Source organism: Oncorhynchus masou, unplaced genomic scaffold (genome assembly GCF_036934945.1).
Source record: "Oncorhynchus masou masou isolate Uvic2021 unplaced genomic scaffold, UVic_Omas_1.1 unplaced_scaffold_642, whole genome shotgun sequence".
NCBI lineage: Eukaryota > Metazoa > Chordata > Actinopteri > Salmoniformes > Salmonidae > Oncorhynchus > Oncorhynchus masou.
Genome location: NW_027012854.1, coordinates 4,256 through 76,344, shown reverse-complemented (window position 1 = coordinate 76,344; position 72,089 = coordinate 4,256). Strand labels below are relative to the sequence as shown.

Genomic DNA, 72,089 nt, shown 5'->3' with positions numbered 1-72,089 from the left:
TGTGGCTGTAGGGTATGACTGTAGGGTATGACTGTAGGGTATGGCTGTAGGGTATGACTGTAGGGTATGGCTGTAGGGTATGACTGTAGGGTATGGCTGTAGGGTATGACTGTAGGGTATGACTGTAGGGTATGGCTGTAGGGTATGGCTGTAGGGTATGACTGTAGGGTATGACTGTAGGGTATGGCTGTAGGGTATGATTGTAGGGTGTGGCTGTAGGGTATGAATGTAGGGTATGACAGTAGGGTATGACTGTAGGGTGTGACTGTAGGGTATGGCTGTAGGGTATGACTGTAGGGTGTGGCTGTAGGGTATGACTATAGGGTATGACTGTAGGGTCTGACTGTAGGGTGTGGCTGTAGGGTATGACTGTAGGGTATGACTGTAGGGTGTGACTGTAGGGTATGACTGTAGGGTATGACTGTAGGGTATGACTGTAGAGTATGGCTGTAGGGTATGACTATAGGGTATGACTGTAGGGTATGGATGTAGGGTATGACTATAGGGTATGACTGTAGGGTATGACTGTAGGGTATGACTGTAGGGTATGACTGTAGGGTATGACTGTAGGGTATGACTATAGGGTATGACTGTAGGGTATGACTGTAGGGTATGACTGTAGGGTATGGCTGTAGGGTATGGCTGTAGGGTATGACTGTAGGGTTTGACTGTAGGGTATGACTATAGGGTCTGACTGTAGGGTATGACTGTAGGGTATGACTATAGGGTCTGACTGTAGGGTATGACTGTAGGGTATGACTATAGGGTATGACTATAGGGTATGACTATAGGGTCTGACTGTAGGGTATGACTGTAGGGTATGGCTGTAGGGTATGGCTGTAGGGTATGACTGTAGAGTATGACTATAGGGTATGACTGTAGGGTATTACTGTAGGGTATGACTATAGGGTATGACTATAGAGTATGACTGAAGGATATGACTATAGGGTATGACTGTAGGGTATGACTGTAGGGTATGACTATATGGTATGACTGTAGGGTATGACTGTAGGGTATGACTATAGGGTATGACTAGTGAGTATGACTGTAGGGTATGACTATATGGTATGACTATAGAGTTTGACTATAGGGTATGACTGTAGGGTATGACTATAGGGTATGACTGTAGGGTATGACTGTAGGGTATGTCTTATTGCCATGGTAAACAAGGAAATAAATAGTTGATTTCAAACAAGAAATCACCTTTCTGCCTCATTCCATCTGAACCTGGGCAGTCTGTTGTGTTGCGCTGCCCATTAAAGGAATTATTAAAGGATTTCAAATTCTTACCAAGATGGCATAGCAGTTCAGACGTCATTTGTCCTCGTCTTGTCGTGTCCCGTATATATATATATTTACAACTTTTTTCATACATTTTTTAATTTAAATTTTCCATAAACTCATCCTCAAAACACTCTCCTACAACCCTCCTCACCAATTTATATTTTTAAAAAATTATAAAAAATTATTTTTTACCTCAAGTCTGAAATCATCCAAGAAGCTAGCCAGAAACTCCAAACTCCAAGAAGCTAGCCAGAAACTAGCCAGAAGCTAGCCAGAAACTAGCCAGAAGCTAGCCAGGAGCTAGCCAGAAGCTAGCCAGGAGCTAATCCAGAAGCTAATCACAAGCTGGGTCAGGAGCTGGCCGGAAACTGGCCAGAAGCTAGCCAGGAGCTAGCCAGAAGCTAATCCAGAAGCTAATCGGAAGCTAGTTGGAGTTTTCGTCGATTCCGGAGCGAGCATCGGTTGTTCCGGAGCTAGCCAGCTGAGGAGTTCCATCAATCGCTCCTGGGCTGCGGTCACCTGTACGGACCCGTTTTGCTGCCTGCGCGGAGCCCCACCGGGCCTTCACGGCTGAACTGCCGACGTTGTCTACCCGAGGGAGTTATCCGTCTGGTTCCTCCGTCGCGACGTTGCCTGGGCGCCCATCTGCGGCAAGCTAGCCATTAGCTGTCTTATCGGCTGCTATCTGAATAGATAATCGGACGATTTATTTATTTATTTTTATTGTTATTGTTATTTTTTTCTTCTTCTGGGCCTCTAGCTATATCTATTGTTTTTATTTTTGTTGTTGTTGTGTGATTTGGATTGGTCCCCTCTACCACACGGAACCCCACTAATCTACTGACGGAGCGCAAGAGGTGGCTAATAACTTAGCTTGCTATCGATGGCCTGGCTGGCTGTCTGGATCGCCGTGACCCCCAACCAACCTCTCCACTCTGGACCCTTTTGATCACTCGACTAAGCATGCCTCTCCTTAATGTCAATATACCTTGTCCATTGCTGTTATGGTTAGTGTTTATTGGCTTATTTCACTGTAGAGCCTCTAGTCCTGCTCACCATACCTTATCCAACCTATTAGTTCCACCACCCACACATGCAATGACATCTCCTGGTTTCAATGATGTTTCTAGAGACAATATCTCTCTCTTCTTCACTCAATCCCTAGGTTTACCTCCACTGTATTCACATCCTACCATACCTTTGTCTGTACATTATACCTTGATGCTATTTTATCGCCCCCAGAAACCTTCTTTTACTCTCTGTTCCAGACGTTCTAGATGTCCAATTCTTATTGCTTTCAGCCGCACCCTTATTCTACTCCTCCTCTGTTCCTCTGGCGATGTAGAGGTGAATCCAGGCTCTACAGTGCCTTGCTCCACTCCTATTCCCCAGGCGCTCTCTTTTGACGACTTCTGTAACCGTAATAGCCTTGGTTTCATGCATGTTAACATTAGAAGCCTCCTCCCCAAGTTTGTTCTATTCACTGCTTTAGCACACTCTGCCAACCCGGATGTTCTAGCTGTGTCTGAATCCTGGCTTAGGAAGACTACCAAAAATTCTGAAATTTTAATTCCTTTTCAGACAAGATAGAACTGCCAAAGGGGGCGGTGTTGCAATCTACTGCAAAGATAGCCTGCAGAGTTCTGTCCTACTATCCAGGTCTGTACCCAAACAATTTGAACTTCTACTTTTAAAAATCCACCTCTCTAAAAACAAGTCACTCACCGTTGCAGTCTGCTATAGACCACACTCTGCCCCCAGTTGTGCTCTGGACACCATATGTGAACTGATTGCCCCCATCTATCTTCAGAGCTCGTGCTGCTAGGCGACCTAAACTGGAACATGCTTAACACCCCAGCCATCCTACAATCTAAACTTGATGCCCTCAATCTCACACAAATTATCAATGAACCTACCAGGTACCTCCCCAAAGCCTTAAACACGGGCACCCTCATAGATATCATCCTAACCAACTTGCCCTCTAAATACACCTCTGCTGTCTTCAACCAAGATCTCAGCGACCAAGATCTCATTGCCTGCATCCGTAATGGGTCAGCGGTCAAACGACCCCCACTCATCACTGTAAAACGCTCCCTGAAACACTTCAGCGAGCAGGCATTTCTAATCGACCTGGCCGGGGTATCCTGGAAGGGTATAGACCTCATCCCGTCAGTAGAGGATGCCTGGATATTTTTTTTAAATGCCTTCCTAACCATCTTAAATAAACATGCCCCATTCAAGAAATTTAGAACCAGGAACAGATATAGCCCTTGGTTCTCCCCAGACCTGACTGCCCTTAACCAACACAAAAACATCCTATGGCGTTCTGCATTAGCATCGAACAGCCCCCGTGATATGCAGCTGTTCAGGGAAGCTAGAAACCATTATACACAGGCAGTTAGAAAAGCCAAGGCTAGCTTTTTCAAGCAGAAATTTGCTTCCTGCAACACTAACTCAAAAAAGTTCTGGGACACTGTAAAGTCAATGGAGAATAAGAACACCTCCTCCCAGCTGCCCACTGCACTGAAGATAGGAAACACTGTCACCACTGATAAATCCACCATAATTGAAAATTTCAATAAGCATTTTTCTACGGCTGGCCATGCTTTCCACCTGGCTACTCCTATTCCGGTCAACAGCACTGCACCCCCCACAGCAACTCACCCAAGCCTTCCCCATTTCTCCTTCTCCCAAATCAGTTCAGCTGATGTTCTGAAAGAGCTGCAAAATCTGGACCCCTACAAATCAGCCGGGCTAGACAATCTGGACCCTTTCTTTCTAAAATTATCTGCCGAAATTGTTGCCACCCCTATTACTAGCCTGTTCAACCTCTCTTTCGTGTCGTCTGAGATCCCCAAAGATTGGAAAGCAGCTGCGGTCATCCCCTCTTCAAAGGGGGACACTCTTGACCCAAACTGCTACAGACCTATATCTATCCTACCATGCCTTTCTAAGGTCTTTGAAAGTCAAGTCAATAAACAGATTACCGACCATTTCGAATCTCACCATACCTTCTCTGCTATGCAATCTGGTTTCAGAGCTGGTCATGGGTGCACCTCAGCCACACTCAAGGTCCTAAACAATATCTTAACCGCCATTGATAAGAAACATTACTGTGCAGCCGTGTTCATTGATCTGGCCAAGGCTTTCGACTCTGTCAATCACCACATCCTCATCGGCAGACTCGACAGCCTTGGTTTCTCAAATGATTGCCTCGCCTGGTTCACCAACTACTTCTCTGATAGAGTTCAGTGTGTCAAATCGGAGGGTCTGCTGTCCGGACCTCTGGCAGTCTCTATGGGGGTGCCACAGGGTTCAATTCTTGTACCGACTCTCTTCTCTGTATACATCAATGAGGTCTCTCTTGCTGCTGGTGAGTCTTTGATTCACCTCTACGCAGACGACACCATTCTGTATACTTCTAGCCCTTCTTTGGACACTGTGTTAACAACCCTCCAGGCAAGCTTCAATGCCATACAACTCTCCTTCCGTGGCCTCCAATTGCTCTTAAATACAAGTAAAACTAAATGCATGCTCTTCAACCGATCGCTACACGCACCTACCCGCCTGTCCAACATCACTACTCTGGACGGCTCTGATTTAGAATACGTGGACAACTACAAATACTTAGGTGTCTGGTTAGACTGTAAACTCTCCTTCCAGACCCATATCAAATATCTCCAATCCTAAGTTAAATCTAGAATTGGCTTCCTATTTCGCAACAAAGCATCCTTCACTCATGCTGCCAAACATACCCTTGTAAAACTGACCATCCTACCAATCCTCGACTTTGGCGATGTCATTTACAAAATAGCCTCCAATACCCTACTCAACAAATTGGATGCAGTCTATCACAGTGCAATCCGTTTTGTCACCAAAGCCCCATATACTACCCACCACTGCGACCTGTACGCTCTCGTTGGCTGGCCCTCGCTGCATACTCGTCGCCAAACCCACTGGCTCCATGTCATCTACAAGACCCTGCTAGGTAAAGTCCCCCCTTATCTCAGCTCGCTGGTCACCATAGCATCTCCCACCTGTAGCACACGCTCCAGCAGGTATATCTCTCTAGTCACCCCCAAAACCAATTCTTTCTTTGGCCGCCTCTCCTTCCAGTTCTCTGCTGCCAATGACTGGAACGAACTACAAAAAGCACTGAAACTGGAAACACTTATCTCCCTCACTAGCTTTAAGCACCAACTGTCAGAGCAGCTCACAGATTACTGCACCTGTACATAGCCCACCTATATTTTAGCCCAAACAACTACCTCTTTCCCTACTGTATTTAATTTATTTATTTATTTTGCTCCTTTGCACCCCATTATTTTTATTTCTACTTTGCACATTCTTCCATTGCAAATCTACCATTCCAGTGTTTTACTTGCTATATTGTATTTACTTTGCCACCATGGCCTTTTTTTGCCTTTACCTCCCTTATCTCACCTCATTTGCTCACATTGTATATAGACTTGTTTCTACTGTATTATTGACTGTATGTTTGTTTTGCTCCATGTGTAACTCTGTGTCGTTGTATGTGTCGAACTGCTTTGCTTTATCTTGGCCAGGTCGCAATTGTAAATGAGAACTTGTTCTCAACTTGCCTACCTGGTTAAATAAAGGTGAAATAAATAAATAAATAAAAAGCTGGACTCCAGTGTTGTTGAACAGAAACGATAACAGGAAATGAATCAGCATCTTAACCAGACCTGGCTCACGTATCGTTGTTCACACATTACATCAGGTTCTCTTTCTATCACTACAGGAGATGCACAAAGCACTGTAGTGATGAGGGTCATTGTGTTATTGTTGAAAAATAATGTCTATTTCCTGAGAGGCAGTCACAAGGCCTGCAACACCCACACACCTGCACACACACACACACACACACACACACACACACACACACACACACACACACACACACACACACACACACACACACACACACACACACACACATACACACACACACACACCCTATAGTCACACCCTACACCCTATCGTCACACACAAACACACACACACACACACAAACACACACACAAAACACACACACAACCAGGGCAGTCAAAACTGTGAGTAGGATTGAGAGATAGGCAGAGAGACAGAGAGACAGACAGACAGACAGACAGTTTTATGACAGACAGACAGTTATGACAGACAGAGATGACATCATCTTCAGAGAAATCTGTTTTTGCTGCCAACTGGCTAATGACGCTCATCGTTGTGTGGCTGCCAACTGGCTAATGACGCTCATCGTTGTGTGGCTGCCAACTGGCTAATGACGCTCATCGTTGTGTGGCTGCCAACTGGCTAATGACGCTCATCGTTGTGTGGCTGCCAACTGGCTAATGACGCTCATCGTTGTGTGGCTGCCAACTGGCTAATGACGCTCATCGTTGTGTGGCTGCCAACTGGCTAATAACGCTCATCGTTGTGTGGCTGCCAACTGGCTAATGACGCTCATCGTTGTGTGGCTGCCAACTGGCTAATGACGCTCATTGTTGTGTGGCTGCCAACTGGCTAATGACGCTCATCGTTGTGTGGCTGCCAACTGGCTAATGACGCTCATCGTTGTATGGCTGCCAACTGGCTAATGACGCTCATCGTTGTGTGGCTGCCAACTGGCTAATGACGCTCATCGTTGTGTGGCTGCCAACTGGCTAATGACGCTCATCGTTGTGTGGTTGCCAACTGGCTAATAACGCTCATCGTTGTGTGGCTGCCAACTGGCTAATGACGCTCATCGTTGTGTGGCTGCCAACTGCCTAATGACGCTCATCGTTGTGTGGCTGCCAACTGGCTAATGACGCTCATCGTTGTGTGGTTGCCAACTGGCTAATGACGCTCATCGTTGTGTGGCTGCCAACTGGCTAATGACGCTCATCGTTATGTCGCTGCCAACTGGCTAATGACGCTCATCGTTGTGTGGCTGCCAACTGGCTAATGACGCTCATTGTTGAACAAGTCCTTAATGTTCAAGAAAATATATTATGAATTTGAAATTTACCGAATGCGATGTTGTAACGCTTTTTAACTATGAACCTCAGGAAAGCAGCAGAACTGGACTGTGCTACCATTTATAGATATTTTCAAGTGTCAAACAAAAATGACACTTCGAGGTTAGTGATCAAAAGCTATACTAAAGCTTTATAAATGCAATAACATTTACATGACTTAAAGGAGATGTCAAGTCATCCTCTGTCCTCCACCCTGTTACAGCAGCTCACACCTGGAACACACAGGATATCAACACACTGTCACTGTAGTGGGGCTATGCCAGGAATGCTTCTGGCTGACAGAGAGGATTCTGAGGACTGTCACTGCCCTGCTTCCAAACTGACAGGCCAACAAGGGCCTGAGAGGCTCCAGTCCCAGGATGGAAGGCTCCCGTCACTGTGGTGTCACGAACTGAACCCGGGATGGAAGGCTGGCGTCGGGACAGCGAGGCCGACCAGACGCTACCCGCCAGGGGATGAGGTGGGCTCATACGAGGGGCTAGCTCCATCTTGGTTGGTGACAATAACAGTTGGACAGGACGAGGCCATCCGTCTCCATTACAGGGACAGAGTTTTCTCCCACATCACCCAGGCTGTCGTGTTCTCCTCGGGGTCCTAAGGAGACGCTGTCTCATACATCATGTTGCCTCTAAAGGCTGAAAGCCCCCTGATGAGACCCCCCTCCCCCTCCACCCCACACCCCCAAACCACACTTCCATGGCTGTCCACCTTAACAGGAGTAGGTCTCTGCTGCAAGAGGGAATTAGCATAGCAATGGGAACCTTTACCACTGTAAATGACCACAGTCTCTGCCACCTCTCTCTCCCTCTCTCTCCCTCTCTCCCTCTCTCCCTCTCTCTGTCTCCCCCTCCCTCTCTCTCCCTCTCTGTCTCTCTCCATCCCTCTCTCTCCCTCTCTCTGTCACTCTCTCCATCCCTCTCTCTCCCTATCTCTGTCTCTCCATCCCTCTCTCTCCCTCTCTCTGTCTCTCTCCCTCTCTCTCCCTCTCTCTCCCTCTCTCTCTCTCTCTCTCTCTCTCCCCTCTCTCTGTCTCTCTCTCCCTCTCTCTCCCTCTCTCTGTCTCTCCATCCCTCTCTCTCTCTCCCTCTCTCTCCCTCTCTCTGTCTCCCCCTCCCTCTCTCTCCCTCTCTCTGTCACTCTCTCCATCCCTCTCTCTCCCTATCTCTGTCTCTCCATCCCTCTCTCTCCTTCTCTCTGTCTCTCTCCCTCTCTCTCCCTCTCTCTCCCTCTCTCTGTCTCTCTCTCCCTCTCTCTCCCTCTCTCTCCCTCTCTCTGTCTCTCCATCCCTCTCTCTCCCTCTCTCTCTCTCTCTCTCCCTCTCTCTCCCTCTCTCTGTCTCTCTCTCCCTCTCTTTCCCTCTCTCTGTCTCTCCATCCCTCTCTCTCCCTCTCTCTGTCTCTCTCCCTCTCTCTGTCTCTCTCTCCCTCTCTCTCTCCCTCTCTGTCTCTCCATCCCTCCTTCCTAATCATATTTGACAAACTGTAAATGCCCTCTTCTACACATAGAGATTCCTAGGAATGACCATGTTTAGTTCTTTTATCAGTTGTACAAGGAACTCTATTTGCGTCCCAAATGACACCCTATTCCCTACTTAGCGCACAGAGTTCTGCTCAAAAGTAGTGCACTTCAGAGGGAATAGGGTGTAATTTAGGTCACAGCTATGTTTCTAAACTGTAAAGGGTTGTAGAGTGGAGAGCAGAGGGTTCAGCATCGTATTACCAACTACAGTCCTCATATATTAAACTGTAAAGGGTTGTAGAGGGGTTCAGCATCGTATTACCAACTACAGTCCTCATATATTAAACTGTAAAGGGTTGTAGAGGGGTTCAGCATCGTATTACCAACTACAGTCCTCATATATTAAACTGTAAAGGGTTGTAGAGGGGTTCAGCATCGTATTACCAACTACAGTCCTCATATATTAAACTGTAAAGGGTTGTAGAGGGGTTCAGCATCGTATTACCAACTACAGTCCTCATATATTAAACTGTAAAGGGTTGTAGAGGGGTTCAGCATCGTATTACCAACTACAGTCCTCATATATTAAACTGTAAAGGGTTGTAGAGGGGTTCAGCATCGTATTACCAACTACAGTCCTCATATATTAAACTGTAAAGGGTTGTAGAGTGGTTCAGCATCGTATTACCAACTACAGTCCTCATATATTAAACTGTAAAGGGTTGTAGAGGGGTTCAGCATCGTATTACCAACTACAGTCCTCATATATTAAACTGTAAAGGGTTGTAGAGGGGTTCAGCATCGTATTACCAACTACAGTCCTCATATATTAAACTGTAAAGGGTTGTAGAGGGGTTCAGCATCGTATTACCAACTACAGTCCTCATATATTAAACTGTAAAGGGTTGTAGAGCGGTTCAGCATCGTATTACCAACTACAGTCCTCATATATTAAACTGTAAAGGGTTGTAGAGGGGTTCAGCATCGTATTACCAACTACAGTCCTCATATATTAAACTGTAAAGGGTTGTAGAGGGGTTCAGCATCGTATTACCAACTACAGTCCTCATATATTAAACTGTAAAGGGTTGTAGAGGGGTTCAGCATCATATTACCAACTACAGTCCTCATATATTAAACTGTAAAGGGTTGTAGAGGGGTTCAGCATCGTATTACCAACTACAGTCCTCATAAATTAACGGATGAGCCTCACTGATCACTGAACCATTTAAAACTGAACTTCAATGTACCTTTGATGAACACATTAACTAGCATGCCTTTCTTCCAACACGTATGTTAATTTCAACGGAAGCATCGCCTCATTGTTTACAGGACACAGAGAGACAGAGACATTATGTCTGGATACAATATGCAGCCTATTTACTGTGGGTGGATATATTAACATGGAATGGCCAAGAAACCCTTAACGGAATGTGCACTATATCTTAGGAGATATGCCTGTTCTATCAAATAGCAACCTGTTACTGGTCACCTCATATACTGGAACGATGCACCCTGTTAATGCTGTCTACATTCTATTGCCTCTGCCTTTAAACCCAGATCACAGGCCTATGATTCAAACATACTGTTGTCTAAAAACATGGTTGACAAAAAGAACTCCAGGTACTACAGTAGACAGGTAATACAGTAGACAGACAGGTACTACAGTAGACAGACAGGTACTACAGTAGACAGACAGGTACTACAGTAGACAGACAGGTGCTACAGTAGACAGACAGGTACTACAGTAGACAGACAGGTACTACAGTAGACAGACAGGTGCTACAGTAGACAGACAGGTACTACAGTAGAAAGACAGGTACTACAGTAGACAGACAGGTACTACAGTAGACAGACAGGTGCTACAGTAGACAGACAGGTACTACAGTAGAAAGACAGGTACTACAGTAGACAGACAGGTGCTACAGTAGACAGACAGGTACTACAGTAGACAGACAGGTGCTACAGTAGACAGACAGGTACTACAGTAGAAAGACAGGTACTACAGTAGACAGACAGGTACTACAGTAGACAGACAGGTGCTACAGTAGACAGACAGGTACTACAGTAGAAAGACAGGTACTACAGTAGACAGACAGGTGCTACAGTAGACAGACAGGTACTACAGTAGACAGACAGGTACTACAGTAGACAGACAGGTACTACAGTAGACAGACAGGTGCTACAGCAGACAGACAGGTGCTACAGTAGACAGACAGGTGCTACAGTAGACCTCCAGGTACTACAGCAGACAGACAGGTACTACAGCAGACAGACAGCCATGAATCCCAGATGGTCCCTTTAAGCAGACAACATAACAGTGGCCACTCTCCACTGTTTATGGGCCGGTGAGAACAGAGTTTCCTTTATTGTCATTACTGTTGGGTGACACATATCACACATCAGAAAGTTGTGGTTGGTCTCGAAGAAAGTTAACATTGAACGTAATAGATAGTGAATGATAAGAGTAAGATGAAGAAGTGTGATTGTGAAATGATAGAAAAACATCAACACTACTTTGAGAATGTTGAGGTTATGTAGCAACACATTATCACCTGGAAACACAAAGGAAATCATTCTGAGAACCATTACGGAACAATTCTCCTGGAACCTTTCTATGTGATCATGAGATGACGAACGTGAGGAACAACCGTCCTCTCATCCACTGTTAGAATCACAGAGAGGACCTTTCAGAAGGAATGTACCTTTCCAATGTAAAGAACAAATATTTGTATTGCGTCTGTCTCGAAAGTTATGCAGATATTTCGACTTATGAATTTTCATTACGAAAAAATGGTTAAGATGCTTGGAACAAAACAGAGGCGTCTTTGGTTAGTGAATCAAAGGGCCCATACTGACAGAGGCCACACTGAAGGGCCCCGGGATGGAAAGTAGCATGCAAATAATAACCAGGATCAGAGCAGAACAGGCAGCATATTGAGACAAACAAAGAGGACGTTGACGAGGGCGTCCATAAGCACTCAGATTGTCTTATTGTCCAGAATGCTGATTCCAGAGGACAGAAGAGTCCCTCTGCTCAGTCAGGATTCTTGGCCAGAACACTGAGAGAAGTATGTAAGCCTCTCCGCTTGACTTCTGGGCTATGTTAGTCTGAAACAGCCTCTCCCCTTGACTTCTGGACTGTGTTAGTCTAAAACAGCCCCTCCGCTTGACTTCTGGGCTGTTAGTCTGAAACAGCCCCTCCCCTTGACTTCTGGGCTACGTTAGTCTGAAACAGCCTCTCCCCTTGACTTCTGGGCTACGTTAGTCTGAAACAGCCTCTCCCCTTGACTTCTGGGCTACGTTAGTCTGAAACAGCCTCTCCCCTTGACTTCTGGGCTACGTTAGTCTGAAACAGCCTCTCCCCTTGACTTCTGGGCTGTGTTAGTCTGAAACAGCCTCTCCCCTTGACTTCTGGGCTACGTTAGTCTGAAACAGACTCTCCCCTTGACTTCTGGGCTGTGTTAGTCTGAAACAGCCTCTCCCCTTGACTTCTGGGCTACGTTAGTCTGAAACAGACTCTCCCCTTGACTTCTGGGCTACGTTAGTCTGAAACAGACTCTCCCCTTGACTTCTGAGCTACGTTAGTCTGAAACAGCCTCTCCCCTTGAATTCTGGGCTACGTTAGTCTGAAAAAGCCCCTCCCCTTGACTTCTGGGCTACGTTAGTCTGAAACAGCCTCTCCCCTTGACTTCTGGGCTACGTTAGTCTGAAACAGTCCCTCCCCTTGACTTCTGGGCAACGTTAGTCTTAAACAGCCTCTCCCCTTGACTTCTGGGCTACGTTAGTCTGAAACAGCCTCTCCCCTTGACTTCTGGGCTGTTAGTCTGAAACAGCCCCTCCCCTTGACTTCTGGACTGTTGGTCTGAAACAGCCCCTCCCCTTGACTTCTGGGCTACGTTAGTCTGAAACAGCCCCTCCCCTTGACTTCTGGGCTACGTTAGTCTGAAACAGCCCCTCCCCTTGACTTCTGGACTGTGTTAGTCTGAAACAGCCCCTCCCCTTGACTTCTGGACTGTGTTAGTCTGAAACAGCCCCTCCCCTTGACTTCTGGGCTGTTAGTCTGAAACAGCCCCTCCCCTTGACTTCTGGACTGTTAGTCTGAAACAGTCCCTCCCCTTGACTTCTGGGCTACGTTAGTCTGAAACAGCCTCTCCCCTTGACTTCTGGGCTGTTAGTCTGAAACAGCCCCTCCCCTTGACTTCTGGACTGTTAGTCTGAAACAGCCCCTCCCCTTGACTTCTGGGCTACGTTAGTCTGAAACAGCCCCTCCCCTTGACTTCTGGACTGTTAGTCTGAAACAGCCTCTCCCCTTGACTTCTGGGCTACGTTAGTCTGAAACAGCCTCTCCGCTTGACTTCTGGACTGTGTTAGTCTGAAACAGCCCCTCCCCTTGACTTCTGGACTGTGTTAGTCTGAAACAGCCCCTCCCCTTGACTTCTGGACTGTGTTAGTCTGAAACAGCCCCTCCCCTTGACTTCTGGACTGTGTTAGTCTGAAACAGCCCCTCCCCTTGACTTCTGGACTGTGTTAGTCTGAAACAGCCCCTCCCCTTGACTTCTGGACTGTTAGTCTGAAACAGCCTCTCCCCTTGACTTCTGGGCTACGTTAGTCTGAAACAGCCTCTCCCCTTGACTTCTGGGCTACGTTAGTCTGAAACAGCCTCTCCCCTTGACATCTGGGCTACGTTAGTCTGAAACAGCCCCTCCCCTTGACTTCTGGGCTACGTTAGTCTGAAACAGCCTCTCCCCTTGACTTCTGGACTGTTGGTCTGAAACAGCCTCTCCCCTTGACTTCTGGACTGTGTTAGTCTGAAACAGCCCCTCCCCTTGACTTCTGGGCTACGTTAGTCTGAAACAGCCTCTCCCCTTGACTTCTGGGCTACGTTAGTCTGAAACAGCCTCTCCGCTTGACTTCTGGACTGTGTTAGTCTGAAACAGCCTCTCCGCTTGACTTCTGGACTGTGTTAGTCTGAAACAGCCCCTCCCCTTGACTTCTGGACTGTGTTAGTCTGAAACAGCCCCTCCCCTTGATTTCTGGACTGTGTTAGTCTGAAACAGCCCCTCCCCTTGACTTCTGGACTGTGTTAGTCTGAAACAGCCTCTCCGCTTGACTTCTGGACTGTGTTAGTCTGAAACAGCCCCTCCCCTTGACTTCTGGACTGTGTTAGTCTGAAACAGCCCCTCCCCTTGACTTCTGGACTGTGTTAGTCTGAAACAGCCCCTACCCTTGACTTCTGGACTGTGTTAGTCTGAAACAGCCCCTCCCCTTGACTTCTGGACTGTGTTAGTCTGAAACAGCCCCTCCCCTTGACTTCTGGACTGTGTTAGTCTGAAACAGCCCCTCCCCTTGATTTCTGGACTGTTAGTCTGAAACAGCCTCTCCCCTTGACTTCGGGGCTACGTTAGTCTTAAACAGCCTCTCCCTTGACTTCTGGGCTACGTTAGTCTGAAACAGCCCCTCCCCTTGACTTCTGGGCTACGTTAGTCTGAAACAGCCTCTCCCCTTGACTTCTGGACTGTTGGTCTGAAACAGCCTCTCCCCTTGACTTCTGGACTGTGTTGGTCTGAAACAGCCTCTCCCCTTGACTTCTGGACTGTGTTAGTCTGAAACAGCCCCTCCCCTTGACTTCTGGGCTACGTTAGTCTGAAACAGCCTCTCCCCTTGACTTCTGGGCTGTGTTAGTCTGAAACAGCCCCTCCCTTGACTTCTGGGCTACGTTAGTCTGAAACAGCCTCTCCCCTTGACTTCTGGGCTACGTTAGTCTGAAACAACCCCTCCCCTTGACTTCTGGGCTACGTTAGTCTGAAACAGCCTCTCCCCTTGACTTCTGAGCTATGTTAGTCTGAAACAGCCTCTCCCCTTGACTTCTGGACTGTGTTAGTCTGAAACAGCCCCTCCCCTTGACTTCTGGACTGTTAGTCTGAAACAGCCTCTCCCCTTGACTTCTGGACTGTGTTAGTCTGAAACAGCCCCTCCCCTTGACTTCTGGGCTACGTTAGTCTGAAACAGCCTCTCCCCTTGACTTCTGAGCTATGTTAGTCTGAAACAGCCTCTCCCCTTGACTTCTGGGCTGTTAGTCTGAAACAGCCTCTCCCCTTGACTTCTGGGCTACGTTAGTCTGAAACAGCCTCTCCCCTTGACTTCTGGGCTACGTTAGTCTGAAACAGCCCCTCCCCTTGACTTCTGGACTGTGTTAGGCTGAAACAGCCCCTCCCCTTGACTTCTGGACTGTTAGTCTGAAACAGCCTCTCCCCTTGACTTCTGGGCTACGTTAGTCTGAAACAGCCCCTCCCCTTGACTTCTGGACTGTGTTAGTCTGAAACAGCCCCTCCCCTTGACTTCTGGACTGTGTTAGTCTGAAACAGCCTCTCCGCTTGACTTCTGGACTGTGTTAGTCTGAAACAGCCCCTCCCCTTGACTTCTGGACTGTGTTAGTCTGAAACAGCCCCTCCCCTTGACTTCTGGACTGTGTTAGTCTGAAACAGCCCCTCCCCTTGACTTCTGGACTGTGTTAGTCTGAAACAGCCCCTCCCCTTGACTTCTGGACTGTGTTAGTCTGAAACAGCCCCTCCCCTTGACTTCTGGACTGTGTTAGTCTGAAACAGCCCCTCCCCTTGACTTCTGGACTGTTAGTCTGAAACAGCCTCTCCCCTTGACTTCTGGGCTACGTTAGTCTTAAACAGCCTCTCCCCTTGACTTCTGGGCTACGTTAGTCTGAAACAGCCCCTCCCCTTGACTTCTGGGCTACGTTAGTCTGAAACAGCCTCTCCCCTTGACTTCTGGACTGTTGGTCTGAAACAGCCTCTCCCCTTGACTTCTGGACTGTGTTAGTCTGAAACAGCCCCTCCCCTTGACTTCTGGGCTACGTTAGTCTGAAACAGCCTCTCCCCTTGACTTCTGGGCTACGTTAGTCTGAAACAGCCTCTCCCCTTGACTTCTGGGCTACGTTAGTCTGAAACAGCCCCTCCCCTTGATTTCTGGACTGTGTTAGTCTGAAACAGCCCCTCCCCTTGACTTCTGGACTGTGTTAGTCTGAAACAGCCTCTCCGCTTGACTTCTGGACTGTGTTAGTCTGAAACAGCCCCTCCCCTTGACTTCTGGACTGTGTTAGTCTGAAACAGCCCCTCCCCTTGACTTCTGGACTGTGTTAGTCTGAAACAGCCCCTACCCTTGACTTCTGGACTGTGTTAGTCTGAAACAGCCCCTCCCCTTGACTTCTGGACTGTGTTAGTCTGAAACAGCCCCTCCCCTTGACTTCTGGACTGTGTTAGTCTGAAACAGCCCCTCCCCTTGACTTCTGGACTGTGTTAGTCTGAAACAGCCTCTCCCCTTGACTTCTGGGCTACGTTAGTCTGAAACAGCCTCTCCGCTTGACTTCTGGACTGTGTTAGTCTGAAACAGCCTCTCCGCTTGACTTCTGGACTGTGTTAGTCTGAAACAGCCCCTCCCCTTGACTTCTGGACTGTGTTAGTCTGAAACAGCCCCTCCCCTTGATTTCTGGACTGTGTTAGTCTGAAACAGCCCCTCCCCTTGACTTCTGGACTGTGTTAGTCTGAAACAGCCTCTCCGCTTGACTTCTGGACTGTGTTAGTCTGAAACAGCCCCTCCCCTTGACTTCTGGACTGTGTTAGTCTGAAACAGCCCCTCCCCTTGACTTCTGGACTGTGTTAGTCTGAAACAGCCCCTACCCTTGACTTCTGGACTGTGTTAGTCTGAAACAGCCCCTCCCCTTGACTTCTGGACTGTGTTAGTCTGAAACAGCCCCTCCCCTTGACTTCTGGACTGTGTTAGTCTGAAACAGCCCCTCCCCTTGATTTCTGGACTGTTAGTCTGAAACAGCCTCTCCCCTTGACTTCGGGGCTACGTTAGTCTTAAACAGCCTCTCCCCTTGACTTCTGGGCTACGTTAGTCTGAAACAGCCCCTCCCCTTGACTTCTGGGCTACGTTAGTCTGAAACAGCCTCTCCCCTTGACTTCTGGACTGTTGGTCTGAAACAGCCTCTCCCCTTGACTTCTGGACTGTGTTGGTCTGAAACAGCCTCTCCCCTTGACTTCTGGACTGTGTTAGTCTGAAACAGCCCCTCCCCTTGACTTCTGGGCTACGTTAGTCTGAAACAGCCTCTCCCCTTGACTTCTGGGCTGTGTTAGTCTGAAACAGCCCCTCCCCTTGACTTCTGGGCTACGTTAGTCTGAAACAGCCTCTCCCCTTGACTTCTGGGCTACGTTAGTCTGAAACAACCACTCCCCTTGACTTCTGGGCTACGTTAGTCTGAAACAGCCTCTCCCTTGACTTCTGAGCTATGTTAGTCTGAAACAGCCTCTCCCCTTGACTTCTGGTCTGTGTTAGTCTGAAACAGCCCCTCCCCTTGACTTCTGGACTGTTAGTCTGAAACAGCCTCTCCCCTTGACTTCTGGACTGTGTTAGTCTGAAACAGCCCCTCCCCTTGACTTCTGGGCTACGTTAGTCTGAAACAGCCTCTCCCCTTGACTTCTGAGCTATGTTAGTCTGAAACAGCCTCTCCCCTTGACTTCTGGGCTGTTAGTCTGAAACAGCCTCTCCCCTTGACTTCTGGGCTACGTTAGTCTGAAACAGCCTCTCCCCTTGACTTCTGGGCTACGTTAGTCTGAAACAGCCCCTCCCCTTGACTTCTGGACTGTGTTAGGCTGAAACAGCCCCTCCCCTTGACTTCTGGACTGTTAGTCTGAAACAGCCTCTCCCCTTGACTTCTGGGCTACGTTAGTCTGAAACAGCCCCTCCCCTTGACTTCTGGACTGTGTTAGTCTGAAACAGCCCCTCCCCTTGACTTCTGGACTGTGTTAGTCTGAAACAGCCTCTCCGCTTGACTTCTGGACTGTGTTAGTCTGAAACAGCCCCTCCCCTTGACTTCTGGACTGTGTTAGTCTGAAACAGCCCCTCCCCTTGACTTCTGGACTGTGTTAGTCTGAAACAGCCCCTCCCCTTGACTTCTGGACTGTGTTAGTCTGAAACAGCCCCTCCCCTTGACTTCTGGACTGTGTTAGTCTGAAACAGCCCCTCCCCTTGACTTCTGGACTGTGTTAGTCTGAAACAGCCCCTCCCCTTGACTTCTGGACTGTTAGTCTGAAACAGCCTCTCCCCTTGACTTCTGGGCTACGTTAGTCTTAAACAGCCTCTCCCCTTGACTTCTGGGCTACGTTAGTCTGAAACAGCCCCTCCCCTTGACTTCTGGGCTACGTTAGTCTGAAACAGCCTCTCCCCTTGACTTCTGGACTGTTGGTCTGAAACAGCCTCTCCCCTTGACTTCTGGACTGTGTTAGTCTGAAACAGCCCCTCCCCTTGACTTCTGGGCTACGTTAGTCTGAAACAGCCTCTCCCCTTGACTTCTGGGCTACGTTAGTCTGAAACAGCCTCTCCCCTTGACTTCTGGGCTACGTTAGTCTGAAACAGCCCCTCCCCTTGATTTCTGGACTGTGTTAGTCTGAAACAGCCCCTCCCCTTGACTTCTGGACTGTGTTAGTCTGAAACAGCCTCTCCGCTTGACTTCTGGACTGTGTTAGTCTGAAACAGCCCCTCCCCTTGACTTCTGGACTGTGTTAGTCTGAAACAGCCCCTCCCCTTGACTTCTGGACTGTGTTAGTCTGAAACAGCCCCTACCCTTGACTTCTGGACTGTGTTAGTCTGAAACAGCCCCTCCCCTTGACTTCTGGACTGTGTTAGTCTGAAACAGCCCCTCCCCTTGACTTCTGGACTGTGTTAGTCTGAAACAGCCCCTCCCCTTGATTTCTGGACTGTTAGTCTGAAACAGCCTCTCCCCTTGACTTCGGGGCTACGTTAGTCTTAAACAGCCTCTCCCCTTGACTTCTGGGCTACGTTAGTCTGAAACAGCCCCTCCCCTTGACTTCTGGGCTACGTTAGTCTGAAACAGCCTCTCCCCTTGACTTCTGGACTGTTGGTCTGAAACAGCCTCTCCCCTTGACTTCTGGACTGTGTTGGTCTGAAACAGCCTCTCCCCTTGACTTCTGGACTGTGTTAGTCTGAAACAGCCCCTCCCCTTGACTTCTGGGCTACGTTAGTCTGAAACAGCCTCTCCCCTTGACTTCTGGGCTGTGTTAGTCTGAAACAGCCCCTCCCCTTGACTTCTGGGCTACGTTAGTCTGAAACAGCCTCTCCCCTTGACTTCTGGGCTACGTTAGTCTGAAACAACCCCTCCCCTTGACTTCTGGGCTACGTTAGTCTGAAACAGCCTCTCCCCTTGACTTCTGAGCTATGTCAGTCTGAAACAGCCTCTCCCCTTGACTTCTGGACTGTGTTAGTCTGAAACAGCCCCTCCCCTTGACTTCTGGACTGTTAGTCTGAAACAGCCTCTCCCCTTGACTTCTGGACTGTGTTAGTCTGAAACAGCCCCTCCCCTTGACTTCTGGGCTACGTTAGTCTGAAACAGCCTCTCCCCTTGACTTCTGAGCTATGTTAGTCTGAAACAGCCTCTCCCCTTGACTTCTGGGCTACGTTAGTCTGAAACAGCCTCTCCCCTTGACTTCTGGGCTACGTTAGTCTGAAACAGCCCCTCCCCTTGACTTCTGGACTGTGTTAGGCTGAAACAGCCCCTCCCCTTGACTTCTGGACTGTTAGTCTGAAACAGCCTCTCCCCTTGACTTCTGGGCTACGTTAGTCTGAAACAGCCCCTCCCCTTGACTTCTGGACTGTGTTAGTCTGAAACAGCCCCTCCCCTTGACTTCTGGACTGTGTTAGTCTGAAACAGCCTCTCCGCTTGACTTCTGGACTGTGTTAGTCTGAAACAGCCCCTCCCCTTGACTTCTGGACTGTGTTAGTCTGAAACAGCCCCTCCCCTTGACTTCTGGACTGTGTTAGTCTGAAACAGCCCCTACCCTTGACTTCTGGACTGTGTTAGTCTGAAACAGCCCCTCCCCTTGACTTCTGGACTGTGTTAGTCTGAAACAGCCCCTCCCCTTGACTTCTGGACTGTGTTAGTCTGAAACAGCCCCTCCCCTTGACTTCTGGACTGTTAGTCTGAAACAGCCTCTCCCCTTGACTTCTGGGCTACGTTAGTCTTAAACAGCCTCTCCCCTTGACTTCTGGGCTACGTTAGTCTGAAACAGCCCCTCCCCTTGACTTCTGGGCTACGTTAGTCTGAAACAGCCTCTCCCCTTGACTTCTGGACTGTTGGTCTGAAACAGCCTCTCCCCTTGACTTCTGGACTGTGTTAGTCTGAAACAGCCCCTCCCCTTGACTTCTGGGCTACGTTAGTCTGAAACAGCCTCTCCCCTTGACTTCTGGGCTACGTTAGTCTGAAACAGCCTCTCCCCTTGACTTCTGGGCTGTGTTAGTCTGAAACAGCCCCTCCCCTTGACTTCTGGGCTACGTTAGTCTGAAACAGCCTCTCCCCTTGACTTCTGGGCTACGTTAGTCTGAAACAACCCCTCCCCTTGACTTCTGGGCTACGTTAGTCTGAAACAGCCTCTCCCCTTGACTTCTGAGCTATGTTAGTCTGAAACAGCCTCTCCCCTTGACTTCTGGACTGTGTTAGTCTGAAACAGCCCCTCCCCTTGAATTCTGGACTGTTAGTCTGAAACAGCCTCTCCCCTTGACTTCTGGACTGTGTTAGTCTGAAACAGCCCCTCCCCTTGACTTCTGGGCTACGTTAGTCTGAAACAGCCTCTCCCCTTGACTTCTGAGCTATGTTAGTCTGAAACAGCCTCTCCCCTTGACTTCTGGGCTGTTAGTCTGAAACAGCCTCTCCCCTTGACTTCTGGGCTACGTTAGTCTGAAACAGCCTCTCCCCTTGACTTCTGGGCTACGTTAGTCTGAAACAGCCCCTCCCCTTGACTTCTGGGCTATGTTAGTCTGAAACAGCCTCTCCCCTTGACTTCTGGGCTACGTTAGTCTGAAACAGCCTCTCCCCTTGACTTCTGGGCTGTGTTAGTCTGAAACAGCCCCTCCCCTTGACTTCTGGGCTACGTTAGTCTGAAACAGCCTCTCCCCTTGACTTCTGAGCTATGTTAGTCTGAAACAGCCTCTCCCCTTGACTTCTGGACTGTGTTAGTCTGAAACAGCCCCTCCCCTTGACTTCTGGACTGTTAGTCTGAAACAGCCTCTCCCCTTGACTTCTGGGCTACGTTAGTCTGAAACAGCCCCTCCCCTTGACTTCTGGGCTACGTTAGTCTGAAACAGCCTCTCCCCTTGACTTCTGGACTGTGTTAGTCTGAAACAGCCTCTCCCCTTGACTTCTGGGCTACGTTAGTCTGAAACAGCCTCTCCCCTTGACTTCTGGGCTGTGTTAGTCTGAAACAGCCTCTCCCCTTGACTTCTGGGCTACGTTACTCTGAAACAACCCCTCCCCTTGACTTCTGGGCTACGTTAGTCTGAAACAGCCTCTCCCCTTGACTTCTGGGCTGTGTTAGTCTGAAACAGCCCCTCCCCTTGACTTCTGGGCTACGTTAGTCTGAAACAGCCTCTCCCCTTGACTTCTGGGCTACGTTAGTCTGAAACAGCCTCTCCCCTTGACTTCTGGGCTACGTTAGTCTGAAACAACCCCTCCCCTTGACTTCTGGGCTACGTTAGTCTGAAACAGCCTCTCCCCTTGACTTCTGAGCTATGTTAGTCTGAAACAGCCCCTCCCCTTGACTTCTGGGCTGTGTTAGTCTGAAACAGCCTCTCCCCTTGACTTCTGGGCTGTGTTAGTCTGAAACAGCCTCTCCCCTTGACTTCTGGGCTACGTTACTCTGAAACAACCCCTCCCCTTGACTTCTGGGCTACGTTAGTCTGAAACAGCCTCTCCCCTTGACTTCTGGGCTGTGTTAGTCTGAAACAGCCCCTCCCCTTGACTTCTGGGCTACGTTAGTCTGAAACAGCCTCTCCCCTTGACTTCTGGGCTACGTTAGTCTGAAACAGCCTCTCCCCTTGACTTCTGGGCTACGTTAGTCTGAAACAACCCCTCCCCTTGACTTCTGGGCTACGTTAGTCTGAAACAGCCTCTCCCCTTGACTTCTGAGCTATGTTAGTCTGAAACAGCCCCTCCCCTTGACTTCTGGGCTGTGTTAGTCTGAAACAGCCCCTCCCCTTGACTTCTGGGCTGTGTTAGTCTGAAACAGCCCCTCCCCTTGACTTCTGAGCTACGTTACTCTGAAACAACCCCTCCCCTTGACTTCTGGGCTACGTTAGTCTGAAACAGCCTCTCCCCTTGACTTCTGAGCTACGTTAGTCTGAAACAACCCCTCCCCTTGACTTCTGAGCTACGTTAGTCTGAAACAACCTCTCCCCTTGACTTCTGGGCTGTGTTAGTCTGAAACAGCCACCATATAGCGTTGTCTTTCTTCCTGATTTAGAACAGATTAAGGACCCTTAATGGTCTGCATTTAGTAGAAGAGCTAGTGTCCTTTATCTGGTAATGTATGTTGATGTCACCCAAAATACTGCCTGTCGCTATCAGTCAATAGCAGAATGAGCTTGTTAGATCTGCCCGTCGCTATCAGTCAATAGCAGAATGAGCTTGTTAGATCTGCCCGTCGCTATCAGTCAATAGCAGAATGAGCTTGTTAGATCTGCCTGTCGCTATCAGTCAATAGCAGATTGAGCTTGTTAGATCTGCCCGTCGCTATCAGTCAATAGCAGAATGAGCTTGTTAGATCTGCCTGTCGCTATCAGTCAATAGTAGAATGAGCTTGTTAGATCTGGAATAAGGGAAGCTGGTCATATATAGTACGGAAACATATGAAATAAATAATTAATCTTCAATAAGATTGTTATTTAGTCACCGTTAACCATTTCAGGTCTTCATCATCGACTCATATTACATCAGTGAGAGCAGCATAAAGCCATGCATTCATGGTCTTCCCTAACCAACAGGACGGTGTCTGAAGACAATGTGATGGTAGTGGAACAGGGCTGTCTCCAGCAACGTATTTTCATATGGACCCTTTCAGAGGGCCTGACTGAATGAGACCAACAGGAAGTGTTGTACGTTCAGCTGGTGTCCCAAACGGCATCCTATTCCCTACATAGAGCCCTACTTTTGACCAGGGTTCTGGGGAATAGGGTGTCATTAGGGATGTAGGGTGCCATTAGGGATGTACAGTAGGGGAATAGGGTACCATTAGGGATGTACAGTAGGGGAATAGGGTGCCATTAGGGATGTAGGGTGCCATTAGGGATGCAAGGTGCCACTAGGGATGTACAGTAGGGGAATAGGGTGCCATTAGGGACGTACAGTAGTGGAATAGGGTGCCAATAGAGATGTACAGCAATGGTATAGGGTGCCATTAGGGATGTAGGGTGCCATTAGGGATGTACAGTAGGGGAATAGGGTGCCATTAGGGACGTAGGGTGCCATTAGGGATGTACAGTAGGGGATTAGGGTACCATTCGGGATGTACATTAGGGGAATAGGGTGCCATTAGGGACGTCAGTAGTGAAATAGGGTGCCATTAGGGATGTAGGGTACCATTAGTGATGTACAGTAGGGGAATAGGGTGCCATTAGGGATGTAGGGTGCCATTAGGGATGTAGGGTGCCACTAGGGATGTACAGTAGTGAAATAGGGTGCCATTAGGGGTGTAGGGTGCCAATAGGGACGTACAGTAGGGGAATAAGGTGCCATTAGGGATGTAGGGTGCCATTAGGGATGTACAGTAGGGGAATAGGGTGTCATTAGGGGTGTAGGGTGCCATTAGGGATGTACAGTAGGGGAATAGGGTGTCATTAGGGATGTAGGGTGCCATTAGGGATGTACAGTAGGGGAATAGGGTGCCATTAGGGACGTAGGGTGCCATTAGGGATGTACAGTAGGGGAATAGGGTGTCATTAGGGATGTAGGGTGCCATTAGGGATGTACAGTAGGGGAATAGGGTGCCATTAGGGACGTAGGGTGCCATTAGGGATGTACAGTAGGGGAATAGGGTGCCATTAGGGACGTAGGGTGCCATTAGGGATGTACAGTAGGGGAATAGGGTGCCATTAGGGATGTAGGGTGCCATTAGGGATGTACAGTAGGGGAATAGGGTGCCATTAGGGACGTAGGGTGCCATTAGGGATGTACAGTAGGGGATTAGGGTGCCATTAGGGACGTAGGGTGCCATTAGGGATGTACAGTAGGGGATTAGGGTGCCATTCGGGATGTACATTAGGGGAATAGGGTGCCATTAGGGACGTACAGTAGGGGAATAGGGTGCCATTAGGGATGTAGGGTACCATTAGGGATGTACAGTAGGGGAATAGGGTGCCATTAGGGATGTACAGTAGGGGAATAGGGTGCCATTAGGGATGTAGGGTGCCATTAGGGACGTACAGTAGGGGAATAGGGTGCCATTAAGGATTTAGGGTGCCAATAGGGACGTTCAGTAGGGGAATAGGGTGCCATTAGGGATTTAGGGTGCCATTAGGGACGTACAGTAGGGGAATAGGGTGCCATTAAGGATTTAGGGTGCCAATAGGGACGTACAGTAGGGGAATAGGGTGCCATTAGGGATGTAGGGTGGCATTAGGGATGTACAGTAGGGGAATAGGGTGCCATTAGGGACTTACAGTAGGGGAATAGGGTGCCATTAGGGATGTAGGGTGCCATTAGGGATGTACAGTAGGGGAATAGGGTGCCATTAGGGATGTACAGTAGGGGAATAGGGTGCCATTAGGGATGTAGGGTGGCATTAGGGATGTACAGTAGGGGAATAGGGTACCATTAGGGATGTACAGTAGGGGAATAGGGTGCCATTAGGGACGTACAGTAGGGGAATAGGGTGCCAATAGGGATGTACAGTAGGGGAATAGGGTGCCATTAGGGGTGTAGGGTGCCATTAGGGATGTACAGTAGGGGAATAGGGTGCCATTAGGGACGTACAGTAGGGGAATAGGGTGCCAATAGGGACGTACAGTAGGGGAATAGGGTGCCATTAGGGACGTACAGTAGGGGAATAGGGTGGCATTAGGGATGTACAGTAGGGGAATAGGGTGCCATTAGGGACGTACAGTAGGGGAATAGGGTGGCATTAGGGATGTACAGTAGGGGAATAGGGTGCCATTAGGGATGTACAGTAGGGGAATAGGGTGCCAATAGGGACGTACAGTAGGGGAATAGGGTGCCAATAGGGACGTACAGTAGGGGAATAGGGTGCCAATAGGGACGTACAGTAGGGGAATAGGGTGCCATTAGGGATGTACAGTAGGGGAATAGGGTGCCATTAGGGATGTACAGTAGGGATGTAGGGTGCCATTAGGGATGTACAGTAGGGGAATAGGGTGCCATTAGGGATGTACAGTAGGGAAATAGGGTGCCATTAGGGATGTAGGGTGCCATTAGGGATGTACAGTAGGGGAATAGGGTGCCATTAGGGACGTAGGGTGCCATTAGGGATGTACAGTAGGGGAATAGGGTGCCATTAGGGATGTAGGGTGCCATTAGGGATGTACAGTAGGGGAATAGGGTGCCATTAGGGACGTAGGGTGCCATTAGGGATGTACAGTAGGGGATTAGGGTGCCATTAGGGACGTAGGGTGCCATTAGGGATGTACAGTAGGGGAATAGGGTGCCATTAGGGACGTAGGGTGCCATTAGGGATGTACAGTAGGGGATTAGGGTGCCATTCGGGATGTACATTAGGGGAATAGGGTGCCATTAGGGACGTACAGTAGGGGAATAGGGTGCCATTAGGGATGTAGGGTACCATTAGGGATGTACAGTAGGGGAATAGGGTGCCATTAGGGATGTACAGTAGGGGAATAGGGTGCCATTAGGGATGTAGGGTGCCATTAGGGACGTACAGTAGGGGAATAGGGTGCCATTAAGGATTTAGGGTGCCAATAGGGACGTTCAGTAGGGGAATAGGGTGCCATTAGGGATTTAGGGTGCCATTAGGGACGTACAGTAGGGGAATAGGGTGCCATTAAGGATTTAGGGTGCCAATAGGGACGTACAGTAGGGGAATAGGGTGCCATTAGGGATGTAGGGTGGCATTAGGGATGTACAGTAGGGGAATAGGGTGCCATTAGGGACTTACAGTAGGGGAATAGGGTGCCATTAGGGATGTAGGGTGCCATTAGGGATGTACAGTAGGGGAATAGGGTGCCATTAGGGATGTACAGTAGGGGAATAGGGTGCCATTAGGGATGTAGGGTGGCATTAGGGATGTACAGTAGGGGAATAGGGTACCATTAGGGATGTACAGTAGGGGAATAGGGTGCCATTAGGGACGACAGTAGGGGAATAGGGTGCCAATAGGGATGTACAGTAGGGGAATAGGGTGCCATTAGGGGTGTAGGGTGCCATTAGGGATGTACAGTAGGGGAATAGGGTGCCATTAGGGACGTACAGTAGGGGAATAGGGTGCCAATAGGGACGTACAGTAGGGGAATAGGGTGCCATTAGGGACGTACAGTAGGGGAATAGGGTGGCATTAGGGATGTACAGTAGGGGAATAGGGTGCCATTAGGGACGTACAGTAGGGGAATAGGGTGGCATTAGGGATGTACAGTAGGGGAATAGGGTGCCATTAGGGATGTACAGTAGGGGAATAGGGTGCCAATAGGACGTACAGTAGGGGAATAGGGTGCCAATAGGGACGTACAGTAGGGGAATAGGGTGCCAATAGGGACGTACAGTAGGGGAATAGGGTGCCATTAGGGATGTACAGTAGGGGAATAGGGTGCCATTAGGGATGTACAGTAGGGATGTAGGGTGCCATTAGGGATGTACAGTAGGGGAATAGGGTGCCATTAGGGATGTACAGTAGGGAAATAGGGTGCCATTAGGGATGTAGGGTGCCATTAGGGATGTACAGTAGGGGAATAGGGTGCCATTAGGGACGTAGGGTGCCATTAGGGATGTAGGGTGCCATTAGGGATGTACAGTAGGGGAATAGGGTGGCATTAGGGATGTAGGGTGCCATTAGGGATGTACAGTAGGGGAATAGGGTGCCATTAGGTATGTAGGGTGCCAATAGGGATGTACAGTAGGGGAATAGGGTGCCATTAGGGATGTACAGTAGGGGAATATGGTGCCATTAGGGATGTACAGTAGGGGAATAGGGTGCCATTAGGGATGTAGTGTGCCATTAGGGATGTACAGTAGGGGAATAGGGTACCATTAGGGACGTACAGTAGTGGAATAGCGTATATTATTTTATAGTATACGGCAGTGTAGTATCATGTAGTATATTATAGCAAAGTGTAGTATAGCATTGTCTAGTATAGTGTAGTGTAGTAGCATGTAGTATATTATAGTATAGTGTAGTATAGCAGTGTCTAGTATAGTGTGGTGCAGTGGCGTGTAGTATATTATAGTATAGTGTAGTATAGCATTGTCTATAGCATAGTGTTGTGTAGTATCATGTAGTATAGTATAGTATAGTATAGCGTAGTGTAGTATCATTTAGTATTTTACAGTATAGTGTAGTATAGTAGTGTCTAGTATAGTGTGGTGCAGTGGCATGTAGTCTAGTATAGGATTGTGTAGTATAGCATTGTCTATAGCATAGTGTTGTGTAGTATCATGTAGTACATTATGGTATAGCATTGTCTAGTATAGTGTGGTGCAGTGGCATGTAGTATATTATAGTATAGTGTGGTATAGCATTCTCTATAGCATAGTGTTGTGTAGTATCATGTAGTATAGTATAGTATAGCGTAGTGTAGTATCATGTAGTACATTATGGTATAGCATTGTCCAGTATCGTGTAGTGTAGTAGCATGTAGTATATTATAGTATAGTGTAGTATAGCATTGTCTAGCATATTGTAGTGTAGTAGCTTGTGGTATATTATAATATAGTGTAGTGTAGTATCATGTAGTATATTATAGTGGAGTGTCGTATCATGCAGTATAGTATAGTATGGTGTAGTATATTATAGTGGAGTGTCGTATCATGCAGTATAGTATAGTATGGTGTAGTATAGTGTAGTGGTGTAGCATGTAGTATATTATAGTATAGTGTAGTATAGTATTGTCCAGTATAGTGTAGTGTAGTAGCATGTAGTATATTATAGTATAGTGTAGTATAGCAGTGTCTAGTGTAGTGTAGTAGCATGTAGTATATTATAGTTTAGTGTAGTGTCGTATCATGTAGAATATTGTGGTATAGTATCATGTATATTGTGGTGTAGTATAGTGTAGTGTAGTAGCATGTTGTATATTATAGTGTGGTGTGGTGTCAAGCAGTGTCGTATAGTACAGTATATTGTAGCAGTGTGTAGTATATTATAGTGTAGTGTAGAGTATGGTAGTACAGTGCCTTGCGAAAGTATTCGGCACCCTTGAACTTTGTGACCTTTTGCCACATTTCAGGCTTCAAACATAAAGATATAAAACTGTATTTTTTTGTGAAGAATCAACAACAAGTGGGACACAATCATGAAGAGGAACGACATTTATTGGATATTTCAAACTTTTTCAACAAATCAAAAACTGAAAAATTGGGCGTGCAAAATTATTCAGCCCTCTTCAGTTAATACTTTGTAGCGCCACCTTTTGCTGCAATTACAGCTGTAAGTTGCTTGGGGTATGTCTCTATCAGTTTTGCACATCGAGAGACTGAAATTTTTTCCCATTCCTCCTTGCAAAACAGCTCGAGCTCAGTGAGGTTGGATGGAGAGCATTTGTGAACAGCAGTTTTCAGTTCTTTCCACAGATTCTTGATTGGATTCAGGTCTGGACTTTGACTTGGCCATTCTAACACCTGGATATGTTTATTTTTGAACCATTCCATTGTAGATTTTGCTTTATGTTTTGGATCACTGTCTTGTTGGAAGACAAATCTCTGTCCCAGTCTCAGGTCTTTCGCAGACTCCATCGGGTTTTCTTCCAGAATGGTCCTGTATTTGGCTCCATCCATCTTCCCATCAATTTTAACCATCTTCCCTGTCCCTGCTGAAGAAAAGCAGGCCCAAACCATCATGCTGCCACCACCATGTTTGACAGTGGGTATGGTATGTTCAGGGTGATGAGCTGTGTTGCTTTTACGCCAAACAACGTTTTGCATTGTTGCCAAAAAGTTCAATTTTGGTTTCATCTGACCAGAGCACCTTCTTCCACATGTTTGGTGTGTCTCCCAGGTGGCTTGTGGCAAACTTTAAACAACACTTTTTATGGATATCTTTAAGAAATGGCTTTCTTCTTGCCACTCTTCCATAAAGGCCAGATTTGTGCAATATACGACTGATTGTTGTCCTATGGACAGAGTCTCCCACCTCAGCTGTAGATCTCTGCAGTTCATCCAGAGTGATCATGGGCCTCTTGACTGCATCTCTGATCAGTCTTCTCCATGTATGAGCTGAAAGTTTAGAGGGACGGCCAGGTCTTGGTAAATTTGCAGTGGTCTGATACTCCTTCCATTTCAATATTATTGCTTGCACAGTGCTCCTTGGGATGTTTAAAGCTTGGGAAATCTTTTTGTATCCAAATCTGGCTTTAAACTTCTTCGCAACAGTATCTCGGACCTGCCTGGTGTGTTCCTTGTTCATCATGATGCTCTCTGCGCTTTTAACGGACCTCTGAGACTATCATAGTGCAGGTGCATTTATACGGAGACTTGATTACACACAGGTGGATTGTATTTATCATCATTAGTCATTTAGGTCAACATTGGATCATTCAGAGATCCTCACTGAACTTCTGGAGAGAGTTTGCTGCACTGAAAGTAAAGGGGCTGAATAATTTTGCACGCCCAATTTTTCAGTTTTTGATTTGTTAAAAAAGTTTGAAATATCAAATAAATGTCGTTCCACTTCATGATTGTGTGATTGTGTCCCACTTGTTGTTGATTCTTCACAAAAAAATACAGTTTTATATCTTTATATTTGAAGCCTGAATTGTGGCAAAAGGTCGCAAAGTTCAAGGGGGCCGAATACTTTCGCAAGGCACTGTATATTATAGTATAGAACAGTTGTCAGGATTTGGCCAGGGTTGTTCCGGGTTTTGGTCACTAGATGCCCCCATTGTGCTTTTTGACCTTATGTTTTTTCCTTGTTCCCCATTATTATTTGCACCTGTACCTCGTTTCCCCTGATTGTATTTAAACCCTTAGTTTCCCTCAGTTCTGTGCTCTGTGTTTGTATGTTAGCACCCAGCCCTAGTGTTCTGTGTTTTCTTGTCGATTCCGGTGGATGCTCTTGTGGAATTCTGTTTTTGTTTTTGAGTGTCTCTTGAGGCTTTTTTGTGCTATTCCTACCACCTTTTGGATTTGCCATTTTTGTATTTAAGGACTTCTCCTTTTTTACTTTATTAAATACACCGTCTTAAGTACTGCTGTGTCTGCCTCATCTTCTGGGTTCTGCTGAATATTCGTGGCTCAGTTGGTTAAGTGACTGTTTCTCACTCCGGAGAACCAGGTTTGTAACCGGGTCCTGACAGCAGTGTGATGTAGTGTAGCATAGTATAGTGTAGAGTAGTGTTGTGTAGTATAGTATAGTTTAGTGTAGTGTCGTATCATGTAGAATATTATGGTATAGTATCATGTATATTGTGGTTTAGTATAGTGTAGTGTAGTAGCATGTTGTATATTATAGTGTGGTGTGGTGTCAAGCAGTGTCGTATAGTACAGTATATTGTAGCAGTGTGTAGTATATTATAGTATAGCGTAGTGTAGAGTATGGTAGTATATTATAGTATAGAGCAGTGTGATGTAGTATAGTACGGTGTAGTGTAGCATATTATAGTGTAGAGTAGTGTGGTGTAGTATAGTATAGTTTAGTGTAGTGTTGTGTTGTATCATGTAGTATATTACAGTATATTATAATGTAGTGTAGTATCATGTAGTATATTATAGTATAGAGCAGTGTGATGTAGTATAGTACGGTGTAGTGTAGCATATTATAGTATAGTGTAGAGTAGTGTGGTGTAGCATATTATAGTATAGTGTAGAGTAGTGTTGTATCATGTGGTATATTACAGTATATTATAATGTAGTGTAGTATCATGTAGTATAATATAGTATAGTGTAGTGTAGAGAGGTGTAGTATATTATGGTGTAGCATATTGTAGTGTAGAGCAGTGTACTATATTATAGTATATTATAGTATAGAGTAGTGTAGTATATAGTGTAGTGTTGTATCCTGTAGTATATTATAGTATATTATAGTATAGTGTAGTGTAGAGCAGTGTAGTATATTATAGTATATTATAGTATTTTGTAGTGTAGAGTAGTCTAGTATAGTGTAGTGTTGTATCGTGTATTATATTATAGTATAGTGTATAGTGCAGTATAGTATAGTATAGTGTAGTGTAGCACCGTATAGTATATATAATATAGTATAGTATAGTGCCATGTAGTATAGTGTAGTATATTATAGTATAGTGTGGTGTTCGAACAGTGTAGTGTAGTACAGTGTAGTGTAGTATAGTGTGGTGTAGAGCAGCGTAGTAAAATATGGCGTAGTGTAGTATTGTGTAGTATAGTATAGTACAGTACTGTATAGTGAAGTGTAGAGCAGTGTAGTATAGTGTAGTATAGTATAGTATAAGATTTCACATTTATTGATCTGAGGCAAAGGGGTATAATTCATGTTTTTGTGCTCTAATGTGAAACAGTCCCCTCTGATCAGATAACCCTTCGTGGTATGTCACCTGTCCCTTATACGTGCATTCGATCTACTTGTATCTTCGCCTCTTAACATGTATTTGTAACAAAGTCAATACTCATCAAAACGTCATAAAGTATTGCTGAATAAAGTGAGAAAAAGAGAAACCCTCATCCCAGAAGAGAGCGACAGAGAGTGGATAAACTGGGAGGAGGGGAGCGGGTTGAATGGCCTGTCTGGCCATTCTCTCTTGCCCTCTCTGCCTCTCTCCGGAAGCCCGACAGGCGGTGGGAATTGTAGTGGTTTTATAAAGGACAACATTATTTTTCTCTTATAATAGGAGCATATGTGAGAATCATATTTTCCCCGGCACAACTCCTGTTGAGTGACGGGATTGGAAAGTCGTAAAGTTTTTTATTTTTTTGTGCGGGGTGGGGGGGTAATTACAGAAATATATTGCCCGACTTTTAAATTAAACTTCAAGATCCAAAATGCATTGCCTCTACGTGCTCGCTGTCACTGCGGACGTGACGATCAGATAAGCTTGGAAATTATTCTGGACCGTGAATATTCTCTGGAGATAAAACCATATTTATTTACCATGAAAAACGTTACATTATAACTTTAGACGCGCATTTATTTCGTTTGAACGTGGTCCCATCCTGGAGTGACGATATTGTGCGAGATTCGAGGAGAAAAGAGCGTTTCCAACTCCGTCCGTTTCTGCTGCCTGTTGCTCAGCTGCGTCTGAAGAAAACCAGCATCGATAAGCGTCGGATTTGTCTCCACCTGAAAAATGCCACGGGATAGCAAGAAGTCTCTCATTCAGAAAATAGCCAGCCAAGCCAATATCACATTTAAAGATTTCAATGCATCCGCAATTGGGGACAACAAAGTATTATTGGACAACCGGGGGATCTAATCGCCCTGCTAACGGAAGTCAGGACTGCAGACCTGAAGATGAAACCGAACGGCTCCCATTCCGAACACAACCCACCTGTCACGTACATGCACATCTGCGAGACGGAGTCGTTCAGTATGGGGGTGTTTCTACTGAACAGCGGGGCGTCCATCCCGCTCCACGACCACCCCGGTATGAACGGGATGCTCAAGGTTCTATACGGGAAAGTCGGTATCAGGTGTTTTGACCTGTTGGATAAACCTTCGGACCAGGTGCAGAGTGAGACCCAGTTCGACCCGCCGCTGCTGCCGTTCCAGAAGGACTCTCTGCGGCGGGCTGTGCTCCGGTCAACCATGTGGTTCACCCATGACAGTAGTCCGTGTATCTTAACCCCGCAGAGGGAGAACCTGCATCAGATCGACACGGTGGATGGACCGGCTGCTTTCCTCGACATCCTGGCACCTCCGTATGACCCTGAAGATGGGAGGGACTGTCATTATTATAAAGTCCTACAGACTGTTCCCGACGCAGACAGTAAGGTAGAGGCACAGCAGCCGTGGGAGGAAGAGACGTGGTTACTAGAGATAGGCCAGCCTGATGGCTTCTGGTGTGGGGGTGAACCATACCCCGGGCCCAAGGTTTCCTTCTAATGTCGGTGTTGTAAAGGCAGGGATACCTGCGACCAAATAGGGGCGGCCGAGGACTTTCAAAAGACTGAATCACTGTGACTGGGACATGAGTTGGAGGTGAATGAACTGCAGGTGGATAATGTCTCTGGGACATGAGTTGGAGCAGGTGAATGAACTGCAGGTGGATCATGTCTCTGGGACAGGCCTTTTGTTTAAGTGTTGAACTTTCTCCTGTAAACTTCCAAATAAGATGTTTTCATCCTGAACAGGCTCAGAAACGTCCTATGCTCTTAACACCATTTATTTGTAACTGAAAATATGATATGCCTTATGTGAATATTGAATGTAAACTTTGAAAGCAGTTATCATGTCTAGTTTCCATGTGCACACAACATTTTCTATCTTTCGTTGATTTATTCCAAACAAATGTGTGCATGTGTAAACACTAGCTTTGTGTATAATTGAAGGCTTTTATTTTGGGACAGATGAAAGTTCTACCTATAGCCTTACTGCAGATACAGGGCCTTTTATTTTGGGACAGATGAAAGTTCTACCTATAGCCTTACTGCAGATACAGGGCCTTTTATTTTGGGACAGATGAAAGTTCTACCTATAGCCTTACTGCAGATACAGGGCCTTTTATTTTGGGACAGATGAAAGTTCTACCTATAGCCTTACTGCAGATACAGGGCCTTTTATTTTGGGACAGATGAAAGTTCTACCTATAGCCTTACTGCAGATACAGGGCCTTTGGAAAGTATTCAGACCCCTTGACTTTTTTCACATTTTGTTACATAACAGCTTTATTCTAAAATATATGAAATTGTTTTTCCTCATCAATCTACACACACTACCCCATAATGACATCACAATACCCCATAATGACATCACAATATGCCATAATGACATCATAATACCCCATAATGATTAAGCAAAAAAAGGGTTTTAGAACGTTTTGCTAATTTATTACAAATAAAAAAATACAATTTCACATTTTCATAAGAATTCAGAGACTTGTCCCGAAGCCATTCCTGTGTTGTCTTGTCTGTGTGCTTAAGGTCGTTGTCCTGTTGGAGGTGAACCTTCGCCCCAGTCTGAGGTCCTGAGCGCTCTGGAGCAGGTTTTCATCAAAGATCTCTCTGTACCTTGCTCCGTTCATCTTTGCCTTGATTCTGACTAGTCTTGCCGTCCCTGGCGCTGAAAAACATCCCCACAGCATGATGCTGCCACCACTATGCTTCACCGTAGGGATGGTGCCAGGTTTCCTCCAGACGTGATGCTTGGCATTCAGGCCAAAGAGTTCAATCTTGGTTCCATCAGACCAGAGAATCTTGTTTCTCATGGTCTGAGAATCTTTACATGCCTTTTGGCAAATCCAGCGTGCTGTCATGTGCCTTTTACTGAGGAGTGGCTTCCATCTGTCCACTCTACCATAAATGCCTGATTGGTGGAATGCTGCAGAGATGGTTGTCCTTCTGGAAGGTTCTCCCATCTCCACAGAGGAGCTCTGTCAGTGACCATCGGGCAGTGGTGTAAAGTGCTTATTAAGTAAAAATATTTTAAAATACAACTTAAGTCATTTTTTGGGGTATTTTGTATTTTACTATTTATATTTTTGACTTTTACTTCACTAAATTCCTGAAGAAAAACATTTACATTTTACTTCATACATTTTCCCTGCCACCCAATAGTACTCTTTACATTTTGAATGCTTAGCAGGACAGAAAATGGTCCAATTCGCACACTTATCAAGAGAACATCCCTGGTCATCCCTACTGTCTCTGATCTGGTGGACTCACTAAACAGAGAACATCCCTGGTCATCCCTACTGCCTCTGGTCTGGAGGACTCACTAAACAGAGAACATCCCTGGTCATCCCTACTGCCTCTGGTCTGGAGGACTCACTAAACAGAGATCATCCCTGGTCATCCCTACTGTCTCTGATCTGGAGGACTCACTAAACAGAGATCATCCCTGGTCATCCTTACTGCCTCTGATCTGGAGGACTCACTAAACAGAGAACATCCCTGGTCATCCCTACTGCCTCTGATCTGGCGGACTCACTAAACAGAGAACATCCCTGGTCATCCCTACTGCCTCTGATCTGGAGGACTCACTAAATACAAATGCTTTGTTTTTAAATGATGTCTGCGTTTTGGCGTGTGACCCTGGCTATCTGTAAATAAATAAATAAAACATGAATATTGCTCCGTCTGGTTTGCTTATTAGAAGTTATTTGTTATTATTCATGCTTTTACTTTTGATACTTAAGTATATTTAAAAACAAATAGTTTTTTCTAGGGAGTTTTTCCTAGCCACCGTGCTTCTACACCTGCATTGCTTGCTGTTTGGGGTTTTAGGCTGGGTTTCTGTACAGCACTTTGAGATATCAGCTGATGTACGAAGGGCTATATAAATAAATTTGATTTGATTTGATTTGAACTAGTTTTAGACTTTTACTGAAGTAGTATTTTACTGGGTGACTTCCACTTTTACTGGAGTCATTTTCTATTGAGGTATGTGTGACAGTTGAGTCCTTTTCTATTAAGGTATGTATGACAATTGAGTCCTTTTCTATTAAGGTATGTATGACAGTTGAGTCCTTTTCTATTAAGGTATGTATGACAGTTGAGTCCTTTTCTATTAAGGTATGTATGACAGTTGAGTCCTTTTCTATTAAGGTATGTATGACAGTTGAGTCCTTTTCTATTAAGGTATGTATGACAGTTGAGTCCTTTTCTATTAAGGTATGTATGACAGTTGAGTCCTTTTCTATTAAGGTATGTATGACAATTGAGTCCTTTTCTATTAAGGTATGTATGACAATTGAGTCCACAACTGCCAATGGGTTCTTGGTCACGACCCTGACCAAGGCCTTTCCCCCCCTGATTGGTCAGTTTGGCCGGGTAAAATACCAGCAACAGTGTGTGAAAACCTTGTGAAGACTTACAGAAAACGTTTGATCTCTGTCATTGCCAACAAAGGGTATATAACAAAGTATTGAGATAAACTTTTGTTATTGACCAAATACTTTTTCCCACCATAATTTGCAAATAAATTCATTAAAAATCCTACAATGTGATTTCCTGGATTTTTTTTCTCATTTTGTCTGTCATAGTTGAAGTGTACCTATGATGAAAATTACAGGCCTCTCATCTTTTTAAGTGTATGTAGTACTGTGCAATATATTTCCATGTAGTCATGGCTCTATGTAGTACTGTGGAATAGAGTTCCATGTAGTCATGGCTCTATGTAGTACTGTGGAATAGAGTTCTATGTAGTCATGGCTCTATGTGGTACTGTGGAATAGAGTTCCATGTAGTCATGGCTCTATGTAGTACTGTGGAATAGAGTTCCATGTAGTCATGGCTCTATGTAGTACTGTGGAATAGAGTTCCATGTAGTCATGGCTCTATGTAGTACTGTGGAATAGAGTTCCATGTGGTCGTGGCTCTATGTAGTACTGTGGAATAGAGTTCCATGTAGTCATGGCTCTATGTGGTACTGTGGAATAGAGTTCCATGTAGTACTGTGGAATAGAGTTCTATGTAGTCATGGCTCTATGTGGTACTGTGGAATAGAGTTCCATGTAGTCATGGCTCTATGTAGTACTGTGGAATAGAGTTCCATGTAGTCATGGCTCTATGTAGTACTGTGGAATAGAGTTCCATGTAGTCATGGCTCTATGTAGTACTGTGGAATAGAGTTCCATGTGGTCGTGGCTCTATGTAGTACTGTGGAATAGAGTTCCATGTAGTCATGGCTCTATGTGGTACTGTGGAATAGAGTTCCATGTAGTACTGTGGAATAGAGTTCCATGTGGTCATGGCTCTATGTAGTACTGTGGAATAGAGTTCCATGTAGTCATGGCTCTATGTAGTACTGTGCGCCTCCCATAGTCTGTTCTGGACTTGGGGACTGTGAAGAGACCTCTGGTGGCATGTCTTGTGGGATATGTTGGGTGTCTGAGCTGTGTGTAAGTAGTTCAACAGGTGCTTTCAAATACAAATACAAATACAAGTAGTGATGAAGTCAATCTCTCCTCCACTTTGAGCCAGGAGAGATTGACATGCATATTATTAATGTTAGCTATCCATGTACATTAAAGGCCCAGCTGTGCTTCCCTGTTCTGAGACAATTGTCCCTCTTTGTGGCACCTGACCACATGACCGAACAGTCGTCCCAGTGCAACAAAACTAGGGCCTGTAGGACCTGCCTTGTTGATCGTGTTGTTAAGAAGGTAGAAACTAGGGCCTGTAGGACCTGCCTTGTTGATCGTGTTGTTAAGAAGGTAGAAACTAGGGCCTGTAGGACCTGCCTTGTTGACAGTGCTGTTAAGAAGGTAGAAACTAGGGCCTGTAGGACCTGCCTTGTTGATAGTGTTGTTAAGAAGGTAGAAACTAGGGCCTGTAGGACCTGCCTTGTTGATAGTGTTGTTAAGAAGGTAGAAACTAGGGCCTGTAGGACCTGCCTTGTTGATAGTGTTGTTGAGAAGGTAGAAACTAGGGCCTGTAGGACCTGCCTTGTTGATAGTGTTGTTGAGAAGGTAGAAACTAGGGCCTGTAGGACCTGCCTTGTTGATAGTGTTGTTAAGAAGGTAGAAACTAGGGCCTGTAGGACCTGCCTTGTTGATAGTGTTGTTAAGAAGTTAGAAACTAGGACCTGTAGGACCTGCCTTGTTGATAGTGTTGTTAAGAAGGTAGAAACTAGGGCCTGTAGGACCTGCCTTGTTGATAGTGTTGTTGAGAAGGTAGAAACTAGGGCCTGTAGGACCTGCCTTGTTGATAGTGTTGTTGAGAAGGTAGAAACTAGGGCCTGTAGGACCTGCCTTGTTGATAGTGTTGTTGAGAAGGTAGAAACTAGGGCCTGTAGGACCTGCCTTGTTGATAGTGTTGTTAAGAAGTTAGAAACTAGGACCTGTAGGACCTGCCTTGTTGATAGTGTTGTTAAGAAGGTAGAAACTAGGGCCTGTAGGACCTGCCTTGTTGATAGTGTTGTTGAGAAGGTAGAAACTAGGGCCTGTAGGACCTGCCTTGTTGATAGTGTTGTTAAGAAGGTAGAAACTAGGGCCTGTAGGACCTGCCTTGTTGATAGTGCTGTTAAGGAGGCAGAGCAGCTCTTTATTACAGACAGACTTCTCCCCTTCCTAGGTACTGCTGTAGCAACATGTTTTGACCATGACACAAATGACTTTGACAGACAGTTTGTTGGTGACATATAACTCAGCTTAAAGTTGTTTAGGCCTATCGATTGGTGTTGGGAAACACGATCTACTGTCTCATGGATATGTGTCAAGTATGTTTCATGACACATCTTTAGGTGGCAGGTAGAATGTCCATCAGACCTTTTCTGTTGACTGTTGTGTTCTGTTGATCTATAAAGTGGCCTTTACTGTATCAACCTGTTGTGTGTGTCTGTCATTCAACGGTTGTCTACGATCAAAACAGTTTACAAAGATACTGTACATGAGATGTTGCTATATCCTGTGGTTTCAATCAACTCTTTGTTCTTTTTTAATGTTGATCAGACTACCGGCATTATATTTTAATGTTGATCAGACTACCTGCATTAGATTTTAATGTTGATCAGACTACCGGCATTAGATATTAATGTTGATCAGACTACCGGCATTAGATATTAATGTTGATCAGACTACCGGCAATAGATATTAATGTTGAACAGACTACGTATTCGTTTTTAATGTTGATCAGACTACGGTATTAGATATTAATGTTGAACAGACTACCGGCATTAGATATTAATGTTGATCAGACTACCGGCAATAGATATTAATGTTGAACAGACTACGGAATTAGTCTTTAATGCTGAACAGACTACCGGCATTAGATATTAATGTTGATCAGACTACCGGCAATAGATTTTTAATGTTGAACAGACTACGGTATTAGTTTTTAATGTTGATCAGACTACGGTATTAGTTTTTAATGTTGAACAGACTACGGTATTAGTTTTTAATGTTGATCAGACTACGGAATTAGTCTTTAATGTTGATCAGACTACGGCATTAGTTTTTAATGTTGATCAGACTACGGTATTAGTTTTTAATGTTGATCAGACTACGGTATTAGTTTTTAATGTTGATCAGACTACGGTATTAGTTTTTAATGTTGATCAGACAACGGCATTAGATTTGGATGATCAAAGTATATACTTCAGATTATTATTATTATTTTTTTTACCTTTATTTAACGTATTATTATTCGTATTATTGGATGTCCTGTGTGTATAGATCTCTACATGAACAACGGTAAAGATCTTTCCTGTTCTAGTTGTTGTTCACCACAACATCAGAACAGCACGGATAGACGGTGAGTGGGAGCAGCCTTGTGAAGGCATGACTCACATCAGACTGACGTTACACGGGAATTACCATGCCCACCCCTTCTGGTGTACTTTCCAATAATATTACATTATATTCATGTTGTTCAGAGTTTACTTTATTTGTTTTTAGTTCACAAGAAATAACCAGGCCTTTCTGGAGGCCATTGAGATTTTTAAAAATCAACATTAACATTTAATATGAGTCGGAAACATTCACGAAAAACAAATGTCAAGTCGGTTTGAGTTCAATTATTTACATTCCTTATTGTTAGACATAAACCACAACACGTTCCATAGTTACACGGCACAATGTGTACAAAAATATACATATAATCAAACTTTGATATTAAATGACAAAATGTACAATTCATTAAATCGTCCTTGTATTGACAATGTACAAAAATAACGTGTGAAACGAGGCACAACAGGGGGAAATACAATCAATGAACATGTTAAAATGGACACATTTTTGTATAGTAAATAATTTAAAACACCTTTCCTTCTAAATTATTGCAAACATACGTTCTTTCCATGCAGCGTTGTGTATATTGTAGCCTATTGGCGCGTCAGTGTAAATGTGCTTGATATTAATCCTCAACATGTTTCTTCCCGATACCTGAAGAGGATATAGGCAGCCACGTGTTAAAAGTATTGTCTATTAACTTGACTGACTTCAGTAGCCTATGCAAACAAAGTGCGTTTCTCTCAGCCACCAAACTAAGAGGATACATCGTGGGAACGTTTGGAGCGCAGCCGGAATGATGCGCAATTACGCATGAAAGAGAATTATGCTGTTGCATGTAAAGTTCGTTCCATATTATGTTTTGAACTTGCAGCTTCCAAACAATTAAACCTCAATCTCTATTGTCTTTAGTTCGTCAAGGTTTCTAAATATGTATTCCATAAACCTATTGGCGATAGTGTGTTCTATACCGCCCGCGAGGGGCATCCCGCCAGCTGTCCCGTGCTGGAGGAGCAGACTCCGCTAGATGTGCTTATAGAACCGGTACCGGAGCGATCAGAGTTCGTGTTGTTTGATGGCGCAGTGGATGATTTTCTCTCTTTCTGTCTGAGATGAATCTTGGTGTGTCTTTTGCGCTCGTCGCTCCTCGCGAACTTACGGCCACAGAAATCACAGGCGAAGGGCTTCTCTCCGGTGTGCGTGCGGATGTGCGTGGTGAGGTGGTCGCTGCGGCTAAAGTTCCTCATGCAGATCCGGCACTGGAACGGTTTGTGTCCCGTGTGGATCCGGATGTGTCTGGTCAGCTCGTCAGACCGAGAGAACCGCCGGTCGCAGCCTTCCGCTGGGCAGGGGTACGGCCGCTCATGGACCGGGGTCTTGCTCGGCCTGTTGGGATATTTTCTGGGCCGCAGGATGGGTCTCAGGGGAGGTTCTGGGGGCTGTACGCGGTGGGGAGTCTGGGTCCATCCGAGACCGGCCCACCTAATGTAAAGTTCCTAATAGTGTTCAGGGGAGTCAGAGGTGGGGGTACTCTAAAGGAGTCCAGTGGGCAGGGGAAGGGCTTGCGGTCAGGCATGGCCTGCATGTCCCTCTGACAGGTCGGCTGGAAGAACCCAGCATAGTCTGGGATGATGGGGAAGAGACCCGAGTCTGTGTTGGGCTTAGGGGAGGAGTAGGACGGCGGCGGGTAAGAGATACCGGGCCCGGTGGAGAGGAAGGCCGACGGGTCCTGGTAGACCTCCCCACAGCCGTAGGGAGGCGGGGAAGAGTAGAGGTGGTGCTCCATGTCGGCCTGGTTCTGGGCCATGGTGCAGCTGAGCGTGGAGGAGAAATGGCCGGGAGAGCCGGAGGACGCCGGGGAGGAGGAGGCGGAAGATGGCTGGGTCATGCCCAGGATCCCCGCACTCACAATGTTGATGACGCCCTCGGGGTTCCAGTTACCTGGATACTGAGAGTCGATGGAGAACTTTCCCATGTAGGTGAAGGTCTGGTTCCGATGGCTAGGTGGCTGGGAGAAGCTAGAGTAAGACAGGTCGAGAGAGCGTTTCTCTAAGCTCATATCGCCACTCATCAAGCCATCTGGAAGATAAGAAGAGACATCTTAGCAGATAATCACGAAACAAACAAATCAGAGAGCTTTAAAAAAACATCCTGCAGGTCCGTTCTCGTGCGCACAGTGTTTGGTGCGCGCTGCGCGCTCGCATCCTTTACCCACCGGTCATTCATTCAACTTTTCAAAGAGGTGCCGTTTTACTTTTACGCAAACTTTTTTGGGGAAAAGTGCGTAACTCTAGCCATGTGCCTCTAAAACATGACATGTTTTATTACCATTGATACAAATATCCAGACATACATTTGTCCCACAACCATTAATTCAAAAATATTTCCAAAATCTCTTTGGCCAAGATGAAAAAATGCAATATCAAACATTATGCATAATATTATAACCTACACGTAGTAGCCGATGTGTTTCCTCTCCAATAACCAACACAGCACATGTTGCATTCTCTAAAGGTCCCCATGATATCAAAACAACACCCTGTATAGTCCACGCTTACCTGGAGCTCCGCTAAGATGGTCGTGGTAGTGGCCGCCTAAATCAGCGTTAGGAAAGATAGCCACCCCGGGCGGCAGACTGTCATGATCCACAGAGTAGATGGAATCAGAGACAGGATGGACATACCCACCCAGAGAGACCGGGACTTTCTCTAAAGTTTTAGCCGTCATCATTTAACTAACGGCTTCTCGCTGTTTCCAGGGTTAAAACGGTATTTTATACCGGCTGGTTGAGTATGTGTGGCCTTACAGTCCTATCCTACACTGAAACATCTGATAACCTGTCCGGATAAGTTAACACAATCTGGAGCGTGTGTTGATACCACCTCTATAGTCTACTGTACTCTCTCCAGATCATCAGGCTGTTTAGTGAATGACGGATCCTAGCAGCACGAGTAGCAGTAGTATGTATTTATCAGTGGGGCAGTGAATGCGCCACTACGTCACTGCCCAAACAAGGACCGTTTGGTTTGAGAGAGGAGGCGCTGGGGGATCCTATTGGCCCCGGGCTGTCAATGGAGAACCCACAAGTGAAAGTTCGCCAATATAAAGCGATAAAATATGTTTGTTTTTTCTCCATGCAGTTTCCATTAGCACGAAAATGATAAAACAATATAGGTGTAAAGAAATGAACGAATGCAAGATGGCATGTTATCAGTTTAGACGGACATCAATGTTACAAGCGTATCTGATGTATACGATTTGAAATGTTTCCTCTACACATCGCCTTCAAATAGGAATTCCGGTTCTTCTCTCGAAGCCATACATGGTTTTATCCGGTAAATCTAAGAACACCCCTGCCTACATATAAGGGTTCTATTCCGGAATATGAGCGTCGGAAACTATCGAGTCTTGCCGAGCAAGAGCAGCGACAGAACTACCATCGCAAACCACAATCAAATGAGAGCCACAATCACGGAATTTTCACCTTTGCTGCATTAGACTCGGAAACTTTGTCAGGGTCGTTTGAATAGGCTTTGCTTTAGGAAAGACTGGGCTACAGGCCTATTTAGTTACGAGCTATTTATATCACTAGAAGGGAAATGGTTTGTCTTGAAATGTAATGACTTTCACATCCTGAAATGAAACGGGTAAAGGCACATGGTCTAATGATAACGGAACATATGGATACAGTAGTAGGCCCAGACTAGCTATACATTAGGCCTATAATCTATTATAGTCAAATATATGTTTTATATTGGAACATAGGCTACTAATAATATGATTATTGTATTTGTTGTTATTATTATTATTATTTTGTTGTTGATTCTCAATACTGTTGCCCTCCAGTGGTGTTGAGCGGAACTGAGAGGTCGACTCGTCTGTCCGGCAGGCCGACGAGGTTTCTTACTGTCTGGTGTTTCAGTGATACACATCTATAAACCTCCTCAACCCCACGCGCATTTTAGAAAACCGGACATAGTTCACAATAACATTTCCGTTCAGAGGCGATAAGGCGATGCGTGAAATAATGTAATTGGCACAGCTTGGTAGACTCGGTATACTGGTAAAGTCCCCCCGTGGGTTGAGAAACTTGAAAGTTAAAAACTAGATGGGTGGGTGGGTGAGCGGTTCGGGGCCCTGGTTGGAAGGCAATTTCCAGCTTGTGGCTGTGTCAAGTAACGCGTGGGAGAAAATTATCTAAATTTAAACATTTGATGGCTATAAAAAGTTATTACATTTTCTTGATACTTATACATTAGACTATACGTATTATTATTATTATTGTGACTAGTTAGGCTTATTATTGTGTTAATATTACTATAATAACGATTAAATAACAATTATTGCTAGTAATAATAATAATAATAACAACAGTGTATAGACAAGAATGAATCTTTCGTTATTCAGCTCCCTGACTCTGTGACTGGAAAAAGGCTCTGGTTGATTTGCGAGGTTTCCGGTTTGAAAGGAAACCGCACGGAGCATCATGATCACACACACTCCTCACATTAATCCGTCTGGAGTCAATAAAGGCCTGTCAATGACAACTCTATTCATTTAACACCATGCTGCTGCTCCTTCCATCGGCCCGTCAGTTAAACATATCATTAGCAATATGGGAACTGACTGTGAATAAAACCCTTTCTATTAGACCGCTGCTCAATTAGACGATTGTAGCCTATAAATGGCAATAGATCATTTATCTGTTGTCAAGGTTGTATTGGAGAAAACGAGAGATAATGGCAGACTGCTTAATAAGCTAATTATCCGACCTATATATTTACAGTTCCTCTTTGTAGCACGTTAAGAGGTCGAAACCACAGGAGAGGCGGTGGGCTCTGCGGAGTTGTGTGATAGGAACAGGATGGTGAGTGAAAAACGTATGTTTATCAATCACGACATTTTAAATTATGTTTTCTTTTTTATCTTCCAGCATTAAAACAGCAGATTCTGTATTTGTTAAGATAGTCCAAGTTTATTACAGAAATGTTGAAAAATGATTAGCATCCATTTGCTCTTGGATACCAATGGTTCCGTGTGTAAAAGTGCTCTTCTCTCCTCATCCTGAACGTTATAATATCAGGCTCAATAGGTCATCAGGATCTGGCCTGTGTGCTCACAGACAGACAGGGGGCAGCACGTTGTATTACCTGTCCCGGAAGCAGCCTAAACATGTTGTACAACCTGTCCCGGAAGCAGCCTAAACAGGTTGTATTACCTGTCCTAGAAGCAGCCTAAACATGTTGTATTACCTGTCCTAGAAGCAGCCTAAACAGGTTGTATTACCTGTCCTAGAAGCAGCCTAAACATGTTGTATTACCTGTCCTAGAAGCAGCCTAACATGTTGTATTACCTGTCCTAGAAGCAGCCTAACATGTTGTATTACCTGTCCTAGAAGCAGCCTAAACATGTTGTATTACCTGTCCTGAAAGCAGCCTAACATGTTGTATTACCTGTCCTAGAAGCAGCCTAACATGTTATATAACCTGTCCTGGAAGCAGTCTAAACATGTTGTATTACCTGTCCTAGAAGCAGCCTAAACATGTTGTACTGATTCACTGGTTTTATTGTCTACACTGATTCACTGTTATATTACCTGTTTAAACTTGCAAGCCTGCCTAACATGAACCATTCATATTCTGTCCTACAGCAAACATGGAGGCTGTATTAGCAGATCCAGTTGATTGTGTGTTGTTACCTGTGTGTATGTGTGTTATATTACCTGTGAAGTGTGTGTGTGTGTGTGTGTTGTATTACCTGTAAACATGTTGTATTACCTGATAAACATGTCACTGTGTGTGTGTTTACTAAGTGTGTGTGTGTGTGTGTGTGTGTGTGTGTGTGTGTGTGTGTGTGTGTGTGTGTGTGTGTGTGTGTGTGTGTGTGTGTGTGTGTGTGAACCATATGTGTGTGAACCTTGTGTGTGTGTGTGTGTGTGTGTGTGTGTGTGTGTGTGTGTGTGTGTGTGTGTGTGTGTGTGTGTGTGTGTGTGTGTGTGTGTGTGTGTGTGTGTGTGTGTGTGTGTGTGTGTGTGTGTGTGTGTGTGTGTGTGTGTGTGTGTGTGTGTGTGTGTGTGTGTGTGTGTGTGTGTGTGTGTGTGTGTGTGTGTGTGTGAACCATATGTGTGTGAATCATATGTGTGTGTGTGTGTGTTGGAATGCCCCCCTTCACCCACCATATGAGTTTCTGTTTTAGCCAGTCTTTCCAAACGGTAAGGCAGTAACACACTAACACACTGTGTCTTCTAATACAGTACTGTAGCAGCCTTTGGTCCAGCCCCACAACAGAGTCTTGTTCATGTCAAATGCCTCCACAACTACCTCACCTCTGAACATTACCTTCGTGTCTGATCAACTTCAGAAACTACAACTTGAGAAACTAAAAAAAACTTTCATCCACACATTCTAGTGACATGAAAGCCATTGAGCTGTCTGAGGAAGAAAGTCCTTTTGTTTTGGGCCCACCAACTAAGACCATACACCGGTACCGCCTACACACTGCGATTTCATTGGACCTTCTAACTACATGTGAGAAGACTTAGACCACCAAATGGGAAACCAAACCACAGCCTCCCCCGTTGTCTCCCACCTCTGTCTCCTCCTAAGACAACAACACGCCCAGGTATCGTTCCACAGAGAACTGTCACAGTCATACTATCAAAACTACGTCTCCATCCTCCACCCTGCTGTTCTGTGGAGCATAGAGAGACCACCACTATCTCTGTCTATCTAACATGGCTTCACTAACCACCTCAATGGGGCGGCAGGGTAGCCTAGTGGTTAGAGCGTTGGACTAGTAACCGAAAGGTTGCAAGTTCGAATCCCTGATCTGACAAGGTACAAATCTGTCGTTCTCCCCCTGAACAGGCAGTTAACCCACTGTTCCTAGGCCGTCATTGAAAATAAGAATTTGTTGTTAACTGACTTGCCTAGTTAAATAAAGGTTAAAAAAAATGGAACTGTGTAGTATTGTCTAATCTAGCCTAGTCCACCAGTCCACCAGTCCACCAGTCCACCAGTCCAGCATGGACATTGTCACGCAGAAAGACCATCCATTAATGATCATGTTTCCTAAGCGTCCATAACAACTCCTCAGTGGTTATCGACTGGAGTGTGTCTCTGTGAATCACTCCGGCATTCGATAGCTGCAACCAGTGACAGTCAGACCAGACATTTACATTGTCCTGTCTGAGTTACCTGCCATGAGGCCCCATCGGTGTGCCTGTCAGGAGCCACGGCATTTCTCCGACCTAATAGCTCTGGGCTGAATAAATACTGGTGACAGAGTGATGCCCGGAGTGGCAGGGCTGTGCTGATTACCCCGTTAGTACTGTGTTAGAGGGTGACTACCAAATAGAACCCTATTCCTTATGCAGTACACTACTTCTGACCAGGGCCCGTAGGGAATAGGCTACCGTTGGGGACGCACCCGTTGTCTCAGGTGTTTAAACACGGCCTCGGAGCCTGAACGTCCATAATGACACGAGGTAATGAAGCTGCCCTGTTTTACAAGCCATGTTAACTAGCCCCCTGTGTCTGACTCGCCGCTTCTAGATAACCTGACCGCTCTAGCTCACTGCTTGACACAGGGACATACCTAGTTCAAATGATCGTTCTTCTCTTGTGGTCAAGTCAAATAGAGTGAGGTTCTTCAATATGATAGAGTGAGGTTCTTTAATCAAGGCTGGTCAAATAGAGTGAGGTTCTTTAATTAAGGCTGGTCTAATAGAGTGAGGTTCTTTAATCAAGGCTGGTCAAATAGAGTGAGGTTCTTTAATCAAGGCTGGTCAAATAGAGTGAGGTTCTTCAATCAAGGCTGGTCTGATAGAGTGAGGTTCTTTAATCAAGGCTGGTCTAATAGAGTGAGGTTCTTCAATCAAGGCTGGTCTGATAGAGTGAGGTTCTTCAACCAAGGCTGGTCTAATAGAGTGAGGTTCTTTAATCAAGGCTGGTCTAATAGAGTGAGGTTCTTTAATTAAGGCTGGTCTAATAGAGTGAGGTTCTTTAATCAAGGCTGGTCTGAATACTGGTGTCTGTCTGAAGGAGAGGGGCTTGTAGCACTGTGGAGATGTGTTGTCCTAGTGCAAGTTATCATGTGATCTGAAAATGGAAAACTTTCCCAAACATATAACTGTAACATAAACAACTCGTGTAGAGATCCTTAATAACTTGGTAGAGGTCACTAGCGGTCATTAATTTCGTTATTGCTGTTTGTAAGTGCTTCGTGCTAAATGAACACTGTGATTTGTACTGTCGTGTATGTTATTGGTAGCCTATTGAAAGTGTCTCAGTCAGGAAACAAAAGGTCTGCATTCTGTCTCAGAACACAGGAAACCTATGTGTTGGTTCACGCCATTTGAATGTTTCACATTTTCAGGAATTCTCATCATCCTCCTCCTCAAATGAAATGAGGAAACAGTTTGAAATGCTCTTGTTTTTCTGTGTCTTGCCCACACACGCAACAATGTTAGCCTACCGAACCCCAGTGGCCTGTCCTGGCAGCCAGGGCCTGGCCTGTTGAATGCCTGGTGGACGATGGGGCCGATGGGGGCCTCTGGACAGGGCCTTTGGGGCCGATGGGGGCCTCTGGACAGGGCCTTTGGGGGCCGATGGGGGCCTCTGGACAGGGCCTTTGGGGCCGATGGGGGCCTCTGGACAGGGCCTTTGGGGCCGATGGCAGGTCCTGCTGGGGACTGATGGCACTGAGCACACTGCCTCAACCCCCACGCCACCCGCCAGCTGCTGAACACAGAACTTTATTTTTGTATGCGTGTGGCTATGAGGATGTATTTAATCAGTCGTTTCCTTGGTTGGGTTTTCTTTGTTTTTGAGGTGCCAGTCCTAACCAACCTAACTGAATGATTTGGTGTTATGAGGTAAATAGTAGTTTAAGTCTCAGTTTAACTGATTGATAACACGGTCATGTGTTTAGTTCCCTGTCCTGATAATTCATTTCTTCTATTACCAACGACATGGTATTTAAATGACAGGAGATGTTCTTCTCCTATTGGCTACTGTACAATTATCTCAACGAATCAGATATTTTCAAAGCCTTTGGAATGCGACATTTTTTGTTGTTGATCACCTCGGGAGAAAAGAGAGGGAAAGTGCAATGAGAAAGGAATGCTCAACCCTGGCTCTTGGTCAGCTGGTCGCCCTAGTCCTCTTCTGGCTATAGGACCTCTCTAGGACAGGACAGCATAAAGCAACCTGTCACCCTCCACCCACTCCGCCCTCCACCCACAGTCTCAGATGAGCTTTGTCACACAGCAGTGAATGGAAGGAGAGCAACCTGTTATAATACCCAAGACAACATGTGGGAGATGCTGCATGGGCAGAATTCTTTCTTGTGATGTGTGTAGGAGGCTGTGGTTGTTTTTGTGTGTTTTCTGTTTCTGTTGATGCGGACCATCAAAGCTCTGTTTGGAAACCTACGGCCAGGGGAAGCATCCTGAGAAATACCCATCTCATTCAGAGTATTACCTCTATTAGAAACAGTGGTTTCTGTAAATGTTGGTCAACACGATGCTCTTAGTGGACACATTGTGGCAGTCACAGTGGCAGTGTGTTACATTGACAGTAATGGTTGTTATGTTCGTAATATTTACACGAATCCAAGGTCTGTTATTGGTTTCTTCTATTATAGTTTAGCTTTAAAATATTATTCCACAAATCAATCAATCAATGATATTATTCTCTGTTGTTGTGTTGCATAGTTTTATAAATACAGTAGCTGCGATACCTTACATTCAACAGAATTAAAAACGGAATACAATATTCATTTTGTTTTATAAAGGTGTCGTTCTGTGTTGAATAACTTTCTCATTAGCGCGTTACTTTTCCACTAATTGAACAAACGTTGTTTATTAGTTTATATAAATGAGCTCATGACTTTATCATCACTTAAAATGTGCAATAACAACTTCCAGCACAGAAACGAGACCTCCCTCAACACTCCAACAACTTCCAGCTCAGAAACAAGACCTCCTTCAACACTCCAACAACTTCCAGCACAGAAACAAGACCTCCTTCAACACTCCAACAACTTCCAGCACAGAAACAAGACCTCCCTCAACACTCCAACAACTTCCAGCACAGAAACAAGACCTCCTTCAACACTCCAACAACTTCCAGCACAGAAACAAGACCTCCTTCAACACTCCAACAACTTCCAGCACAGAAACAAGACCTCCTTCAACACTCCAACAACTTCCAGCTCAGAAACAAGACCTCCCTCAACACTCCAACAACTTCCAGCACAGAAACAAGACCTCCCTCAACACTCCAACAACTTCCAGCACAGAAACAAGACCTCCCTCAACACTCCAACAACTTCCAGCACAGAAACAAGACCTCCTTCAACACTCCAACAACTTCCAGCACAGAAACAAGACCTCCTTCAACACTCCAACAACTTCCAGCACAGAAACAAGACCTCCTTCAACACTCCAACAACTTCCAGCACAGAAACAAGACCTCCCTCAACACTCCAACAACTTCCAGCTCAGAAACAAGACCTCCCTCAACACTCCAACAACTTCCAGCACAGAAACAAGACCTCCCTCAACACTCCAACAACTTCCAGCACAGAAACAAGACCTCCTTCAACACTCCAACAACTTCCAGCACAGAAACAAGACCTCCTTCAACACTCCAACAACTTCCAGCACAGAAACAAGACCTCCTTCAACACTCCAACAACTTCCAGCACAGAAACAAGACCTCCTTCAACACTCCAACAACTTCCAGCACAGAAACAAGACCTCCTTCAACACTCCACCAACTTCCAGCACAGAAACAAGACCTCCTTCAACACTCCAACAACTTCCAGCACAGAAACAAGACCTCCCTCAACACTCCACCAACTTCCAGCACAGAAACAAGACCTCCTTCAACACTCCAACAACTTTTCTGGAAGTCAAATTATTTTCAACACCACCCTCCAAAGTTAGAGCCTCTCCTTTGCATGAAGAGTGGAACACGTCCCCTACAATTACAGCACATTGTAACATCCCCTCTCCTTAGTTCTACCCTAAAAGCCCCACATCAGTCACAGGTCTCCATTAACACATGAAGACCCACTGTATAGAAGTGTGTGTGTGTGTGTGTGTGTGTGTGTGTGTGTGTGTGTGTGTGTGTGTGTGTGTGTGTGTGTGTGTGTGTGTGTGTGTGTGTGTGTGTGTGTGCGTAACAGGAAACAGAGTGTGTAGTTGGATACGCTGTACTCACATTACCATGGTGACAGTGTAGAAGTGTCTCTGTGAGAGGGCCAATCATGTGAGTGGGCTCCTAGACCATAGCACAGCTTAGCAGAGCTCCAATAGCAGCAGCCTGCCATACCACGGCCTGCTAGGGAGACACTCCAGGGATGGCTGTTAGCACCATCTCATCGAATCTCTCTACAGTGATCATGTAGATTGTGGAGCTGCTTTCTAAAGAGGGGGTACATGAGGAGTGAATTTCTCAGGGTGTAGGTGTGTGAGTGGGGAGGACAGGAACAAGGAGAAGGTTGAGTTGTTGCTGGTTCTGCCATGTCTCTCCACCTTGGTCTTCTGATGGTAATCAATGTGATGTGTGCTTTGTTCTATATTTACATTGTATTTATTTATTTATTTTAAATCCCAGGTCCCCGTCCACATCAGGAGGCCTTTTGGTAGGCCGTCATTGTTCTTAACTGACTTGCCTAGTTATATAAAGGTTAAATAAAAATTAATAAAATAGAAATCAGAAGATATGGTTGTGTGTGTGTGAGGACTGACTAGAGCCACTGTAGGTGATGAGGACTGACTAGAGTCACTGTAGGTGATGAGGACTGATTAGAGTCACTGTAGGTGATGAGAACTGACTAGAGTCACTGTAGGTGATGAGGACTGACTAGAGTCACTGTAGGTGATGAGGACTGACGAGAGCCACTGTAGGTGATGAGGACTGATTAGAGTCACTGTAGGTGATGAGGACTGACTAGAGCCACTGTAGGTGATGAGGACTGACTAGAGTCACTGTAGGTGATGAGGACTGACTAGAGTCAGTGTAGGTGTGTGAGGACTGACTAGAGTCACTGTAGGTGATGAGGACTGACTAGAGTCACTGCAGGTGTGTGGGGACTGACTAGAGTCACTGTAGGTGTGTGAGGACTGACTAGAGCCACTGTAGGTGATGAGGACTGACTAGAGTCACTGTAGGTGATGAGGACTGACTAGAGTCACTGTAGGTGATGAGGACTGACTAGAGTCACTGTAGGTGATGAGGACTGACTAGAGTCACTGTAGGTGATGAGGACTGACTAGAGTCAGTGTAGGTGTGTGAGGACTGACTAGAGTCACTGTAGGTGTGTGTGTGTCACTCAGAATCCATACAGACATACTACACAGCACCATAAACACCACGGTGCGGCCGTGGAGCAGAACATACTGCATTAAGATTACTGAGAACATGGTCCTCTAGAACATACAGCATTAAGATTACTGAGAACATGGTCCTCTAGAACATACAGCATTAATATTACTGAGAACATGGTCCTCTAGAACATACTGCATTAATATTACTGAGAACATGGTCCTCTAGAACATACAGCATTAAAATTACTGAGAACATGGTCCTCTAGAACATACTGCATTAATATTACTGAGAACATGGTCCTCTAGAACATACTGCATTAATATTACTGAGAACCTGGTCCTCTAGAACATACTGCATTAATATAACTGAGAACATGGTTCTCTATAACATACAGCATTAATATAACTGAGAACATGGTTCTCTAGAACATACAGCATTATTATTACAGAGAACCTGGTCCTCTAGAACATACAGCATTAATATTACTGAGAACATGGTCCTCTAGAATATACTGCATTAATATTACTGAGAACATGGTCCTCTAGAACATACAGCATTAATATTACTGAGAACATGGTCCTCTAGTACATGCAGCATTAATATTACAGAGAACCTGGTCCTCTAGAGCATACAGCATTAATATAACTGAGAACCTGGTCCTCTAGAACATGCCTTAATATTACTGAGAACATGGTCCTCTAGAACATACTGCCTTAATATTACTGAGAACATGGTCCTCTAGAACATGCCTTAATATTACTGAGAACCTGGTCCTCTAGAACATACTGCATTAATATTACTGAGAACATGGTCCTCTAGAACATACAGCATTAATATTACTGAGAACATGGTCCTCTAGAACATACAGCATTAATATTACTGAGAACATGGTTCTCTAGAACATACTGCATTAATATTACTGAGAACATGGTCCTCTAGAACATACTGCATTAATATTACTGAGAACATGGTCCTCTAGAACATACTGCATTAATATTACTGAGAACATGGTCCTCTAGAACATACAGCATTAATATTACTGAGAACCTGGTCCTCTAGAACATACAGCATTAATATTACTGAGAACATGGTCCTCTAGAACATACAGCATTAATATTACTGAGAACATGGTCCTCTAGAACATACAGCATTAATATTACTGAGAACATGGTTCTCTAGAACATACTGCATTAATATTACTGAGAACATGGTCCTCTAGAACATGCCTTAATATTACTGAGAACCTGGTCCTCTAGAACATACAGCATTAATATTACTGAGGACCTGGTCCTCTAGAACATACTGCATTAATATTACAGAGAACCTGGTCCTCTAGAACATACAGCATTAATATTACTGAGAACATGGTCCTCTAGAACATACAGCATTAATATTACTGAGAACCTGGTCCTCTAGAACATACAGCATTAATATTACTGAGAACATGGTCCTCTAGAACATACAGCATTAATATTACTGAGAACATGGTCCTCTAGAACATACAGCATTAATATTACTGAGAACATGGTCCTCTAGAACATACTGCATTAATATTACTGAGAACATGGTCCTCTAGAACATACAGCATTAATATTACTGAGAACCTGGTCCTCTAGAACATACATTAATATTACTGAGAACCTGGTCCTCTAGAACATACAGCATTAATATTACTGAGAACATGGTCCTCTAGAACATACAGCATTAATATTACTGAGAACCTGGTCCTCTAGAACATACAGCATTAATATTACTGAGAACCTGGTCCTCTAGAACATACAGCTTTAATATTACTGAGAACATGGTCCTCTAGAACATACAGCATTAAGATTACTGAAAACATGGTCCTCTAGAACATACTGCATTAATATTACTGAGAACCTGGTCCTCTAGAACATACTGCATTAATATTACTGAGAACATGGTCCTCTAGAACATACAGCGTTAATATTACTGAGAACATGGTCCTCTAGAACATACTGCATTAATATTACTGAGAACATGGTCCTCTAGAACATACTGCATTAATATTACTGAGAACATGGTCCTCTAGAACATACTGCATTAATATTACTGAGAACATGGTCCTCTGAACATACTGCATTAATATTACTGAGAACATGGTCCTCTAGAACATACTGCATTAATATTACTGAGAACCTGGTCCTCTAGAACATACTGCATTAATATTACTGAGAACCTGGTCCTCTAGAACATACTGCATTAATATAACTGAGAACATGGTTCTCTAGAACATACAGCATTAATATAACTGAGAACATGGTTCTCTAGAACATACTGCATTAATATTACTGAGAACATGGTCCTCTAGAACATACTGCATTAATATTACTGAGAACATGGTCCTCTAGAACATACATTAATATTACTGAGAACCTGGTCCTCTAGAACATACATTAATATTACTGAGAACCTGGTCCTCTAGAACATACAGCATTAATATTACTGAGAACCTGGTCCTCTAGAACATACTGCATTAATATTACTGAGAACCTGGTCCTCTAGAACATACAGCATTAATATTACTGAGAACATGGTCCTCTAGAACATACAGCATTAATATTACTGAGAACATGGTCCTCTAGAACATACAGCATTAATATTACTGAGAACCTGGTCCTCTAGAACATACAGCATTATTATTACTGAGAACATGGTCCTCTAGAACATACAGCATTAAGATTACTGAGAACATGGTCCTCTAGAACATACAGCATTAATATTACTGAGAACATGGTCCTCTAGAACATACAGCATTAATATTACTGAGAACATGGTCCTCTAGAACATACAGCATTAATATTACTGAGAACCTGGTCCTCTAGAACATACAGCATTAATATTACTGAGAACATGGTCCTCTAGAACATACAGCATTAATATTACTGAGAACATGGTCCTCTAGAACATACTGCATTAATATTACTGAGAACATGGTCCTCTAGAACATACATTAATATTACTGAGAACCTGGTCCTCTAGAACATACATTAATATTACTGAGAACCTGGTCCTCTAGAACATACAGCATTAATATTACTGAGAACCTGGTCCTCTAGAACATACAGCATTAATATTACTGAGAACATGGTCCTCTAGAACATACTGCATTAATATTACTGAGAACATGGTCCTCTAGAACATACAGCATTAATATTACTGAGAACATGGTCCTCTAGAACATACAGCATTAATATTACTGAGAACATGGTCCTCTAGAACATACAGCATTAATATTACTGAGAACATGGTCCTCTAGAACATACATTAATATTACTGAGAACATGGTCCTCTAGAACATACAGCATTAATATTACTGAGAACATGGTCCTCTAGAACATACATTAATATTACTGAGAACATGGTCCTCTAGAACATACAGCATTAATATTACTGAGAACCTGGTCCTCTAGAACATACATTAATATTACTGAGAACCTGGTCCTCTAGAACATACAGCATTAATATTACTGAGAACCTGGTCCTCTAGAACATACTGCATTAATATTACTGAGAACCTGGTCCTCTAGAACATACAGCATTAATATTACTGAGAACATGGTCCTCTAGAACATACAGCATTAATATTACTGAGAACATGGTCCTCTAGAACATACAGCATTAATATTACTGAGAACCTGGTCCTCTAGAACATACAGCATTAATATTACTGAGAACATGGTCCTCTAGAACATACAGCATTAATATTACTGAGAACATGGTCCTCTAGAACATACAGCATTAATATTACTGAGAACATGGTCCTCTAGAACATACAGCATTAATATTACTGAGAACCTGGTCCTCTAGAACATACAGCATTAATATTACTGAGAACATGGTCCTCTAGAACATACAGCATTAATATTACTGAGAACATGGTCCTCTAGAACATACTGCATTAATATTACTGAGAACATGGTCCTCTAGAACATACATTAATATTACTGAGAACCTGGTCCTCTAGAACATACATTAATATTACTGAGAACCTGGTCCTCTAGAACATACAGCATTAATATTACTGAGAACCTGGTCCTCTAGAACGTACAGTATTAATATTACTGAGAACATGGTCCTCTAGAACATACTGCATTAATATTACTGAGAACATGGTCCTCTAGAACATACATTAATATTACTGAGAACATGGTCCTCTAGAACATACAGCATTAATATTACTGAGAACATGGTCCTCTAGAACATACTGCATTAATATTACTGAGAACATGGTCCTCTAGAACATACATTAATATTACTGAGAACCTGGTCCTCTAGAACATACATTAATATTACTGAGAACCTGGTCCTCTAGAACATACAGCATTAATATTACTGAGAACCTGGTCCTCTAGAACGTACAGCATTAATATTACTGAGAACATGGTCCTCTAGAACATACTGCATTAATATTACTGAGAACATGGTCCTCTAGAACATACAGCATTAATATTACTGAGAACATGGTCCTCTAGAACATACAGCATTAATATTACTGAGAACATGGTCCTCTAGAACATACAGCATTAATATTACTGAGAACATGGTCCTCTAGAACATACATTAATATTACTGAGAACATGGTCCTCTAGAACATACAGCATTAATATTACTGAGAACATGGTCCTCTAGAACATACATTAATATTACTGAGAACATGGTCCTCTAGAACATACAGCATTAATATTACTGAGAACCTGGTCCTCTAGAACATACATTAATATTACTGAGAACCTGGTCCTCTAGAACATACAGCATTAATATTACTGAGAACCTGGTCCTCTAGAACATACTGCATTAATATTACTGAGAACCTGGTCCTCTAGAACATACAGCATTAATATTACTGAGAACCTGGTCCTCTAGAACATACTGCATTAATATTACTGAGAACCTGGTCCTCTAGAACATACAGCATTAATATTACTGAGAACATGGTCCTCTAGAACATACAGCATTAATATTACTGAGAACATGGTCCTCTAGAACATACAGCATTAATATTACTGAGAACCTGGTCCTCTAGAACATACAGCATTAATATTACTGAGAACATGGTCCTCTAGAACATACAGCATTAATATTACTGAGAACATGGTCCTCTAGAACATACAGCATTAATATTACTGAGAACATGGTCCTCTAGAACATACAGCATTAATATTACTGAGAACCTGGTCCTCTAGAACATACAGCATTAATATTACTGAGAACATGGTCCTCTAGAACATACAGCATTAATATTACTGAGAACATGGTCCTCTAGAACATACTGCATTAATATTACTGAGAACCTGGTCCTCTAGAACATACATTAATATTACTGAGAACCTGGTCCTCTAGAACATACATTAATATTACTGAGAACCTGGTCCTCTAGAACATACAGCATTAATATTACTGAGAACCTGGTCCTCTAGAACGTACAGTATTAATATTACTGAGAACATGGTCCTCTAGAACATACTGCATTAATATTACTGAGAACATGGTCCTCTAGAACATACATTAATATTACTGAGAACATGGTCCTCTAGAACATACAGCATTAATATTACTGAGAACATGGTCCTCTAGAACATACAGCATTAATATTACTGAGAACATGGTCCTCTAGAACATACATTAATATTACTGAGAACATGGTCCTCTAGAACATACAGCATTAATATTACTGAGAACATGGTCCTCTAGAACATACATTAATATTACTGAGAACATGGTCCTCTAGAACATACAGCATTAATATTACTGAGAACCTGGTCCTCTAGAACATACAGCATTAATATTACTGAGAACCTGGTCCTCTAGAACATACAGCATTAATATTACTGAGAACATGGTCCTCTAGAACATACTGCATTAATATTACTGAGAACATGGTCCTCTAGAACATACATTAATATTACTGAGAACCTGGTCCTCTAGAACATACATTAATATTACTGAGAACCTGGTCCTCTAGAACATACAGCATTAATATTACTGAGAACCTGGTCCTCTAGAACGTACAGCATTAATATTACTGAGAACATGGTCCTCTAGAACATACTGCATTAATATTACTGAGAACATGGTCCTCTAGAACATACATTAATATTACTGAGAACCTGGTCCTCTAGAACGTACAGCATTAATATTACTGAGAACATGGTCCTCTAGAACATACTGCATTAATATTACTGAGAACATGGTCCTCTAGAACATACATTAATATTACTGAGAACATGGTCCTCTAGAACATACATTAATATTACTGAGAACCTGGTCCTCTAGAACATACAGCATTAATATTACTGAGAACCTGGTCCTCTAGAACGTACAGCATTAATATTACTGAGAACATGGTCCTCTAGAACATACTGCATTAATATTACTGAGAACATGGTCCTCTAGAACATACATTAATATTACTGAGAACCTGGTCCTCTAGAACGTACAGCATTAATATTACTGAGAACATGGTCCTCTAGAACATACTGCATTAATATTACTGAGAACATGGTCCTCTAGAACATACATTAATATTACTGAGAACATGGTCCTCTAGAACATACTGCATTAATATTACTGAGAACATGGTCCTCTAGAACATACATTAATATTACTGAGAACATGGTCCTCTAGAACATACATTAATATTACTGAGAACCTGGTCCTCTAGAACATACAGCATTAATATTACTGAGAACCTGGTCCTCTAGAACGTACAGCATTAATATTACTGAGAACATGGTCCTCTAGAACATACTGCATTAATATTACTGAGAACATGGTCCTCTAGAACATACATTAATATTACTGAGAACATGGTCCTCTAGAACATACAGCATTAAGATTACTGAGAACATGACTCCTTGGTCCTCTAGAACATACAGCATTAACAAGAAATAACCATTTTATATCAGTAATGATACCACACCTTGTGTCTGGTACAGAGTCACTGGGCTGTGTTTTAAATCAGTAATGATACCACACCTTGTGTCTGGTACAGAGTCACTGGGCTGTGTTTTAAATCAGTAATGATACCACACCTTGTGTCTGGTACAGAGTCACTGGGCTGTGTTTTAAATCAGTAATGATACCACACCCTGTGTCTGGTACAGAGTCACTGGGCTGTGTTTTAAACCAGTAATGATACCACACCCTGTGTCTGGTACAGAGTCACTGGGCTGTGTTTTATATCACTAATGATACCACACCTTGTGTCTGGTACAGAGTCACTGGGCTGTGTTTTAAATCAGTAATGATACCACACCTTGTGTCTGGTACAGAGTCACTGGGCTGTGTTTTAAATCAGTAATGATACCACACCTTGTGTCTGGTACAGAGACACTGGGCTGTGTTTTATATCACTAATGATACCACACCTTGTGTCTGGTACAGAGTCACTGGGCTGTGTTTTAAATCAGTAATGATACCACACCTTGTGTCTGGTACAGAGTCACTGGGCTGTGTTTTAAATCAGTAATGATACCACACCTTGTGTCTGGTACAGAGTCACTGGGCTGTGTTTTAAATCACTAATGATACCACACCTTGTGTCTGGTACAGAGTCACTGGGCTGTGTTTTAAATCAGTAATGATGCCACACCTTGTGTCTGGTACAGAGTCACTGGGCTGTGTTTTAAATCACTAATGATACCACACCTTGTGTCTGGTACAGAGTCACTGGGCTGTGTTTTAAATCAGTAATGATACCACACCTTGTGTCTGGTACAGAGTCACTGGGCTGTGTTTTAAATCACTAATGATACCACACCTTGTGTCTGGTACAGAGTCACTGGGCTGTGTTTTAAATCAGTAATGATACCACACCTTGTGTCTGGTACAGAGTCACTGGGCTGTGTTTTAAATCAGTAATGATACCACACCTTGTGTCTGGTACAGAGTCACTGGGCTGTGTTTTAAATCAGTAATGATACCACACCTTGTGTCTGGTACAGAGTCACTGGGCTGTGTTTTAAATCACTAATGATACCACACCTTGTGTCTGGTACAGAGTCACTGGGCTGTGTTTTAAATCAGTAATGATGCCACACCTTGTGTCTGGTACAGAGTCACTGGGCTGTGTTTTAAATCACTAATGATACCACACCTTGTGTCTGGTACAGAGTCACTGGGCTGTGTTTTAAATCAGTAATGATACCACACCTTGTGTCTGGTACAGAGTCACTGGGCTGTGTTTTAAATCACTAATGATACCACACCTTGTGTCTGGTACAGAGTCACTGGGCTGTGTTTTAAATCAGTAATGATACCACACCTTGTGTCTGGTACAGAGTCACTGGGCTGTGTTTTAAATCAGTAATGATACCACACCTTGTGTCTGGTACAGAGTCACTGGGCTGTGTTTTAAATCAGTAATGATACCACACCTTGTGTCTGGTACAGAGTCACTGGGTTGTGTTTTAAATCAGTAATGATACCACACCTTGTGTCTGGTACAGAGTCACTGGGCTGTGTTTTAAATCAGTAATGATACCACACCTTGTGTCTGGTACAGAGTCACTGGGCTGTGTTTTAAATCAGTAATGATACCACACCTTGTGTCTGGTACAGAGTCACTGGGCTGTGTTTTAAATCACTAATGATACCACACCTTGTGTCTGGTACAGGCTGTTTTGCTCTTCCTCTTTAAATTGTTAAACAAAGCTTTTCATATTGTACCTTACTGTAATAGATTTCCATTCAAATGGGCAAAAATAGCATTTTAGCAAGAAAAAAAAAACATTTCTCAAGCAAAAATGTAGATAGTCTGAGGTGATTGTGTTGTGGCTGCCGTGGGTTGAGACACAGCATGGTGGCTGTCATTTCAACCATAGATATATAATACATAGAACAGACACTATCCCCTTTAGACCCGTGCAATTTAGCTGCTACACCATTTACTTTGAGCATCTATATCTCCTAAATGTTGAGTCCTTCAGGTCCAAAAGGTCCCTTTCTGATCACTCCTACTACGGACTGACATGTATAGAGGTTTCATTCAAATCAAATGGGGAGGTGCAGTCCAAAAGAGATTGAAATGAAACGGAATGACGCATTATGCCACCTGAATGATTGACAGCCCTGTCATCGGCCCCACTCCCACCTCCCTCTGTCAGGGCCCCTTAGCAGCGTGATAGGTGGGGGCCCAGACTCAGTCCGCAGCGGAGCGACAGGGCAGATATGATAGCTCTTCACTCATTAGAGCCAACCAGCTCCGTCGTTGACATTTGACCCCTCTAGCATCATCATGGCTTTACAGGACATTAGTAGTAATGGCTGTCGAAGACCCCCCTCCGCTCTCCTGTACATCTGTGTAATTATTAAGGGCTCGTTAATAACCATTTAAACTAAGGTGGTTGGATTTGCTGTGAGCTGAGCTGGGATGGGTACGTGTTGAGGAAAACCTGTCTCTGTAGGGCACCTCTCGGTCTTCAAATGACTGTTGTGTTTAACTAGGGTTCCTGGGTAGTGTACAGTTAGCGTTAGTGGATGTTGCTGAGGGAGATACAGTAGTTACGATCCTAATGATGACAGAGAGGTGACGATTGGTTATCTAAAGACATGCAGAGCAGAGTCCATGGAGTTTCCTCCTTTTGTTACACAACCAGGCAGACATGCATCCAGCCAGGCAACAAGCAGGCATCCAACCAGGCAACAAGCAGACAGTCAGACATGCATCCAGCCAGGCAACAAGCAGACAGTCAGACATGCATCCAGCCTGGCAACAAGCAGACAGTCAGACATGCATCCAGCCTGGCAACAAGCAGACAGTCAGACATGCATCCAGCCAGGCAACAAGCAGACAGTCAGACATGCATCCAACCAGGCAACAAGCAGGCATCCAACCAGGCAACAAGCAGACAGTCAGACATGCATCCAGCCAGGCAACAAGCATGCATCCAACCAGGCAACAAGCATGCATCCAACCAGGCAACAAGTAGACAGTCAGACAGGCATCCAGCCAGGCAACAAGCAGGCATCCAACCAGGCAACAAGTAGACAGTCAGACATGCATCCAGCCAGGCCAGGCAACAAGCTGACAGTCAGACATGCATCCAGCCAGTCAACAAGCAGACAGTCAGACAGACAACAAGCAGGCAGTCAGACATGCATCCAGCCAGGCAACAAGCAGACAGTCAGACATGCATCCAGCCAGGCAACAAGCAGACAGTCAGACATGCATCCAGCCAGGCAACAAGCAGACAGTCAGACATGCATCCAGCCAGGCAACAAGCAGGCAGTCAGACAGACAACAAGCAGGCAGTCAGACATGCATCCAGCCTGGCAACAAGCATGCATCCAACCAGGCAACAAGTAGACAGTCAGAAAGGCATCCAACCAGGCAACAAGCAGACAGCCAGATATGCATCCAGCCAGGCAACAAGCAGACAGTCAGACATGCATCCAGCCAGGCAACAAGCAGACATCCAACCAGGCAACAAGCAGACAGTCAGACATGCATCCAGCCAGGCAACAAGCAGACAGTCAGACATGCATCCAGCCAGGCAACAAGCATACATCCAACCAGGCAACAAGCAGACAGTCAGACATGCATCCATCCAGGCAACAAGCAGGCATCCAACCAGGCAACAAGTAGACAGTCAGAAAGGCATCCAACTAGGCAACAAGCAGACAGTCAGACATGCATCCAGCCAGGCAACAAGCAGACAGTCAGACATGCAACCAGCCAGGCAACAAGCATGCATCCAACCAGGCAACAAGTAGACAGTCAGACAGGCATCCAGCCAGGCAACAAGCAGGCATCCAACCAGGCAACAAGTAGACAGTCAGAAAGGCATCCAACCAGGCAACAAGTAGACAGTCAGACAAGCATCCAGCCAGGCAACAAGTAGACAGTCAGACATGCATCCAGCCAGGCAACAAGCAGACAGTCAGACATGCATCCAGCCAGGCAACAAGCATGCATCCAACCAGGCAACAAGTAGACAGTCAGACAGGCATCCAACCAGGCAACAAGCAGACAGTCAGACATGCATCCAGCCAGGCAACAAGCATGCATCCAGCCAGGCAACAAGCAGACAGTCAGACAGGCATCCAGCCAGGCAACAAGCAGACAGTCAGACAGGCATCCAGCAAGGCAACAAGCAGACAGTCAGACATGCATCCAGCCAGGCAACAAGCAGGCATCCAACCAGGCAACAAGCAGACAGTCAGACATGCATCCAGCCAGGCAACAAGCATGCATCCAACCCGGCAACAAGTAGACAGTCAGACAGGCATCCAGCCAGGCAACAAGCAGGCATCCAACCAGGCAACAAGCAGACAGTCAGACATGCATCCAGCCAGGCAACAAGCAGACAGTCAGACATGCATCCAGCCAGGCAACAAGCAGACAGTCAGACAGGCATCCAGCCAGGCAACAAGCAGACAGTCAGACAGGCATTCAGCCAGGCAACAAGCAGACAGTCAGACAGGCATCCAGCCAAGCAACAAGATATACCTCACAAGAGCGTCCAAACACAAAGTGTCTAGATATACAAACACAGGCAGTTAATTAGCAGAGCCGACATGGGTTTGGAAAAACAGATTTATGTAGAAAAACATTAAGCAAATGGCTTTATCATTAAAGTGTTTAATCTCCACCTGAGCAACGGAGAGTCCTGGAGCATCAACGTCTCTGTCCGTCTCCCAGGACGTGTCTCTGCATGGCGAGGTGTCAGGCCAAGCTAACTAATGACTGACTTTAATCACTTTCATTTACTACCACTCTTTTCTAGAAACACGGGACCTTGTTAAAGTCTCTGCCACGCAGCCCCCCTCAGTCAAAGTCTGAATCAATCATCTAGTGTGATGGTCAAGTAATGAATGATGTCTATCAAGACCATTAAGGCTTTATGAAGCAAACCCAGGAGATATTACACTCTGCCATGCAATAACCCTCTCAATCTTAATGTTGAAACACGGTGTAATGGGGGAAAGGCAGAGGAGCAGTGTGGGGGGGGGGTAGCCCCAGGTGCAGGATACAGGGTGGAATAACACCCTGATGGTGTTGAGACTAGATATACCTACTGGGTGGAATAACACCCTGATGATGTTGAGACTAGATATACCTACTGGGTGAAATAACACCCTGAGGATGTTGAGACTAGATATACCTACTGGGTGGAATAACACCCTGATGGTGTTGAGACTAGATATACCTACTGGGTGGAATAACACCCTGATGGTGTTGAGACTAGATATACCTACTGGGTGGAATAACAGCCTGATGGTGTTGAGACTAGATATACCTACTGGGTGGAATAACACCCTGATGATGTTGAGACTAGATATACCTACTGGGTGAAATAACACCCTGAGGATGTTGAGACTAGATATACCTACTGGGTGGAATAACACCCTGATGGTGTTGAGACTAGATATACCTACTGGGTGGAATAACACCCTGATGATGTTGAGACTAGATATACCTACTGGGTGGAATAACACCCTGATGGTGTTGAGACTTAGATATACCTACTGGGTGGAATAACAGGGTGGAATAACAGCCTGATGATGTTGAGACTAGATATACCTACTGGGTGAAATAACACCCTGATGATGTTGAGACTAGATATACCTACTGGGTGGAATAACAGGGTGGAATAACACCCTGATGGTGTTGAGACTAGATATACCTACTGGGTGGAATAACACCCTGATGATGTTGAGACTAGATATACCTACTGGGTGGAATAACACCCTGATGGTGTTGAGACTAGATATACCTACTGGGTGGAATAACACCCTGATGGTGTTGAGACTAGATATACCTACTGGGTGGAATAACACCCTGATGGTGTTGAGACTAGATATACCTACTGGGTGGAATAACACCCTGATGGTGTTGAGACTAGATATACCTACTGGGTGGAATAACACCCTGATGGTGTTGAGACTAGATATACCTACTGGGTGGAATAACACCCTGATGGTGTTGAGACTAGATATACCTACTGGGTGGAATAACACCCTGATGGTGTTGAGACTAGATATATGATGTTGAGACCTACTGGGTGGAATAACACCCTGATGATGTTGAGACTAGATATTCCTACTGGGTGGAATAACACCCTGATGGTGTTGAGACTAGATATACCTACTGGGTGGAATAACACCCTGATGGTGTTGAGACTAGATATACCTACTGGGTGGAATAACACCCTGATGGTGTTGAGACTAGATATACCTACTGGGTGGAATAACACCCTGATGGTGTTGAGACTAGATATACCTACTGGGTGGAATAACACCCTGATGAAGTTGAGACTAGATATACCTACTGGGTGGAATAACACCCTGATGGTGTTGAGACTAGATATACCTACTGGGTGGAATAACACCCTGATGGTGTTGAGACTAGATATACCTACTGGGTGGAATAACACCCTGATGATGTTGAGACTAGATATACCTACTGGGTGGAATAACACCCTGATGGTGTTGAGACTAGATATACCTACTGGGTGGAATAACACCCTGATGGTGTTGAGACTAGATATACCTACTGGGTGGAATAACAGGGTGGAATAACACCCTGATGGTGTTGAGACTAGATATACCTACTGGGTGGAATAACACCCTGATGGTGTTGAGACTAGATATACCTACTGGGTGGAATAACACCCTGATGGTGTTGAGACTAGATATACCTACTGGGTGGAATAACAGGGTGGAATAACACCCTGATGGTGTTGAGACTAGATATACCTACTGGGTGGAATAACACCCTGATGGTGTTGAGACTAGATATACCTACTGGGTGGAATAACACCCTGATGATGTTGAGACTAGATATACCTACTGGGTGGAATAACACCCTGATGGTGGAATAATACACTGGGTGAATAACACTGATGGTGTTGAGACTAGATATACCTACTGGGTGGAATAACTAGGGGTGGAATAACACCCTGATGGTGTTGAGACTAGATATACCTACTGGGTGGAATAACACCCTGATGGTGTTGAGACTAGATATACCTACTGGGTGGAATAACACCCTGATGGTGTTGATATACCTACTGGGTGGACTAGATATACCTACTGGGTGGAATAACACCCTGATGAAGTTGAGACTAGATATACCTACTGGGTGGAATAACACCCTGATGAAGTTGAGACTAGATATACCTACTGGGTGGAATAACACCCTGATGGTGTTGAGACTAGATATACCTACTGGGTGGAATAACACCCTGATGATGTTGAGACTAGATATACCTACTGGGTGGAATAACACCCTGATGGTGTTGAGACTAGATATACCTACTGGGTGGAATAACACCCTGATGATGTTGAGACTAGATATACCTACTGGGTGGAATAACACCCTGATGATGTTGAGACTAGATATACCTACTGGGTGGAATAACACCCTGATGATGTTGAGACTAGATATACCTACTGGGTGGAATAACACCCTGATGGTGTTGAGACTAGATATACCTACTGGGTGGAATAACACCCTGATGGTGTTGAGACTAGATATACCTACTGGGTGGAATAACACACCTGATGATGTTGAGACTAGATATACCTACTGGGTGGAATAACACCCTGATGGTGTTGAGACTAGATATACCTACTGGGTGGAATAACAGGGTGGAATAACACCCTGATGATGTTGAGACTAGATATACCTACTGGGTGGAATAACAGGGTGGAATAACACCCTGATGGTGTTGAGACTAGATATACCTACTGGGTGGAATAACACCCTGATTATGTTGAGACTAGATATACCTACTGGGTGGAATAACACCCTGATGATGTTGAGACTAGATATACCTACTGGGTGGAATAACACCCTGATGGTGTTGAGACTAGATATACCTACTGGGTGGAATAACACCCTGATGATGTTGAGACTAGATATACCTACTGGGTGGAATAACACCCTGATGATGTTGAGACTAGATATACCTACTGGGTGGATGGTGTTGAGACTAGATATACACCCACCCTGATGGTTATACCTACTGTTGGGACTAAGATATAGATATACCTACTGGGTGGAATAACAGGGTGGAATAACACCCTGATGGTGTTGAGACTAGATATACCTACTGGGTGGAATAACACCCTGATGGTGTTGAGACTAGATATACCTACTGGGTGGAATAACACCCTGATGATGTTGAGACTAGATATACCTACTGGGTGGAATAACACCCTGATGATGTTGAGACTAGATATACCTACTGGGTGGAATAACACCCTGATGATGTTGAGACTAGATATACCTACAGGGTGGAATAACACCCTGATGGTGTTGAGACTAGATATACCTACTGGGTGGAATAACACCCTGATGGTGTTGAGACTAGATATACCTACTGGGTGGAATAACACCCTGATGATGTTGAGACTAGATATACCTACTGGGTGGAATAACACCCTGATGGTGTTGAGACTAGATATACCTACTGGGTGGAATAACACCCTGATGATGTTGAGACTAGATATACCTACTGGGTGGAATAACACCCTGATGGTGTTGAGACTAGATATACCTAATAACTGATGGTGTTGAATAATTCCTACTGGGTGGAATAACACCCTGATGGTGTTGAGACTAGATATACCTACTGGGTGGAATAACACCCTGATGGTGTTGAGACTAGATATACCTACTGGGTGGAATAACACCCTGATGGTGTTGAGACTAGATATACCTACTGGGGAATGGAATAACAGGGTGGAATAACACCCTGATGATGTTGAGACTAGATATACCTACTGGGTGGAATAACACCCTGATGGTGTTGAGACTAGATATACCTACTGGGTGGAATAACACCCTGATGGTGTTGAGACTAGATATACCTACTGGGTGGAATAACACCCTGATGATGTTGAGACTAGATATACCTACTGGGTGGAATAACACCCTGATGATGTTGAGACTAGATATACCTACTGGGTGGAATAACACCCTGATGGTGTTGAGACTAGATATACCTACTGGGTGGAATAACACCCTGATGAAGTTGAGACTAGATATACCTACTGGGTGGAATAACACCCTGATGGAATGTTGAGACTAGATATACCTACTGGGTGGAATAACACTGGGTGGAATAACACCTGATGGTGTTGAGACTAGATATACCTACTGGGTGAATAACACCCTGATGGAATATATACACCACCCTGATGATGTTGAGACTAGATATACCTACTGGGTGGAATAACACCCTGATGATGTTGAGACTAGATATACCTACTGGGTGGAATAACACCCTGATGATGTTGAGACTACTGATATGGACCTGATGTTGAGACTGGGTGGAATAACACCCTGATGGTGTTGAGACTAGATATACCTACTGGGTGGAATAACACCCTGATGATGTTGAGACTAGATATACCTACAGGGTGGAATAACACCCTGATGATGATATACCTACTGAGAATAACTAGATATATACCTACTGGGTGGAATAACACCCTGATGGTGTTGAGACTAGATATACCTACTGGGTGGAATAACAGGGTGGAATAACACCCTGATGATGTTGAGACTAGATATACCTACTGGGTGGAATAACACCCTGATGATGTTGAGACTAGATATACCTACTGGGTGGAATAACAGGGTGGAATAACACCCTGATGATGTGTGAGACTAGATATACCTACTGGGTGGAATAACACCCTGATGGTGTTGAGACTAGATATACCTACTGGGTGGAATAACAGGGTGGAATAACACCTGATGGTGTTGAGACTAGATATACCTACTGGGTGGAATAACACCCTGATGATGTTGAGACTAGATATACCTACTGGGTGGAATAACACCCTGATGGTGTTGAGACTAGATATACCTACTGGGTGGAATAACACCCTGATGGTGTTGAGACTAGATATACCTACTGGGTGGAATAACACCCTGATGATGTTGAGACTAGATATACCTACTGGGTGGAATAACACCCTGATGATGTTGAGACTAGATATACCTACTGGGTGGAATAACACCCTGATGATGTTGAGACTAGATATACCTACTGGGTGGAATAACACCCTGATGGTGTTGAGACTAGATATACCTACTGGGTGGAATAACATCTGGGTGGAATAACCTACTGGGTGGAATAACAGCCTGATGGTGTTGAGACTAGATATACCTACTGGGTGGAATAACACCCTGATGGTGTTGAGACTAGATATACCTACTGGGTGGAATAACACCCTGATGATGTTGAGACTAGATATACCTACTGGGTGGAATAACACACCCTGATGGTGTTGAGACTAGATATACCTACTGGGTGGAATAACACCCTGATGGTGTTGAGACTAGATATACCTACTGGGTGGAATAACACTCTGATGGTGTGAGACTAGATATAACTGGGTGGAATAACCCTGATGGTGTTGAGACTAGATATACCTACTGGGTGGAATAACACCCTGATGGTGTTGAGACTAGATATACCTACTGGGTGGAATAACACCCTGATGATGTTGAGACTAGATATACCTACTGGGTGGAATAACACCCTGATGGTGTTGAGACTAGATATACCTACTGGGTGGAATAACACCCTGATGATGTTGAGACTAGATATACCTACTGGGTGGAATAACACCCTGATGGTGTTGAGACTAGATATACCTACTGGGTGGAATAACACCCTGATGGTGTTGAGACTAGATATACCTACTGGGTGGAATAACACCCTGATGGTGTTGAGACTAGATATACCTACTGGGTGGAATAACACCCTGATGATGTTGAGACTAGATATACCTACTGGGTGGAATAACACCCTGATGATGTGAGAATAACCTACTGGGTGGAATAACCTGATGATGTTGAGACTAGATATACCTACTGGGTGGAATAACACCCTGATGGTGTTGAGACTAGATATACCTACTGGGTGGAATAACACCCTGATGATGTTGAGACTAGATATACCTACTGGTGGAATAACACCCTGATGGTGTTGAGACTAGATATACCTACTGGGTGGAATAACACCCTGATGGTGTTGAGACTAGATATACCTACTGGGTGGAATAACACCCTGATGGTGTTGAGACTAGATATACCTACTGGGTGGAATAACACCCTGATGGTGTTGAGACTAGATATACCTACTGGGTGGAATAACACCCTGATGGTGTTGAGACTAGATATACCTACTGGTGGAATAACACCCTGATGGTGTTGAGACTAGATATACCTACTGGGTGGAATAACACCCTGATGGTGTTGAGACTAGATATACCTACTGGGTGGAATAACACCTGATGATGTTGAGACTAGATATACCTACTGGGTGGAATAACACCCTGATGATGTTGAGACTAGATATACCTACTGGGTGGAATAACACCCTGATGATGTTGAGACTAGATATACCTACTGGGTGGAATAACACCCTGATGGTGTTGAGACTAGATATACCTACTGGGTGGAATAACACCCTGATGGTGTAACCCCTGAGACTAGATATACCTACTGGGTGGAATAACACCCTGATGGTGTTGAGACTAGATATACCTACTGGGTGGAATAACACCCTGATGGTGTTGAGACTAGATATACCTACTGGGTGGAATAACACCCTGATGATGTTGAGACTAGATATACCTACTGGGTGGAATAACACCCTGATGGTGTTGAGACTAGATATACCTACTGGGTGGAATAACAGGGTGGAATAACACCCTGATGATGTTGAGACTAGATATATACCTACTGGGTGGAATAACACCCTGATGGTGTTGAGACTAGATATACCTACTGGGTGGAATAACACCCTGATGGTGTTGAGACTAGATATACCTACTGGGTGGAATAACACCCTGATGGTGTTGAGACTAGATATACCTACTGGGTGGAATAACACCTGGTGGAATAACACCCTGATGATGTTGAGACTAGATATACCTACTGGGTGGAATAACACAGTGTTGGTGAGGAGACTAGATATACCTACTGGGTGGAATAACACCCTGATGGTGTTGAGACTAGATATACCTACTGGGTGGAATAACACCCTGATGATGTTGAGACTAGATATACCTACTGGGTGGAATAACACCCTGATGGTGTTGAGACTAGATATACCTACTGGGTGGAATAACACCCTGATGATGTTGAGACTAGATATACCTACTGGGTGGAATAACACCCTGATGATGTTGAGACTAGATATACCTACTGGGTGGAATAACAGCCTGATGGTATGTTGAGACTAGATATACCTACTGGGTGTTGAATAACAGGGTGGAATAACACCCTGATGATGTTGAGACTAGATATACCTACTGGGTGGAATAACACCCTGATGGTGTTGAGACTAGATATTCCTACCAGTTTGACAAGACAGACACGAACATAGTTAATTAATTTTCCATTTCCTCGGCACCTTTATTACTGTGACTGAAAGATAAACAGTCAACTAACGCCGTTGATGAGATGTTGGTTATCAGTCCTCTATTGTCCTACGGTCTTCCTCTGTAGTGGAGCTGTGGTCCAGGGGGAGAGTCACAATGGCCCAGCAGTAGGTCCATTCAGACCCACCTGCAGGGGGCTCTGTGTGGGCCGTGTAGCTCTCCTCCAAATGATGATCAATCACTAGGGGCCTTGGGGGAGGGGGACCAGGGCCCTGACACGGGAGGAGGGGGCTGAGGGACTGGGGAGGGGAGGGGGACCAGGGCCCTGACACGGAGATAAACACAACCGGAGGAGACAGGAGCAGGGACAGGGCAGAAAGAGAGGGGGGGCTGAGGAACAGGGGAGAGAGAGGAGGGGCTGAGGGAACAGGGGAGAGGGGGGGGGGGGTCTGAGGGACAGGGCAGAGAAAGAGGGGGGGGGCTGAGGAACAGGGAGAGAGGGAGGGGTGGCTGAGGACAGTGGAGAGAGGGAGGGGGGCTGAGGGACAGGGCAGAGAGAGGGGGGGGCTGAGGGAACAGGGGAGAGAGGAGGGAGGGGTGGCTGAGGGACAGTGGAGAGAGGGGGGGGCTGAGGGACAGGGGAGAGAAAGAGGGGGGCTGAGGAACTGGAGAGGGAGAGGGGGCTGAGGGACAGGGGAAGAGAGTGAGGGGGCTGAGGAACAGGGAGAGAGGGAGGGGGGCTGAGGGACAGGGGAGTGAGGGAGGGGGGGGGGCTGAGGGACAGGGGAGGGAGGGGGGCTGAGGGACAGGGCAGAGGAGAGTGAGAGGGCTGAGGGACAGGGGAGAGAGGGAGGGGCTGAGGGACAGGGGAGAGAGGGAGGGGGGCTGAGGGACAGGGAGTGAGGGAGGGAGGCTGAGGGACAGGGGAGAGGGAGGAGGGGGCTGAGGGACAGGGCAGAGAGAGGGAGGGGGCTGAGGAACAGGGGAGGAGGGAGGGGGCTGAGGGACAGGGGAGGGAGGGAGGGGGGCTGAGGGACAGGGAGTGAGGGAGGGGGCTGGGGGACAGGGGAAGAGGAAGGGGGGCTGAAGGACAGGGGAGGGAGGGGGGCTGAGGACAGGGAGGGAGGGGGGGGCTGAGGGACAGGGAGAGAGAGGGGGCTGAGGGGGGGGGCTGAGGGACAGGGGAGAGAGGGAGGGGGGCTGAGGGACTGGGGAAGGAGGGTAGGGGGGCTGAGGGACTGGGGAGGGAGGGATGGGGGCTGAGGGATTGATGAGGGAGGGAGGG

General features: G+C 45.1%; 2 pseudogenes; one reads left to right on the top strand and one right to left on the bottom strand.

Moving 5' to 3' along the window:
- The first annotated feature begins 31,782 nt into the window (after positions 1–31,782).
- Positions 31,783–34,993, top strand: LOC135536594 (2-aminoethanethiol dioxygenase-like; annotated as a pseudogene).
- A 4,238-nt stretch (positions 34,994–39,231) lies between these two features.
- Positions 39,232–42,057, bottom strand: LOC135536592 (early growth response protein 2b-like; annotated as a pseudogene).
- Positions 42,058–72,089: the final 30,032 nt, after the last annotated feature.